This window comes from Miscanthus floridulus, chromosome 4 (assembly GCF_019320115.1).
Source record: "Miscanthus floridulus cultivar M001 chromosome 4, ASM1932011v1, whole genome shotgun sequence".
NCBI classification, from domain to species: Eukaryota; Viridiplantae; Streptophyta; class Magnoliopsida; order Poales; family Poaceae; genus Miscanthus; species Miscanthus floridulus.
In genome coordinates this window covers 78,636,129-78,708,217 of record NC_089583.1, presented here as the reverse complement: position 1 = coordinate 78,708,217, position 72,089 = coordinate 78,636,129, and the positions used below count along the sequence as shown (strand labels likewise).

General features: G+C 46.4%; 2 pseudogenes; both read right to left on the bottom strand.

Annotated features, from left to right (window-relative positions):
- Positions 1-27,654: 27,654 nt before the first annotated feature.
- On the bottom strand, positions 27,655-29,518 carry LOC136551794 (E3 ubiquitin-protein ligase RSL1-like; annotated as a pseudogene).
- Positions 29,519-45,001: 15,483 nt separating this feature from the next.
- On the bottom strand, positions 45,002-47,866 carry LOC136548675 (uncharacterized; annotated as a pseudogene).
- Between the last annotated feature and the right edge of the window lie 24,223 nt (positions 47,867-72,089).

The following is a 72,089-nucleotide window of genomic DNA, read 5'->3' as shown; positions in this document are numbered from 1 at the left end:
TACGGTTGGCGCCAGGAAACTACATATCGGACTCTACAAAAAGGTAAAGATTAGGGTCCAAGTTATCTTAAATTAGGAATATTTTCTTCTATGCCGAAGATGGTAATGAGCCATGCTCGACTAGGGTTCATGTTTAGGCTCCGGGTATAAATATTAGACCCCGGCTATTGTAAAGGACACACAATCAATCAAATACAAGTTGCATACTTTTTCGGCTCCGGCCACCCCTTAGGAGTAGGAGTAGAGTAGATCTCGGTGAGTTCTTCAGCGAGCAGGGCTGCATCAGTCCGGCTGACCTCTGGCTTGTCTGTAAGTACTATCATGGCTTATACTTCTGTTCGTACGGCTGCATCAACCCGGTCGACCTCCACTGCGACTCTGGTATAAGCTAGTTATCGACTCTTGTTTAGTTCAAGTACGGCTGCATCGATCCGATCGACCTCCACTACTCGAACTAGATTAAGGTCAAGTTATCAGCTCTATCTAAGGGTGGCATTCCTTCGGATAGATTCATTAACTTACCGATATTGCTTATTGCTTCTATTATTCATTTAATTACAACAATATCACTTTGCCTGATTGGGATTGATCTAGATCGGCCTTATATCATATTTAACCCATCGTTTGTTAATCTAAACTGATCTAATCTGCATCTTAAATGATGAGTTATGTTTTATCGGCTGTTCTATGTCAATCTTGATCATGCATAGTGTGCAGTTAAGGCAATGTTTTGTCTTGAATAGATCTATTGGCTAACGAAAACCGTTCCATGGCCTGTTATCATGGCATGTGTGATTCTGCCTCACACCCCACTATTAGCACCGTGGAGTGGGGATCGTTACTTGGTAGATCTGTTCCTGATAGGGTATGACCTTAACTGTGCGCTATGCCTGAATCGGTTGTTTTAGCCGATATCGAGTGCTTTCACATACGCAGTTCGCGTCATGAGATCATTGAATTAAAGATAGGTTGAAAGATGTGTTAGCCCCATGATCTTATTATTGTATTATGGCCTGCATGATTTTACCTCATGCCTCACTGGTATTAGTAATAAGTTAGGGTTATCAAGTCTATTGTTGTTTCTACGGCCTGCATGATTCTGCCTCATGCCCCACTGGTCATAGCGGTAGATGAGATCTAATACGTTCATTAGATTTATCTCTATTAAATGTGTAACACTCTAGGTGTTTGTCACCAGTTAAGCAATGGGTTTGAGCTCAAACATGACATGTTAAGTGGTGATGATGGTGTCATGATCAAATGTACAAGAGTGAGCTCCAACTTAAACTTGGGCAACACACCTTTGCTTGCATATTGACCCTTTTTAGATATACACCTAAGTAATGTTGAAGGTGTTTCTTTCATATGCCTCACATCAATTTCCACCCACCTAGATGATTGAAAAAGTTTCATGAAGTTTGGAATTGAGAAGTCACATGAAATGACAAGTTATGTCCTTGCCTGAATTGCTTTATTAGGTGAATGAGAACATGTGATGACAAACAAACATTGCAACCTTGCTCAAACAACTCTACTTACACTCATGAACAAAGGTTATGAAGGGTTCATGTTGAGCAAGTGGCCAGAAAATGCTCCAATATATCAAAAAGGGTAATTTAAGCTTTATCATGATGTTGTTTTGACTTAATTTGAACTATGTCATAGAGTCTTTGCATGGCAAAGCACCCTTAAGAAAAGTTGTAGTACTTGAGTAGATCAACAACTTTTATTTTTGGGTCATGAGCTAATTCAGTGCATAGCTTAGTCTTTTTGAGCTCACAAAAATCAATATTTCACTATTTTTCAACACTTAGAAAATTTCCAAGTCTTGGTGCGTTTATAGTTTTTCTGAGCTGACTTTAGGGATGATTTTACTCCTTATTAATAGAGAATTAGAGTTTAGTATTTTAAGAGAAGTTGTAGATGGTATATAGGTCTACGACTTTGGTTAAGGAAGATTTCACTTATAAGCCACAGATTAGGAGTTACAGAGGGAGGAAGTTTGGGTTTCAGGCGCATTTTCGAGGTAGTATTAGCAGCTCCTTCAGTTTTTTTGAATCGGACTGAGTGGCCGACCGGCTCAGCTTGCGCGCGCCATGTGGAAGCAGTGCACTGGCGCTGCCCCCACACGCCACGGCGGGTCACACCGAACAAACCAAGCGCCACGCCTGCTGTCTTCCTCTCCATTCACTTGCTGCTCCTCCTTGTCTGTTGTTCTTCTTTATCCGCCTTGAATAGATGTAGAACAGAGCAGTGCCGTCACCATGAAATCCATCGCCACAACAGTGCCTCCATCTTTCTCCTCCCACCAACAACACCACCAAGGCCTCGCTGCGTTCCCGTCCTAGTTACAGCTTCCCTCGACTCCGCTAGAGCGCGAACGCCGAGCTCCGCCATGGGCACGCCGCTGAGCTTGCAGCGCCGCTGTGCCCCCTCGCCTTTGCGCTCCTCCACTCCATGCTAACCGTGGAACCTCCTTCCCCAGCTCACGCTGCCCCTCCTGTGCCCTTTTCCGGTCACCGTGGCCACCATAGTACCGCCGCCGCAGGAGCTGCGCCTCCGTGCGCCATGCATATGCATGGCCGCACCACTGCAGGCCACCACAGGCCATGCTGAAGCCATGCATAGGTGCGCACGGGCCCCTTGGTGCTCCTCCGCCATCCATCGCCGCCGACGAGCTTCCTCCGGCCGGCAACAGCAAGCCTAACGTGCTCCTCTATTTTTGATCGCGTGAAGGGCTTCGCGCGTAAATTTTAAGAAGGGGGAGGGTCGATCTGTAAATGGTAGACATGTTTGAATAGTGCTGAGAACGACCGGTTCGCTAGTATTTAATTTGTGTTTTTTGCAGGGACCCCGATGCAAGATTTACATTTCCTTTTCTCTGATTTTTGCAGATTTGAATGGTCAACTTTGAAAATTCATAGTAATTAGTAGAAAATTGTAAAATAGTAAATGAGGACTTTCTGGAATCCTTGTGAAATTATCTATGCAGTAGATCTATAATATGACATGTTTTAGTTTAAATCTTTTGCTGTAAAAATAGATTTATGTAGTTAGGTCCTTAATACTAGTTATGTTTTGTCTTTTTCAGAACTGCAGTTTTGGCGCTCAAATAAATGTGAAATTTTTATGGAGTGTTACTCAGGTGATGGTTGATGTCTGGTAAAAATTTTAGGATTTTAGGCTTGGTAGTTTAAGATCTATAAAAATAACAAATGTCCTATGTTGCTTTGCTCCTATTCTGAATAGTCCTCCATGTTTGAATTAATTGGCTTAGTTAAGTTATGAATCATGACTTTATGATAATACATGAGTTGTAGTAATTTTCTTAAGATTTTTTAAAAGCTAAATATCATGATTTTTTGTTAAGTAGATCTTGAGTTATAGTTGCTTAAATCTCTGTGGTTGTTTCTGCATAAACCTAGATAGGATCGCCTTGTTGGTACTATGGGGCCTTTTTAATAGTAGAGTTAGCTTTAGGTGTTTATAACAAAGTTGTTTAGAATTTTCTAATCTTGCTAAAAAGTCTAGAACCATATTTATTGGACATGTAGAACTCTAGTTATAGTTGTTTAAAGTGGTATGTCAATTTCCGTCTATGTTTTGGATAGAGATGCAATTATTGGATTAATTGACCCTACTAACTGTAGAATCATTTTACTATGAGAATAAGAAAGTTGTAGGTAACTCCCTTATATTTTTAAAAAGTTATGATTCATGTTTGTTGGAGGTCTAAAACTCCAGTTATGATTCTCTGAAGTTTCTATCAGTTTTCTGTACCACTGCTGTTGGGCTGCAGGTGCAGTTTTGCTTGTGCAATTATTTCGTGGTGTAAATGATGTTTGCTGTGGTTGTAGTGAATACTAAAGTTGTATATAATTTCATAATCTAGCTTGTGTTAAATTTTCATGACCATAGGTCTAATAATTTAGGAGCTATAGATTTTATAAGTTCATTGCTAGGTTTTGCATGCTCTCTGTATAGATCTGAGTGATTGTGTTGTTTGACCCAACTAAGCTTTGAATCATATATTGGAGATAATATAAGAAGTGTAGTTATTTTCATGATCTTTTCAAATTGTTAAAGATCACTTCTTTTGGTGGTTTAAATCTCCAGATATAAGCTTGAGAAGTTGCATGGCAGAATCTGTCCAAGTCTGGACAGAGGTGCTCAATTGTGCTTGATTGATCTTGTTAATTGTGGAATCACCTTGTGATGATAATAACAATATTGTAGGCAATTTCATTAGCTTTACATAAAGTCTAGGTTCACCCTTTTTGGATGCTTATATATCTAGTTATGGTTAAAATAAGTAACTGTTGTGCTGCTGTCCAGATTTCTATACATGTGCTAGGTGATTGCTTTAGCTAAACATGCTGGATAGTTCTTGATCGATGCATGTGTGCAATATATGAACTTAGGTCCACTGGTGCGCCTTGCCTAATATGCTTGCTATCCCTCTATAATAGGTTGGGTGATGTTTAGTTAAATAACTCTAGGTGTTTATGTCTTGCATGATTTTATGTTTACCTCGCATGCTTTTATGTGATGCATCTCATATTACCATTCTTCATATTCATGCACTTGCATCTCATCTAGGTACACTAGATGAACCACGTGAAGGACGTGATGTTGGAGCCGAACCCGAAGACGGTGTATGGTGGACCTATCCCGAAGGTGGAAGGACTGGACAAGTGCTAGAACAGGAGATGCTTGACACACGAGTGTCATCTAACAAACACTGACCTAGTGTTGGATTCCAGGCAAGCCCCAGAGCATTCTAAGTCTCTTAGTGTTTTATAAAATATTACTCGAGTCCTTTATGATTTATGTATTAGGTTATAAGAGTTGATTAGAACCACTTGATGCATATAATTTCCTTGTCCATAAATACACCTTTAACCCTGTGTATGTCTAGGATCAAATATATGCTTAGCCCTGCTTAGAGCGGTAGAAGTCGGGTGATTTCCTGTCACCTGCGAGATATAGGTGGATACCGAAGCACGGTTGACTATATTTGCTATCGTGGAAAAAAACCATGGGGTAATATAAATGGAGATCGGGTGAGATGTCGATAGAGAAGCAACAAGACATGGAGGTCTTGGGTGTGGATCTATCCCCGTCTGTATCGATTAAGGACCGTACCATTGTTGGCGCTTTTGACAAGATTGAACGCATGCCTCTCACTTAGCTGGTTGGATAACTCGTTCCTACCACGAAGCTGAGTAGCTCAACTCAGGCCGGGCCCCGTTCTGTTGTGTGCCCTCTATGGGAAGAGGATCAATAGACCGTGGGCAAGCATGACCTGAGCGATTTGGTCCAAGACCATGGGCAGGCATGGCTTGTGCGACCTGGCTACCGTCTGTCCCTGATTGCGCAGTGCTGTACGAATCCGCGAAATATGTACCTGAGTTGTACCAAAGGTGACCTAAGGCGACTAATGATCTGGTCTGCCTGGGTTTGTGTTAGGAATAAATTTTCAGCTGGTTGAAATCGATTCGAATCGCCGTCTCTCCCGGATAGTGAGAAACTTAGCTAGTACCAACATCGTAGTAATTGTATTATGGAATATGATGGTTTGGATAAACATGGAATTACTACACCTGCTATGGTTACTACTGTTTGCTATTAAAAGATGTACCACATGTTTGGTACAGGCTAGATGCTAATCTAGAGATGGATAGTTATAATTAACTTGATGACGGAACAATAATGATATAACTGAGGTAATCGCTTTTTATGCAAAAATATTGTCAAGCTACCTCCACCTATAAGGCCTTGCATACTTTTTGGTGTCACTTTATTTCTAGTTTATGACGGGTAAGTCTAGCTGAGTACATTCGAGTACTCAGGGTTTATCCCACCATGTTGCAGGTGAAGTTCACGGCCTGCTGAAGATGGTGGCCAACTGCCGGTGGGCTCGATGACTCTATAATTATTTCTCATTTATATACTTTTATCTGAGGATGTCACTTATGCTAGCAATGTATTTGGAACTTATATTAATATAATCATTTGAAAGCTATGTTGTTTTCACTAATCGGTTTTGAAACTTAAACTTATACTATTATTTGTGAACCAATTTACAATATTATTTTTGCTGTAACTCTGTGTATGTGATGTGTATTTCTTAATCACGCGATCTTGGCTGTGATGTGGATTTATCGAGATCCTTCGGGACACTCGGCGGACTACCGGGTTTATATAAGTGAAAGTATGCGCGTGTCAACCTGTTAGCGGGGACAGCCGTACTTGATCTTGTATAAATTGGGCGGTTCTGTCACAAAATGGTTAAACGATGATGAGCTGCTTCTTTTATATAAAAAGGATTCGGTTACTTGCAGTCATTGGCTTAGCATAAACAGATTATTGTTGACATCTTATTGACATTGATTAATATGTGTCTAAATAATAATATTCATCATCAATGATAACCGATTTTCCTTACATAACTCCACGAGCTTTAATTGATTTATTCTTATGAATATGCTGGAATTGACTATTTAGTCGATCTTCTTTCATATCGGCTCTCAGAGCCGCACACTCGGAACTGTCTGGCAATACCAACATGTTCCACCCTAAATTACTGATTAGATTTCTCTCCTTATCAATTGCACGGTCAAATTGGCTGGCACGTCTCGGAAGGAGTGCGCATGATCGACCATCCCTGCGTTGAAGCCAGGCGTATCTACAACTCCATCGAGCAGACCCTTACGGCTTGCTCATGTACCCTCGGCATGGGACGAAATTTCGTGCCGACACTATCTATTAGACTATTTTATCAGGTGTTCATGTACCTTGTTTGTTTGATGAATTTATTATTGATTTATGATGTTTTGGCTGACATTGGGAGACTGATATATTGATACATGTAAATTTGATTTGCAAACGTTTTTGGAATCATGGGTAAGGATAACCCACGGGTACCCGTTACCCAAATGGGTAAGGGTATGGGAAAGAACTCTTGCCCGTGCATGAGTATGGTTAAATTAGCGGGTAAAATATTTTCTCATGGGTAAGGGTATGGGCAGCGCATACCCAGCGGGTAATTACCCATTGCCATGTTTATACACATATACACATCGTACTGGCTAATCCACGCTACGCGTATGTCCCGTTATAACTACTCGGGGCACGGCCGGACGGGTCTCTTAACTCTCTTTCCTGATTGAAGGTCTCAGATGCTATTCTGATGCCTCCTTAATGCCTGACCAACCTTCCCAACAATCCAGATCAGGAGGACTTGGGATCTTCTTTGTCAATCCACAGGTACAACCGACGCAAACTATCTACATCAAATCTCAGGTCTCAGGTATCCACTCCGTCCTCATGGCGAAGGCAGCAGAACTTGCCCTTGCAGCAACCCTCAACGACCGGCTCAACTTTAGCAACACCACCTTCCTTACGGACTCTTAGCAGCTTGTTCGTTTTCTGAATGCAGCAGATCAGGAACACCCTCCCGACTGGAGGATCAAATCTTACACCCAGTTGTTCAAGAACAGAGCTGACCATCGTCATGCAAAGATCTTACAAATTAATAGGACCCTCAATACTACAGCTGAAGCTTTAGCTAGACAGGCTTTCTCTGCCTCAGCTTCCACTGATTCAGGTGTTCAGCCTGTTTGCTCTTACATGAGCCATTTTACTCTGTGCCCCCTCTACGATGCACTGACTGATGTACCCCTTCAGTCTGTAAAACTGATTGCAGCTTCCTGCTGCTGAAATGAAATCATTTGGTGTCAGGTTCATAAACCCGGGGTCCCTAATGAATCTGCTTCCCTGCAAAAACTCGGCCTAGTAGGCAGCGTAACGACAACGCGCGCCTCCTGGACTGGCCCAGATATCTAATAACAGGCGGGGGGAACGATCCGGTCCCCGACCGAAACGCCTAGCCAAGGTGGGGACATAGTCCGACTCCGACCTCCTTTTCCGACCGGCAATACGCTGGACCTCTGTTTGCAGCACTTCCCTGACCAACACGGTCGGGGCCGACTGGGAAAGACCGACCGGGGCTGCCCGCTCGGTGAGGGCACGAGGATCAGGCAGAGTAGATAAGGTAAGGCGTTCAAAGTCAAACTGCAATACCGAGGACCGTACCCTGCCATACCCTTCGCACCTGTAGGACTGTACCATTAGGCCATGCCAGATCAGCACTATGCATCTCCCAGGCATATCAGAACCCCAACAGTGTTGTAAGCACCGACATTTGCCTAAATAGTGTTATAGACGTCGACATTTGCCTTACAGTATGGTAGGCGCTGACATTTGTCGTACCAGACGAACACGATGGAGTCTGCCACATGCATCTGGGCATAAACAGTATTGTGGGCGTCGACAACCGTTTCGCACCCGACAGCGTGGACACCAAGACTAGGTAGCACACGTATACTTTCTCTCTCTCTATTGTAAGAGCCCATCCTCTTCGACTATAAAAGGGGATGAGCTCTCTCCTAAAAGGGGACTTGATCGACCTGACCAGAGAATTCTGACTCTAGTTCTCTGGTTCTCCAGGACCTGAATAGCTCAATAGCTCTAGAACTCTAAAGCTACATAGAGCATATGCTCTAATACATAGCTCACGTTAGAGCCCCCGTCACTCTCGACCCTTCGGTTCAGAGTCCGACCGGGCCTTTAACACCCTCCTTCTTATTCCTACTCGTTTATAACCCCATAGCAAACTTCGAGCACCTGGGCTCAGGAATAAAGTCACCGACCGACCAAAACAGAACGTAGGGCACGTTGCCTGAACCAGTATAAATCCTGTGTTATTGAATGCTAGGCCACATCTGATCACAACGCACGGCAAAACTACAAATATTTACTTGTTGGTCACTTTTCGCACCGATAGTTGGCACCGTCCGTGGAGAGGACGTCGTGCGTTCAGGCTTTTGGTCATCGGATGGCCCATCTTTCCACCATCTTCGGCATGGCGGGCTCAAGCGATACGATTTGCTTCGGCTCGCTGGAGTTTCCCATGCTTTCACCTGTTGGGATGTGGGTTCCTCCCATCTTCGAGCCGCTCTAGACCTTCCTCTTTTCTGAAGTCTGGACTTCGTCGCCGACCAGCTCGACGTACTCCACCTTCGCGAGGAAGCGCTTGTCCCGGCGTCCACTGGAGGAGTGCCCTCCACCGGCCCCGGGCCACTCAACGACCCCAACATCGAGACACTCGCGCTTCGCCTCGAGCCCATGTTGGCCTCAAACCCCACGGTGAGTGATGTACTTATTGCTCTTTACTCGCTATTTAACACCTTCCACCGACTCTCCGGAGGGACCCTATTGTCCCCACCGCAACCGTCGTGCGACCGGTTCCCCTATGGCTTCGCATCCTTCGTGGACGCGTATGCTCGGGGTCTCCGAAGGATGTTGACATCGCCCCCTCTCACATCCGAATTCGTGGGGATGGTGGGCTACACTCCCGCCTCTTTTCACGACCTCGTGGATGATGAGGTCGAAAGCGATGGCTCTAGCATCGGCGATGTCGGGGCACCCGGCCACCCTCTATCCTAGGAGTGCGCTATGGTGGATGCTCTAGGATAGCCACCAGTGGTAGTGGAGTCTCTACAGACTCACACCCCTCCGGACCCTCGTGTGGAGGCCCTCGCGCGTGCATGGAAGCACGGCGAGGAGTTACAACAAAGGTGGCAGAGCTAGCCGCCACCTGCGCTAGCGCGCTCAGCACAACACGCTTCACCACATGCGTGTAACCTAGCGAGCGGCGCCTGGGGTCACGCCCGTCAGGTCCAGCGCAACATCCTGGACGGAGGGAATGGCCCCCTTAGTTCGCTTGAGCTGGCCAGAACGTCGTTGCTACGGTGATGCTTCTGCGTGGCCTTCCTGAGCCTGCTAGCCCCTAGGAGCAGACAATCCACTAGAACCTTCGGGGCGCTAGTGGAAACCACCGTCGTTCAATAGGCGAAGAGCTCCATGTCGCGGCATCAGCTCATGGCCTCTTGCCCCACCGGGGCAATGGGGCCGCACCAGTCGAATCGCTCTATCCACTCACCACTACAGTTGCCAGGTGTGGGGTAGGAGGCCACGGCTATGTCACAGCCTGACCCGGCACCTGCTCCATACTGACCACCTATGCGTGAACACCTTGGGCCGAACCATGATGCTCGTAGCGTCATCATCAATCGACGCCATGCCCGGCATGATGATGACGCTTATTGAGTGGCGGCGAGAGAAGGCGATACAGGCCTCGGCCTAACCATCGAGGAGTGCGGGGACATGAACCCCAGGCATGGTGGCCAACCAAATGGCCGAAGTCCCAGCCTAGACGGCTCGAGACCACGGGCCTTTGGTCGTCGTATCCAGAGAGCGTCGTTCCCACAGCGCTTTCGACCACCCACCATCATCGCCAAATACACCAGGGAAATGAACCCCGGTATATGGCTCGAAGACTTCTAGCTCGCCTGCCAAGCCGAAGGAGTGGATGATGATCACTTCATCATTCAATATCCCCCCATCTGCATAGGGGAGCATGTTCGAGAATGGCTCAAATTCTTCCTGCCCGACAACATCCGCGACTGGGCGGATCTCAAGAGGGTCTTTGTTGGGAATTTATAGGGGACATATGTCCATCCTAGGAATTCTTGGGACCTCAAGAGCTGCCAGCAGAAGCCCAATGAGTCCCTATGGGAATTACATCCGTAGGTTCTCAAAATGGTGCAACTCCCTTCCTGATGCCGTTGACATAGACGTCATCAGTGCGTTCCTCTCTAGGACAACCTGTGAGTCCTTGATCCACAAGCTCAGCTGTGTGAAGCCCCATACCACCCGTGACCTACTCAACGTCGCCACGAACCATGCCTTTGGCGAGGAGGCGGTCGAAGCGGTCTTTAGCAGCGGTTGGGACATGGGCAAGGGCAAGCAAGAGGACCAAGGTGAAGGCCTCTCCACACAAAGGGGCAAGAAGAACAAGAAGGATCGGCGTCGACCGGCCAAACCCCGCTTTGGTCACCGTAGCTGATTGTGCGGGCAAGTAGCCCCACTAGGGCTAGCCCGACTAGTTCAACAAGCTCATAGAGAGTCCATGCACCAACCACGCCTACCCCATCAAGCACCTCTACAAAGACTGTGAGCTCCTCAAGTGCTTTCTACGATAGGCCAACAAGTCGAAGGAAGGGAAGGGCAAGGAGGAGGCGGCCAGGAAAGGAGGCATGGCGGGCAAGGATGATGACAACTTCCCCGACCCCGAGGAATGCCTCATGATCTTTGGGAGATCGACGCCATCCACCCCAAGCACCAGCACAAGGTACGCTATAGAGAGGCATGCGCTGCCAAGTCGGCCATCCCCTCTTTCCTTAGCTGGTCGGACTCCCCGATCACTTTTGATCAGAGAGACCATCCTTTCCATGTTGCCTGACTAGGTTGCTACCCACTTGTCATCGACCCCATCATCCGTAAGAAGCGCCTCACCAAGGTGCTAATGGATGGAGGCAGCGACCTCAACATTCTCTATGTCGACACCCTCAAGGCCATGTGCATCCCTCGATCAGAGCTCCGTCCAGTGAGCTTTCCCTTCCACGGCGTGATCCTAGGGACACAGGCGTACCCACTCGGGCAGATCAACCTGCCCGTCACATTTAAAGATCGAGCTAACTTCTACTCGGAGGTCCTCACCTTCGAGGTGGACTTTCCAAGGTCCTACCACGCCATCTTGGGGCAGCCATGCTACGCCAAGTTGATGGCAATCCTGAACTACACCTACCTCAAGTTGAAGATGCTAGGACTAAATGGCATTATCACCGTGGGTAGCACCTTTTAGCATGCCTACACGTGCAGCCATGAGCATTATGAGCTCACCACTGCCATCATCAACTCCACCAAGCCCCCAGAGCTCAGGAATCCAGCGACTCTAGCAGTCCCAGACTGCAACAAGCCAACCTCATCAAGTGCCTTCCACCCGATGAAGGAAACCAAGGCGGTGGGGATTGACCCCGTCGACTCAACCAAGATGGTGCGGATCCAGACTAAGCTCCCGGCCAAATAGGAAAAGTGAGCTTGCCGACTTCCTACACGCTAATCATGATGTCTTCGTGTGGAAACCTTCTAACATGCTGGGCATACCAAGGGAGGTCGCCGAGCATGCATTACGCCTCGTCCCGAGCTCAAAGCCCATCAAGCAACGCCTGCATCGCTTTGACAACAAGAGGCGTAGGGCCATAGGTGAGGAGATCGCCAAACTCCTAGCAGCTTGGTTTATCAAAGAGGTACACCACTCTGACTGGCTAGCTAATCCAGTTCTTGTGAAAAAAGAAGACTGGGAAATGGAGAATGTGTGTGGATTATACTGGCCTCAACATGGCGTGTCCAAAGGACCATTTTCCTTTGCCATGCATAGACCAGATTGTAACACCCATGGTGTTACGAGCTCGTTTAGCACCGCGATTTAGGTCTAATAAAATTTCCGAAACAATTTTCTCGGATTTTAAAATTTTAAAAACTAGCTTTTCGCGTCAAGTATATTTTAAAGCGTTGTTTGTGGAGAATTGTTTTGCGTAAAATAATCACATAACGTTTTAATATTTTGTTCCATGGCCTGGTACGAGTATGAGCTATCACATACGATATTTTTATGTGAGCGGCGGTGCGACAGGTCCTTTTTTTTTCTTTTCCCCGCTCTATCTCGCGCGCCTGCTTTTCAATAGCTCTTGTCTTGTCTCTTTGCCTGCCTTGCGCGGTCTCGTCCTTGCCTGCCTCCATTGTTCCGTTGAATTAGTGACCTTGGTGTGCTGCCCTCGCTGGCACTGCCCTGAGCACGCCTTGGCCACCATCCCACGTGCGCTTGTTTGCTCGTCGGTCCTGCTCTCATCCTTCCAACCTTGGCCGCGCTTGCTGCTGCTGCCTCTATTTGTCTGCCTCTTCCTTGTCTCTGTGCTGCTCATTGATGGAAGTTGGCCGAGCCATGTAAATATCATCGCCCAGCTAGTCTAGCTCACTCGCTCGTGTCGTGTCCTAGCACTGCACCGCAGCAACACTGTCTGCTTCTGTCCGAGATGTGCCACTAAAGTGTCTACGCCTGCACGTTTGCTGTTGTTCAGTCACGTCGCGCCAGGGCAAGTTCAAGCCGGGTCACCTCCGAGCTGCTGCTGCTGTTCTCGCTCGGCATCGGCGCCCCTTCTTTTTCCTTCCATGCTCTGGACTGCAGCACTATGCCGCTGCCGGCCACTGCACGCGTTGGTGCGCCCGTGCCCATGCGCAGCTTCTCGCCCATCCTCTCGCGCTCCTATGCTGCCCTCCCCAGCGTGAGCTCCACTACGCCCCTCCCAGGCACTTCCTTCGCACACCATGGCTCCATGGTGCCCGCGCGCGCGTCTCCACCCTATCTTCCCCAGCCTGGTTCACACACGTCTTGGTTCGGCCGCCCGTGTTCGTCCATGCCACAGTGCGCATCCTCCCTCCCCGCGCTGCAATCACCATGGCTGCCTCCCTTGCTCTCCCTCTCGTGCACCCGGGTGCCCGCCGCGCTGCCCCTCCCACAGCACCTCGGCTCGCCCTCCGTGGCCGCTTCCACCGCCGCCACTGCGTGCGTGAGCGCACGTAAGCCGCTTCACCTCCGCGGCGACCTACACGGCACCTCTCCACCTCTGTTGTCGGCGTCGTGTACTGTCCCGTTGCCGGCCATCATGCGTGTGCCACCCGTGCCCCTTCGGCCCCGCGCAGAACCGTTGCTCCGGGTGACCTCCTGCTAGCCCTGTGACCGCCCCTGTCGCCGGCCGTCGCACGCGCAGGTGCGTCGTGTCCTGCGTTGGGTCCCCACGCCGGACCCCGATCCCGCAACGACCGCTGCTCATCCGCTCCGCCGCCGCCGGCCGACACCTCCGTGTTGTGCTCTGTTTTTGGTGAATGACGAGAAGGGTAAGAGTCCAAGAAGAAGTTTTATACAGGGTCCTTTTTGCTAAATACGAGGCTCACGTAAATAGTGTGTTGTATAGCGAGTTGATTTAGAGAAAGCTTAGGGTCCTAATCGCTAAAACGCCACAGCCGTTTGGCCTTGTTCGTGTGGGCCGCGCCCGTCCAGCGCTGGGCCGGCCTTGTGTCAACCGCCTGGGCCTGCCTGCTACTGATCCTGGCCGCTCTTGGCTGATGGGCTACCGCCGCGCCGCGCTTGGACCGCCTTTTGCGCTCGCCCGCTGGGCCAATAGGTCTTTGCCGTGCCTAGGCCGCTGCCGCGCGCCCGCTGGGCCGGCCTGGTGCCGCCGATCTCCACTGGGCCGTTTTGGGCTGCTGGTTCCTTCAGTTTTCTAAAATGGTTAGCTAATTTAGTTTTGAGAATAGACTTGTGAAATCAATATAAAATTGTGTAGTTGTCCAAAAATGGTAAAACTAATTTTGTTAATCTCCTAAAATCATGATCTACCTGCTAGTATAGTTTGTTCACATAGTTGGATAATATTCTTGGAAACTATATAATTAATTTAAGGTACATAATATTGTAAAATATAAACTTGTAGGAATTTTCGTGGTAAATTGGTAATAGTGTTGGGTCTAAAATCTTTACAGTAGGTTCCTAGTAATATTAGCTGTTCACTGTAATTTTTGTAGCTCTGGAATAATTAGTTTGCTAAATAGATAAGATGTCCTATTGCGAATAAAGATTAAATTGATAGGATGAAATAAAGAAACAATTTGGGTTTATATAACTAAAATAATTGTTGAGAAATAACGTCTTATTCGACAATATGGATTTGTAGACCAGCGTTAGAGCTATCTCGTTAGCTTGTGAGGCGTGATCGGATTTCTAAGCATTTCGGTCGTCGTTGATTATTTACATCTTTGCATTGCATCGCATTGCATATCATGTAGGTACGATGATGGATCAACAGATCAATTGAAGGATGATTGGGAATCCAAAGATGGTGTAATAGTATTCTCTCCAGGAGATGATGCAATGGGCTTTCTATTCAGATGATGGTGGATGATCTGAAGATGCAGATACTAACTTTTTAATATATCTTACCCAGGCAAGCCCCGATGCATAACCCCTACTTTCTGCAGTTTAAATTATATTTGTGCATTAAGTTTAAGGAGTTGAATGAAACCCACTTGCATATATATCTTTATCCTATGAGTCTTACTAGTATTACATGATCGTGTAGAATGCTATGCTATAGAACTCCGGTAGAAGTCGAGTGATTGCCTGTCACTCACGAGAGATAGGAAATATATTACTGTATTATTATCACTTGGAAAATAAAATGGTGGAAAGGAAAAATGGTGACCGGGTAGGGATATGGTTTGGGTATTGGTGGGTGTAAGAGGTTGTGTCGTCGTGGACGCGGGACATAGCTTGGATACATTGCTTTCCCTGTCTATGTCGGTTAAGGACCGACCGTTGCATAAGCCATCGAGGCAAGTCACGGACTTATTATCCCGAGCACATACTTGGGTATGGGCATTTGGAAGACTTGTTGCTCTCTTGTCGTGGGTTCTGGCTCTTTCCAGACCGACTGTCAGGGTTTTGTTTTGGTGGAGGAGGTCCTTGCACCGCACTGAGTCTGGGACTCAGGGGTGGGGGCTTGGAGTCCCAATTTGGATGGGGGCCTAGGACCCCAAGACAGGAGGTTGATGGGTTGGTCCTGCTTGTGCCTTGGGCACAAGCGGAGCGTGTGTTTTTGGGGTACCCAGCTAGGGGCATTGATTCACGAATCGTCGGGCGATCCGATACGGTTTGTCTTATGCCTAGCACCGTAGTAAGAACTAAGGATGGAAGATGGAAATAAGTAAATCTGATTGCTTACCATTTGCTTGAAAGTAGCACAGGTGCTTACATAGAATGGTTAGTTAATGAACCAATGTGGCTATTAATAAAAATCAAATATAAGGGCACACGCTTAGTAATGCTTCCTGCAAATGCAATAAACCCATAAGCCAGATAGCCTTACATATCCTTGGAGTCTTTTCTTTCCTCCTGTCGGGTAAGTCTTGCTGAGTACAATTGAGTACTCAGGGTTTTATTCCCCTTGTTGTAGGTGACAGGTGGATGCTAAAGCTGACTCTTGTGTGTGGATTCCTTCTGGTGGGCTTAGCGAGAATTCCTTTATGCTGCGATCATAGTTGTTATTTATAACTCTCACCAAATGCTTTTATAAATAAAAGTTTCATAGTCTATTGTCGTAGTTTATATATCAATACTTTATCATGTCATTAATAGATATTTATTTCCATTGTAACTCTGTTCACATGTTTATATTCCGTTGTTCAATTAAATTATTCATAACTCTGATAATATGATTACATTCCGCTATTATAATAATAAATGTTATACTCTGATGTTGTATTAAAAGTGATGTAAGAAATGGTTATGAATGATGTAAGCTTTATTCTCTCATTTGTGATCTTGATGGCAAAAATGTGGATTTTCGGGTTCTCCTCTGGGGTGTGCCCGACGGAATCGAGTAATTTGGTGTTCTCCCTTGGGTGCTTAGTGTCTAATGGAAGACGAGCACTCCTGAGGGGCATTAGATTAGGCGGTTCTACCACATAGATAGTCAACTCCACCTCAGGATGTGACATCCTCTCTTTCTGGATGCCTACTCAGGCTATCACCAGATCATGATGAAAGAGTCCGACTAGCTCGCGACTTCATTCATCACCCCATATGGTTTGTACTGCTACGTAACAATGTCTTTTGGTCTGAAGAACGCTGGCACCACCTATCAACGGTGCATGCAGCGATGCTTCACTGACTAAATCGACCCGCCCAACCAGCCTGATCAAGTCGAGCAACCGAAACCAACAATCGCCATCTATGTAGATGATATAGTGGTGAAAACGGCTCAAGCCAGCGACCTGATCTAAAACCTAGCCGCAACATTCATGAACCTTCAAAGGTTCAGCGTCAAATTGAATCCCGAAAAATATGTTTTCGGGGTTTCAAAGGGGAGGCTGCTTGGATACATCATGTCCAAACATGGCATCAAAGCCAACCCCAAAAAAATCATAGCCATCTCCAACATGGGCCCTATATGCAACGTCAAGGGCGTACAGAGGCTCACCAGCTGTTTGGCCGCCCTGAGCCGGTTCATCTACCAACTAGGCGAGCGGAGGATGCCTCTCTATAAACTTCTCAAGAAGACAGAGTATTCGTCTAGACTGAGGAGGCATAGTAGGCTTTGGAAAGCCTCCAAGCATCACTAACATCGGCTCCAATCCTCGTCGCTCCCGAATAGGGAGAACCCCTCCTCCTCTACATCGTGGCAAACAACCACATTGTGAGCGCCTCCCTAGTCGTCGAAAGGGAAGAGCCAGGACACCCCCTGAAGGTCCAACGACCAGTGTACTTCATCAGTGAGGTACTCATCGACGCCAAGGTTCAATATCCCTAGGTTCAGAAGCTTCTATACGCCATGCTGATGGCGACCTAGAAGCTCCTACACTACTTCACTGACCATGAAGTCATGGTCGTCACCTCATACCCATTGGGAGACATCATTTGCAACCATGATGTCGTGGGTTGGATCTCCATGTGGGATCTTGAGCTCATGGGCCATGACATCAGGTATATCCCCCACACTGCTATTAAGTCTTAGGCTCTTGCCGAATGGACGGAAGTCCATCTCCTGACCCTAGACGTCACACATTAGTACTGAATGATGTACTTCGACGGGTCAGTCATGGCGTCAGGCTCAGGGGCTAGAGTGGTTCCGATCTCCCCAGATGGGAGCAGGCTCCGTTACGCGATCCGTCTTCATTTTTTGGCCTCAAACAATGCCACGGAATACGAGGCCCTCATCAACGGACTCCACATTGCTGTCGAGCTCGGCGCTACGTGGTTGTACGTACGCGGCGACTTGGAGTTGGTCGTCGACCAAGTCATGAAGGAGTCCTCCTGCAAGAGCCCTCTTATGGCAGCATACTGCTAGGAGGTGCGCAAGCTTGAGGGCAAGTTCCAAGGGATCGAACTACATCATGTCCCCCGAAAGGACAACGATGCCGCTTATTTCTTTACAAAATTGGCTATCAGGCGGGTTCCATCTCTAGATGGGGTCTTCATCAATGATCTCCATGATCTGTCTGCCTGCATTCTAGAGGATTCGATCCAGACACACTCCGACACCAATCTGGCACTCAGTGGCTCTAACCTCCTGACATGCCCTGACCCCGACCAAGTGCTCGGGGGCTCCGACCTTGTCACCTCCATGACAACATCGCCTGTCGACATCGCCATGGTGGCACTCGATCCGGTCGACTAGAGAGCACCACTGCTCACCTACCTCCTCGAGGAGGTTCTCCCACCGGAAAGGACTGAAGCACGATGTATTGCTTGATGCGTCAAGACGTTCATCGCCCTTGGTGACGAACTTTACAAGCGAAGCCCATCGGGAGTACTCATGAGGTGCATCCCGATCAACCAAGGGAAACAGCTTCTCCTCGAAGTCCATGCTAGAATCTACGGACATCACATGGCTCCAAGGTCGCTAGTCAGGAAAACCTTTTGCTAGGGTTTTTACAAGCCCACCGCGCTGCGAGATGCAGAGGAGGTTGTCTGCAGGTGTAAAGGGTGCTAGTTCTATGCTCGGCAAACTCATTTGCCAGTGCAGGAGCTTCAGACCATCCCCATCACCTGGCCATTCATGGTCTGGGGCCTTGACATGGTTGGACCCCTCAAAAAGGCCCCGGGCGGCTTCACTCACCTACTCATAGCGGTGGACAAATTCACCAAGTGGATAGATGCGAAGCCCATCACCAATATCCGCTCGAAAGAGGCGGTCAAGTTCTTCCTCGACATCATCTATCGTTTTGGTGTTCCTAACTGTATCATCACCGACCATGGAACAAACTTCACTGGGAAGTAGTTCCTAGACTTCTGTGATGGATATGGCATCAGAATTGATTGGGCCTCGGTCGGACATCTACGTACTAATGGTTAGGCCGAGCGGGACAATGGCATGGTCCTCCAAGGACTCAAGCCCCGCATCTTTGACCGACTCAATAAGTATGCTAGGTGATGGGTTGCAGAGGTCCCAGCGATCCTCTGGAGCCTAAGAACGACCCCGAACCGATCCACGGGTTTACACCTTTCTTCCTAGCCTACTAAGCTGAAGCAGTGTTGCCCTCTGACCTCGATCACGGCGCCCTAAGAGTGAAGGCCTTCGACCTAGACCGAGCCGTGGAGGCTCAGCAGGACGCGGTCGACCTACTCGAGGAGGCTCATGAGACGACCATCACTCGCTCAGCTCACTACCAGCAAACTCTCCGTAGGTACCATGAAAGAAAAATCAGAGGGAGGATACTTGAGGTCGGTTATCTCATAATCAGGAGGACCCAGTCAACCAAAGAGAAACATAAACTCTCTCCACCATGAGAAGGACCCTACACGGTGACCGAAGTGATCCAACCGGGCGCCTACCGGCTGAAGGACGACAACAGCAACGTTCTCACCAACACATGGAACATCGAACAGTTACATTGTTTCTTCCCCTAAAGCTCAGTCTTACCTTTTCTTTTCATTCAACGTTTGCTCCTACAGCACCCCAGCCCAAGCACTCTCGGCCTAGGTCACTCGGAGGCTCCATGGGGGTGCGATACCACCCTTCTTTTTTACTATCATATAGTAATACATTTCACCCAAACGAAAGGGCGTCGCCCAAACGAAAGGGCTTTCCGTTCCTTTTATTACCCTACGTAACTTATGTTTTAACCTCCCGACCGATCACACCCCACAACGACCTATGGTTATGAGCAGCTGAGCCTCGCGGGTCACACTCGGGTTCTTAAGGTTGCAGCCTATGGGTCAATGGGCAGGTGCAAAAAAAGAAAGGACAAAAAACTAAGCTACGCAAGGGTAAAAACAAGGGCGGATGGGACAAGCTTCCCCTCACGAGTTACTTCATTACAGAACGAACTCAAAATATTAATGAATGTAAAACTGTTCACACGGGGGCTTCCCCATGAACTCGTCTTTTTACATGAACTAACTATTTCTACTCTAAACTCTATTATTGCCGCCCGGCGACATTGGCTGACGGTACAGTCGACGAGGACGAAGGCAGCTCGCTTCCTCCCGGGACAACATTTGGCTCTGTTGGGGGCAAGACGACGCTCGCCTCCGACCTGGTCTCCACTCCTTCCACAGGCGGGATGACATATTCCTAGCGCTCAAAGTCAAACTGCAATACCAAAGACCGTACCCTGCCATACCCTGCGAACCTACAGGATGGTGCCATCAGGCCATGCCAGATCGGCACTATACAACCTTCTAGGCGTGTCAGAACCCCAACAGTGTTGTAGGCGCCGACATTTGCCTGAACAATGTTGTAGGCGTCGACATTTGCCTTACAGTATGGTAGGCACCGATATTTGCCGTACTAGACGATAACGATGGAGTCTGCCACATGCATCTGGGCATAAACAGTATGTGGGCGCCGACAACCGTCTCGTACCTGACAGCGTGGGCAACAAGACTAGATAGCACACGTATACTTTCTCTCTCTCTTGTAAGAGCCCATCCCCTTCGACTATAAAAGGGGATGAGCTCTCTCCTAAAAGAGGACCTGATCGATCTGACCTGAGAATTCTGACTCTAGTTCTCTGGTTCTCCAGGACTTGAATAGCTCAATAGCTCTAGAACTCTAAAGCTACACAGAGCATATGCTCTAATACTTAGCGCACGTTAGAGCCCCTGTCACTCTCGACCCTTCGGTTTAGAGTCCGACCGGGCCTTTAACACCCCTTCTTATTCCTACTCGTTTGTAACCCCACAGCAAATTTCGAGCACCCAGGCTCAGGAATAAAGTCACCGATCGACCAAAACTGGACGTAGAGCACGTTGCCTGAACCAGTATAAATCCTGTGTCATTGAGTGCTAGGTCACATCGGATTACAACGCATGACAAAACTACAAATATTTACTTGTGGGTCACTTTTCGCACCGAGGTGTAAAAAAACCTCTCTTTCCCTATGTATACGCCGCCTTCACAATCCGCACGTATCTAAGCCAGACTACACTGCACGTGGACATGGGAGGCTTTCCACACTTTGCGGACCTTACTAACTTCTGCTCCTGTATTGGCACAACCTGACATTGAGAAGCCTTTTGATGTCTATTGTAATGCATGTGGCACCGGTTTGGGGTGTGTTCTTATGCAGGAAGGCCGAGTCATTGCTTATGCTTCACGCCAGCTTCGAAAGCATGAAATCAATTATCCTACCCATGACTTAGAGCTAGCCACGGTTGTTCATGCCCTGAAGATTTGGAGACATTACTTGCTAGGTAATGTGTGCAACATCTATACTGACCATAAAAGTCTCAAGTACATCTTTACTCAACCCAAGTTGAACATGCGTCAACGACGATGGTTAGAATTAATCAAAGACTACAACCTTCAAGTGCACTACCATCCTGACAAGGCAAATGTGGTTGCTGATGCCTTAAGCAGAAAGGCCCATTGCAATTCCTTAGTTAGTGAAGACTTTCATCTGGCACACCTCCTTTATCCTATAGTACTCCACAATATCACTGTGGATTGCTCTCTTAGAAGTCGAATTATCGAACTCTAGAAGACTGATGTGGGTGTGTTTCACATCAAGCGGAAGATAAAAGAGCAGGAGACCAAGCACTTTAGGGTCAATGACAAAGGAATTCTCTGGTTTAATGATAGGCTTGTAGTACCCAAAGACAAAGAACTTAGAAATCAAATTATGGCTGAAGCCCATTCTTCTAGATTGTCCATCCATCCTGGTAGCAGTAAAATGTATCAAGATCTCAAGCCGTATTATTAATGGACCAAGATGAAGAAAGAAATCGCAGTCTACGTGGCAAGGTGTAATAACTGTTGTAGAGTCAAGGCTATTCACATGAAGCCCAGGTTATTGCAGCCACTCTCTATTCCTGGCTGGAAGTGGGAAGAAATTGTTATGGATTTCATTGTTGGGTTACCCGCTACCAAAAAGGGTTTTGATTCTATCTAGGTTATCGTAGATCGTCTAACTAAATCTGCTCACTTTATTCCGGTTAAGTCTACCTATCACCCTCACAATTATGCTGATATTTATTTTCAACAAGTGGTACGTCTCTATGGTGTACCCAAATCCATTGTTTCAGATAGAGGACCGCAATTCATGGCTCGCTTTTGGGAATGCTTATATCAGAATCTTGGCACTCATCTAATCCGCAATTCTGCCTATCATCCGCAAACATCGGGACAGACTGAGCGTGTTAATCAAATTCTTGAAGATATGCTTAGAGCTTGTCTTATCTCTTGCAAAGGCTCTTGGGAGGAATGGTTGCCTCTCGCTGAATTCTCTTATAGCAACAGTTATCAAGAGAGTATCAAGATGGCTCCTTTTGAATCGTTATATGGCCGCAAGTGTAGGACTCCTTTAAACTAGGTGGAACCTGGAGAAAGAAGATTCTATGGTATTGATTTTGTAAAAGAAGCCGAAGAGCAAGTCCGAACTATACAGAAGAATATGACTGCCGCTCAGGCTAGACAAAAGAGCTATGCTGATAAGAGAAGAAAACCTATTGAGTTTGAAGTAGGTGACCATGTTTATCTGAAGGTATCCCCTATGAGAGGAGTAAAATGTTTTGGAATCAAAAGGAAGCTTGAGCCTCGATATGTTGGACCTTACCGAATTATCGAGAAAAGTGGAAGAGTAGCCTATAAACTCAATCTACCACATGAAATGGGAGCTATATTCCCGGTATTCCATGTGTCTCAGCTGAAGAAGTGTCTTCGTATTCCCGAGGAAAGAGTAGCCCGTGCAAGTTCTGGATACTCAAGAAAGGGTAACTCGTAGGTGAGTAGTTAAGTTATACAAGGTAGTTTGAAGTAATCATAGTGATCAGGATGCAACATGGGAGCGGGAAGATTATCTAAAGGAAAATCATCCGACTTTCTATACTAAATGGTACGCTTTCCAAATCTCAGGATGAGATTTTTCTAAGGGGGGAGGGCTGTAACACCCTAGGTGTTTGGCTCCCACAAAATTGCATTTCATTTCATAAACATGTGCATCATCTATCTCATCATGCCATTGTTACTGAAACATGTATATGCAACATTCTCAATTATGTTTGTTTCATACTTGATTGCTTGTGAATGGTAGTTAGTGCAACATGTGAATGCAACATGAGTTTCTCATACCTTGAAACATGGCAACATGGTAATGTAATATGACAAGTTTAAAATTGCAACAAAGTCATGAAACATGTGAAACATGGATTTGCAACATTAGGGTAATTTGAGTGCTTTGTTGTTTTATCACATGTGATACTTAGAAGTTGGTGTAGCACTGGTGTAGAGTGGTTAATTATGGTCTAATACACCTTAACTACACTTAGGGTAATTGATGGGACATTGTTCATGTGGACCAAAATGACTAAATTACCCTCTAGGTGGAGGTTTGACTTTAGGATGACCAATAGAGTGACTCTGTTTGACTGATTAAAAAGTCCAACCTAGAGACCTTGCATGGATGTGCACCCTTTACCAAAGTTGTAGCCAATTTATCAAGGAACAAAAGTCTCAATATGACCATCTCATGAAAATGGCTAGAACATGCTCAAACAAGGCCCACAGGTCAGGTTCCCCTGCTGATTTTAGACTTAGAAAAAATTTTCAGTCAAGTCCTAACTTACGGTTTCATGAGCCCCTCTTTGCGACCTTGTATCTCCCAATCCAGACCGAATTAGTCCAAGCCCCATTTGACAATGTTGTAGTACTACTGTAGCTCTACAAATTTGCTGTTACTACCTACCGCTAACTCGGACTAGATTACGAGCTATGAGGCGATGAAATGGCGCTGTTAGTCGTGCCACCGGACCCCGATTCAGTCGTTTCAGAAAACATTCAGTGAACGTCATGGCCGACCGATTCAGAGGCTGGCCACCGCGTGGCATGCATGCCTAGCTAGCACCTCCACATCACGCGCCCGTGCTCCCAGGTGAAAGCCAAGCCAATGCCTCGCTCACTCCCTCTTCCTCTTGCCATTTCCCTCTCTACCGTCCTCTTCCAAGCGAGCGCGGTGACCGAGAAGACCGTGGCCACCACCGAGCCAAATCACCCTCACTGAGCGCCATTGTCCGAATCCCATGAACCACAGCACCACCGTGATCCCCTCCACGTCCTCGACCTCACCGAAACCTCATCCTTGCCTCAGGTAGGGCTCACCATGAAGGCGGCTCCACCGGGTCGCCATGTTCGCCGCTGGCCGAGCTCGCACGTGGCTGTGCCGCTCGAGCCTCTTATTGCCCCCTCTTTCCCTTGCTTTAGGTCCAGTTAGTGATGCGGATGCTCGTAGGGTAGACCATTAGGACCGTGATGCCGTCGGTTCACCGGAGCTGGCCAACTAGCAGCCGTGCGCCGCCATAGCCGTCGCCATTCCCCCTAGCCACCGCAATTGCTATAATTAATGGTACCCCTAGGTGCGCACGGGTGAGGTGAACACACTGGAACCCGTGGCCTCGCCGGAGCTGCCACCGGCGGCGAGCTACCGCCGCCGCTCTTCTTCCCTCCCTTGTTTTCTCTCTGACTAGCGAGGCCCGCTTGTCAGCAGCCGCGCGCGGGCGGGAGCCGACCGTGGGCCGCGCCGTGTTTCTAGGCCACGCTGGCGTGTGCGGGCGTGCGCGTCGTAGGCCGCAGTGGTTTTCCGAGCCGGCCCAGTAGCTGGTTAGGGTTTCCAATTTGTTTTGTTTTATTCTTTTTCATAGATTTGGGTACAGATTCAAAAATGTATATCTCTTGGTTGGTAGATCCAAATGATGTGGTTTCAATTTTGTTGAGTTTCTGGTAATGTCTAGTTTATATTAAAAATATAATTTATGCCATGTTCTGTTATGAAAAATGGAGTTGCTAATTATCTCTTTTAATCATGTGGGAAATAGGGGTAATTATATCTTTTTCTGTGTAGCTCCAAATGGCATGAAATTTTTATAGTGTACTGCTCATATCATGAATAGCTTGTAGTTAAATTTTCATACACTTTAGACACTGTATGTAGGAGTTAGGTAATTCTCTTGTTTGCATGGATGGATCTTGTGTGAATTTTCATAATTTTTTTATAGATCCAGTAAAGGTAAAATTTGGTGAGTGCTATTCTTATGCTAGAATGATACTAGGAAAAATGTGAAATCTGTTGCTTGACACTTTTCAATAGGGTTTCCTAATTATGCTAGAAATAGACCTGCCATCTGTTATTTTTAATATAGCAAGTTTTGCTTGTCCAATTGCTTTGAAATTTTTATGGTAATCTATGTGAAGCATGAGGTAGCTACTATAATTTTTGTAGATTTTTCTATATAGTTTTACTATATGTTGCTTTAATCACCTAATTAACTAAATAAATTAGAAAAGGACATTAAATAATTTATTTAGAAGTTGGCACTATACTTTGTGATGTTTCTCTGGTATGCACAACAAGTTGGTAAACTTGATTTGGTCCAATTATGTTTTTGCATCATCACTAAATATTTAATTTAGTAAACCTGTCATTTCTCGACAGATTCTATGTTTACTTTAATTCGATTTTGTTAACGTAAGAATCATGCTTTGATATTTACAAATGATTTGTAGAGAATTTCATAAGCTTTCCAGAATGTCCTCTTGCAAGTCATTTGAATTTGTAGAACTCTTGTTGTGAATGAATTAAGGAACTGCTCGTTTGCATATGAAACCTTAACTTTTGATTTAAGTATACCTTTACTATTCCTAAGCTTATGTTAATGTTCCTAGGTGTTAGGCCTTTAACTGAAGATGAGCATCTTTATCTTAGGTTATGCAAGTTAGGTAAGTTGATCTTGTTCTTTGAGTTAAGTTAGATACATGTTTTAAAGTGATTTGAATAGAGCTATTCTTAATCGGTAAACGAGTGTCCAGTGATGTTTTCGTTAAATACTTACTGTTATCCATTCATCATGAGCATCATGTCATTCCTTATGCATCCATGATATTTATCTTGTGCATCTGCATGCAATAGGTGTACCAAAAGGAGTGACACTGCTAGAATTCGAGGAACCGAGCGGGGAGCAGCAGCAGCCAACACAGGAGGTTCAGGAGGTGCAGCCCTCGGGAGAAGTGCCAGACGAGGTCGCCGTTGAGTGCCCGGATCACCGTCCGTGCAACTTTGTGAAAGGCAAGCCCCGAAGCATATTAAGCCTCCTAACTTATGAAATGCAATTAAAGTATTATTGTTATATATATATGTATATATATATATATTGTTGCATTAAGTTTAGGTGTTGGATGCAAACACTTGTTGCATTGGTTATCCAATCCTTGTCCAGATATTGATACCCTAAATCCTATGTAGCTCAGGCTCGTGTAGTGCTTAGCCCTGCTTAAATACGGTAGAAGTCAGGTGATTTCCTGTCACCTGCGAGCTATAGGGATATACATATGGCACGTTTGGCTATATTTGCTATCGTGGAAAAGAACCTGTCTTAATTTGAATTGAAGACCGAGCAGAGGCTTGCCGGTTTACAGTGACTCCGTCTATGTCGCTTAAGGACCGAATCTTGGAGTCTTTCCTGTTCATGTTGAACGCATGCCTCTCTCTTAGTTGGCCGGGTCTGGAGACCGACCACGAAGCCGAGTAGCTCAACCCAGGCCAGGAATCGATAAGTATAAAGTACGCCTCGAAAGGGAGCCGTAGGCATGAGTCCAAGGGTAGGTGATTTAAAAGTCCTGATCGTCCTGGCAGAAGGGTAATCCCTGAGAGTGTCGGCGCTGATCGAACCCACGAATTTGGTTCCTGAGTTGTACCAAAGGTGACCCACGGCTACCCTTGCAAAGTATGTCAGGATGAGAGTTAGGAATACCCCCTCAGCTGAGTTGTAATTCGATTCGAGTCGCCGTCTCTCACCGGTTAGTGAGAACTTGACGGGCTTATCTCCAAAGTAGATACACTAAATAACATAATGGTTCAGGAATGATGGTATGATGATGACAGCCTTAATATACCTGCTATGGTTAATATTGGTTGCTCCTAATAAGTGAGTGCTCTAGTACAGGTGCTAATCTAGTGGACAGGTAAATGATGATAAACTTGATGCTAAGTTTAAATTGGTCACTACATTCATAAGCTCTTTTATGCAACTATGTCAAGCTAGCCCACCTCATAAGCCTTGCATGACCCTTGGTGTCTTTTATTTCTGGTTTTGACAGGTAAGTCTAGCTGAGTACCTTCTCGTACTCAGGGTTTATCTCCCACCTGTTGCAGATGACCAGTTCTACTTTGGTTGCTACAAGTATTGTCTTCTCCCAGCTGAGGATGAAGACTAGACCGTTGGGCGCGGTCTCTCCTAGTTCTCGTACCTGAAGATGCTTTTGGTGGGACATAACTAAGATTTGGCAATGTATTTGAAACTATGAAGTTATGTACTAAACTATGTTGCTTCCGCAAATTTGAACCTGGTTTGTAATATTTTATTTGAACTCTGATGGATGTAATCCGGATGCCACTTGTGAAATGTTGTAACGAATGATGTGTTGTGTTGAATCACTATGGTCTTGGTTTGTATGTCGGGAGTTGTTTGAAATCCTTCGTGATTTCTGAACTACCGGGATTATGGGAGCTTAAGTACAGGAATTTGATCACTTCGGTGATTGTTCTTGTACTTACATTCTTATAATTTGATCGGTTCTGTTACAGACAGTTTTAATCATTTTCCCATGTCATTCATGGAGACTGAAAGTGATGGTTAATATAAACCATATACATAAAATCGTGAAAGGACCTTCAACAGTTCCAATTGAGAATAGGTACCAAAAGTAAAGGCAAGATATGCTGTTTGTGGAAAGGGTCAGCAATCAAATGAGCTGGTAGCTTTATCATTAAAAAAAAAGGCGCACCCAGTGCAGAGAGCTCCCGCTCTGTGCGGGGTCTGGGAAAGAGTGTCAGTGACAAGCCTTACCCTCGCCTGTGCAATGCGAGGAGACCGCAACTCGAACCTGGGACCTTTCGGTCACAGGCGATAAGACTCTACCGCTTGCACCAGGCCTGCCCTTCAGCTAGTAGCTTTATCATTGATACCACTAAATGCTGAAGCAATCAGTGGCAATACAATATCATTATTCACTAGTGTACTACTCATAAATAGTAGGCATAGTTGCATGTTCAGCTTGCTCCACTATGGTGTCCTTCTCAAGCACCGATCATCAGCTAATACTTATGTCATCACCAACAAAATTTGATCGTATATGCTAAAAGTAATGGAAAAGACAAATTTGACATGTCTGGACTTCTAGAGTGAAGGGGAGATTGTATTCCACAAGAATTATTGTTCCTTTCACTCCTCTCTTATCATGAGCATCAATTAGACTTTCTCATCTCCTGTCCATAAACATACGAACAACCTTTGCCAACTTTGTACACCCCCGCTACCACCACAGCCCACTCCACCCCATACTCAGACTTTTTGTCTTATTTCTATACATGACTGCAGTCTTAGAGAAGAATACGAATTGGAAGAAAGACATGATTAGATAGAAAATTACCTGCAATTTATTAGCAAGCACCCAGATTTTCGCGAAACATACATCCTGCACTTGGGGCACCTCTGCCATTTCTCCTTGTCAGCAAGCTTCTTAAGCATCAAATCATTCTCCCCCTTCTCGTCATTCCCAAGCTTCTTAAATTCCTTGCACTTGATCCCATCGTGCCATGGCACACGGCAGCGAGCACAGTGGGGGCACTCTGAGACAGTGGGGGCACTCTGTTTCCCTGATCTTCACGGAGCCATCATTTAGTAAGAGTGCCGAGCAATCCTTGAACGGACAGTAGAACTTATCATCACCCAGTAGCTCCTCGCACAGCACGACATTCCACCGGTCAAATAGTTCAGGCGGGATGATATCCCGGCACAGATCCATCTCAATAATCCCCGTCTCACACGCGGGGTCAGGGCACCCGATCACGGCTACGTTCTCGGTGACCTTGCCGGCGACATACCTTCCGACGCAGCTGTTACAGAACGCGTGAGCGCAGTGGCTCGCAACAAACTTCTCCGCAGCCCGAACCCTCTCGAAGCAGATGGCGCAGTTGAAGCGGTTGCGCTTGGACCGCTTCGTCTTGGAGTCGCTCGGGTCATCTTCCTCCCACATCGCGTCGGATCAGAAAAATTAGGCGAGATCCAAGTGAATCGTAAGCATCTAGGTATCGAGAATTCAATGTTCAATTCGAGAGTGACAAGTACCTTCTAGTTGAAGCTTGCGCTTTCCTTTGCGATCCAGAGGAGTTTCCTTAGGGGTGGCGGAGGTACCGGCCTTAGGGGTGGAGGAGGCACCGGCGGGGTGGGAGGAGGAGGATGCGGAGCAGGCGGTGGCCGTCTGGGCGCGATAGGTATCAAGGGAGAGGAGAATGGCCTCCTGAATCTGGACCTCTTCGGGGCTGTAGGACTCGGTGAAGTAGGCGTGCCCGTCTTCCTCGTCCGAGGAGATGTAAATCGGGAAGTACGGGTCCGCGGCGCCGGCGGCGGAGGCCTCCATTGCCGGCGAGGGGTTGTGGTCAGCCACCCGCGATCTTTTAGATAAGAGAGATCACGAGAACAAGAAGTGGGGCCGGTAGGTCAGACACCCGCGGCATCGGCGTCACGGGCTCACGGCGGTGAGCGTGGAACTGCAAATCCAGATAGGCTTAATCGGATAGATGTTATTACAAATATTACGTTATGGAGATATACAATTACTCTCTGTTCGGCTAGCTAAAAAACAGCTAATTCTGATGGCCGGTAGGTCAGACACCCGCGGCATCGCCGTCACGGGCTCACGGCGGTGAGCGTGGAACTGCAAATCCAGATAGGCTTAATCGGATAGATGTTATTACAAATATTACGTTATGGAGATATACAATTACTCTTTGTTCGGCTAGCTAAAAAACAGCTAATTCTGATGGTGATAGTTGATTTGTTGTGAAAAAAAAAATGCTAACCGATAAGTTTAAACGAATAGGACGTTTGTTTGAAACATACTCTTTCATATTTTATCATCATTTCTGGACCAAATTGCCCTGATCTTCTTCCTCCTTCCACCTCCTCTCTGTCTCTGTCTCATATTTTGTACGAGCTCTTCACTGCTGGACATGGCCGGGTGTGTGAATATCTGAGCGCAGTGCCGCACCTCCCTGCTCGTCAGCCCTCGGCTGCCGGTCCGCCACCATGGCACATTTGCGGGACAGTCGGCTTGCCAAAGGATGGGGCAATCCGCCCTCCAGCTTGTCCCAGCAGCACGCCGCACGCGGCATGCGGCGTGGAGCAGCACGTCTGTGCCATCTGTGACGCCGTGCTTAATGCCTTAACCACGCTGCCGACTCGCCTCGCTTACGACACAGCCGTTGTCGATTGCCGCGCACGCGCCGTCGCCCACCTAGCTCCGCCTCAAATAATGGAGCTAGCTACTCTGTAATAAGCGAGGCACATGGACCTCCGTGCAGCTGGTGCTCAGGCACATACGAGCGATCCAGGACTTGCTCGTTCGCGTCGCGCAGTGCATCAGCCCGGTCTCATCAAGATCGTCGTCCAGCAGGCATGCGTTCACACCCGCCTGGTGTGAGAGCTTGGGCCACGGAGGAACGAGAACAGCTCGTACAAAATATGAGAGACAGGGAGATGGAAGGAGGAAGAAGATGAGGGCAATTTGGTCCAGAAATTGTGATAAACAGGTGAAGGGGTAAGCAGTGGTATATTTTGAAGATACGAGAAATTATAATGGCACGCTTCTAATATGGTGAATAGTAATAGCATATCTCTGAAACGCGATATTTGTAACGGCATGTATCCGATTAACCCATCAGAATACGACGTTCGTTCGCTGCGAGCGAACTTGGTTCGTGGTGATGGTCATGGTCGCAACAGGAGTGGTCTCAAGAGGCCTGATGCAGTTTTCTGATTTTTTCTTTTTCTTGCTTGTTCATTTTTTTTCATATTAACCTGCCCATGTTTCTTCTATGTAATTTGAATGATTTTTCAGGTTTAAAGTTTGTACAGAACAAATTGTGCTGGATAAGTTGTTTATAATTTTTTTCCAAAAGACGTTGATCCACAAAACATTTGTTGTATAAGTTATGTTAATCGTAAATTTATTATATATAAAAGTTGCACTAGGAAAGTTGTGTCGAGAAACTGTTATACCTTCATCTCTTTTTTTCTTCTTTTCCTTTGCTTCTTCATGTTTTCGTATTAGTCTATCCATTTTTATTATATATAATTTGAACAAATTTTTAGGCTAAAAACTTTATCAAGAATAAATTATACCATTCGTATAAATTAATATATAAAAGTTGCTTAGAAAAGTTGTGTTAATTTCAGCTTATTTTGACCATAAGCCGCTTGTAAGTTGTACCAAACAGGCCCTATATGTCTTGAAAACAACGTCATGAAACTATCTACTGAGACTGACCTAATCCGGTAAACATTTGTTGATTAGTGAACCCAAACTGCGCACGCAACATGGAGCATCCATTATCTAGATGAACAGACCAGATCAAATGCTATACTAACAGTCGAACTAACAGGTGAGCACGATCGGTACAAATGATTTAAGGAACAATAATTCTTCTCTGAGTTGGCGATTGCTCCAGTGATTTAGGGAACGAAGATTCTCCTCTAAATCAGCGCAAACACATATAACTATTAATATAAATATGGCGAGATAGCAGGCAAAACAGTACTAGAAAAGGATTTGTAGCAACACTTTTTTTATATAGCTTTAAACTATACTTCACGCTAGGTGCTGGAGCTTGTCATGGATTGCTATTTGCTTTCCTGATGTTGAATATGTGTGATTTATATTTATGATGTTAAACCCATAAACATCGTGGATTGAATACTTGAGGTTTACGATTTATTCTTCAATCCTTTAATGATGATGTTTTTTGGTTTTCATTGTTCATACAAAGGGAGCGGCTAAAAGGGATCACAACTAGGGATGTAAGTACAATTTTTTTTTTTGAAAGAAGCTGTAACTACACTTTTATTTTGGGTCAGTCCAAAACACAAAAAAAATGAGCTACTGGATTTCAGAGTGAAAAACGGAAAAAGAGATGAAGTAAGGCGGTGACAAAGTACCCCTTTTTCTGCGAAGAACAGCAAATGCACCCTATTCACAACATCCAATATTTATTGGGTGCAAAGTGCAATTCGAATTTCAAACCAAACCTTTCACTCAATTTCCACTTGAAGTCCACTATGCTCCACAATTCTCTTCCTTGCATGCATTAGCCTTTTAGTAGTGGTAGAGGTTATTTTTTTCCTTAGAAATTTGTTGGCACACTAGCATCATTTCGGCGATTTCCCTTACATATTGTTGATGCAAAAGTGAATCTGCAAACACAAAGGGCTAATACCCGAATCGATATCCAAAGCGTGCCAGTCGATTTGATCTGCTAATCGACAAGGATGAAGATACGAACACTTTGGTCCTGACAACAGCGATACGCCCGGAAGTCACGGCCAAGAGGTGCTCACGCGGAACTCAAGAATCGCCGAAGGTCGTACTGAAACGATGCAGCTCGCCGAATCAATGAGAACTCGTAAAAAAGGAAAAATATGCAAATTGACGAAGTCGCCGAAAAGTAAGTAGATGCGAATAGGAGTAAAAATTGGTTTTGATATTGATTGATATTATCTCTATTACATTGCCCCTTACTCCATATTTATACCCTGATCTAAAGAGACACAACCAAACACAACTAGGACACCAATCCCATATCTAAGGAACACGTGACTCTTACATGAATCATACCCTAACAAATATAGAAAAGGAAATCAACTCCTATCTATTTCCCTGTCCGCCTCAATTACGATGGAAACCTCACCGTCCTCTTTCCCATCGGCATACTCCCTATTTCATCGGCAGTAGTCTTCAAGTCTTCCTTCATCGGCATACTCCCTGTTTCATCGGCAGTAGTCTTCAAGCCTCCCTTCATCGGCATACTCCATGTTTCATCGGCAGTAGTCCTCAAGCCTCCCTTCATCGGCATCGACAATAATACCTCCAACCTCATCGGCAACGCCCGAGTCCAAATCAACCTTTCCATCGACCATCACCAGCTATCGGCAACCATCTTTTCAAACTGACTTTCATCAGCTATCAAAATATTCAATAACTTTCCCCTTGCCGATTAGTCCACTCCGATTATTTTGACACGTGCAAAAAACGGTGTCAACACATGCCCCCCAATTTCGGAGTATAAAACCATTAATGCTCCGAAATTTACTCCAGATAACGCTTGCCTTTGCCCGATTACCGTAACTCATTCTCCAAGCCAAAACTTGATTTGTTATCAAATCCAATCAAATCTAATCTTGATTCACGCACTTCAGTAAATATCGCACAATCGCCAACCACTCTTGCCTTGATTATGGTTAAGATACCAAAACAATAACCCATCGGCAAGATCTTAACATGATAATGCTGCCATTTTCAGAATTAAAATATCATGTATCGATATCCCTTCCAAGTCATGATTACTTGTTATCAACTCATCTGTACAATCCCCTGATTATCGCGCGAACAGTTACCATATCCCTCTGAACCGCCTTGACCTATATGCGCGCGACATAGAGATAAGTCCAAAATACCCTTATTCTGGGCGGCTTATAAATAGATTTCTCCGGAACCCTTATTTCCTATCTTCAGCCTCCAATCCTTGGCATTCTCTCTCTCCGGCGGCGACTCCGACGAACAACCGCGCGACCTCAACCAACAAGAACCCTTCTCCGGCGCTAACTTCAAGTTTCCGGCTCGTACCTCCACCTTCCTCAAGACAATGGCCATCAACTTCGACGTCCCCGCGGTTCGCTCCACTTCCATTACCTTTTACTTTGATCTTTTTGCAAATTCATTCAGTTGGTGATTTTTCCTTTCTTCTGTCTTCTGGATTCCATAACCTTAGGAACTGCGCAACAAATTAATTATCCCAACCGATCAGCCGCACGTCCAATGCCTTGGACCAATGGGCAACCCAGATCCAACCGATCTGATCAATGCAGAGGTTAACAGAATCCCCTTTAGAGCCCAAAATTTCTCTCTGAATTTGTGGAAAGACACATTCCGATCTTGGCCCAAAACCACCAAAGGGTGGAAAGATTGGTACTTGAGGGTTAATAGATCGATGCAAGTATACTGGGCAGAACGAAGGTTAGACCAATGCATCAGGCTCTCCATTGCCGATATGCAGAAAAATGAATCAATGATAATTGCAGCTGCTTATTTCTGGTCAGACACAACCAATACTTTTATGTTTGGACATGGCCCAGCTACTCCTACCCTTGCCGATGTCCACATGCTTACTGGCTTGGACATCTCAACTGCCGATGAAGGCTCCATCTATGGTAGAAAGTCTGAATATAGGGTAAATACCCGCAACATCGGCGGTTGGACAGGATATATTCAAGAATACCAGAAAACCGGGACACTTAGCCAGAGGGAACATGCCACATTCCTGAATATGTGGTTAGAAAAATTTATCTTCTGTGGTCGATCAGTAGGACCAACCAACGCCTTCCTCCCTGCAGCTGAACTTTTGGCTAATGGCATAAGGTTTCCTCTTGGCCGATACCTTCTGAGCTCCACTTATCATCTTCTTCATCAAGTGTCTCAGAAACTTTTGCTTGGCGAACCCATCGGCAACCTGGGAGGCCCGTGGTGGTTTATCAACATGTGGCTGAATGCCCATATGCACAAACGTTTGCAATGGGACTTTTTCGCTCAACAATTCCCACGAGAAATTGCTGAAGACTATGTGCTCGGGGATGATGAATCGGCAACACGCTCACCCCTCAATTTTGGTGAAGCCATAATTGTCCTTCCTGGAACAGAAGCCAACGAAGACCAAATCGGCAGATTCTTTCAAAGCTTCTACAATAGTCTTTCTCGTGATCATAGGGCCTGGGTACCTTATATCGACGAAGAAAACAGATTCCCCCTTCTTTTTCAACTTTGCCGATGACACTCTGAATCAAGATAATGAGCTCATGATGGCTATCATCACTCCCAGGGCAATTCCAGTAAACACATTCGGCAGCGGGAAAAACACCAACATTACATATGAATTTTACAACCCATCGGCAGTATCCCGCCAATTGGCTTTTGGGCAACTGCCAATCAAACTCTGCTTTGCCGATGTGATCAAACCCAGGGAAACAATCACCTGCGGAACAGACTGGAACAAGGTAGTACAACTCTCTCCTGATGCCGATACTACAGATGTTGATCTATCCACCTGGACACCAATATCTTTCATCACCGAGTCATACAAGCAATGGTGGCGAGAGTGGAAAGAACAACTGTTCGCAACTTCTGCTCACACATATCGGCACATGATCGACCCTGAATATGCCATCCCTGACGACGCGGTAAGTTTCCTTTAACTCCCTTCTGCTTTTCCCTTCATATATCAGTAACTGATTCTCTTGTAACAGGTTAACAACCCAGCACCATCAGTGAGCAAAAGTGGGAAACCCTTCAATCTCCGGCCTGTTTCCCCAACATCGCCGATCGGCTACAATGCTCCCACCTTAGCCGCTTTGACCCACCAGAAGATTCGTACCAAGACCATCACTTCTAAGTCCAAATTGGCTACATCCAGGGCTACTCCATCGGCCGCTGCTACAACCTTGGTCAAAGCCTTTAAGGTAACAACCTTGTTTATTTTCACTTATGCCGATCACAAACTGTATTAACCTTAATCACCAGGGGGTAAGAGCTGCTACTGGATCGTCATCGGCAATTCCGCCGATATCAAGCACCACTCCTTCAGAGGTAGCTTCTTGACTTTACATTTTATCTGTTAAATATCATATCTTACACTTGTTTTGCAGCAACAATTGGGTACATCGGCAAACGTACCAGATGTCCAAGCTTCACAACCAACAAGTGTCGATACCCCCCAGCCAATCGTTGCCGATGCTCAAGCAAAGCGCAAAGCTTCAACAGATACTGAAGCACAGCCAAAACGACAAAGGTCTATGCCGATCCCTACATCTGCCCCAATGTCATCGGTCATCATACCTCAAGAGCCCACCACCGATGAAGTCACAGAGGATATCCCATCGGCAAGCTCAGCCGATCCCCCACACGACATACTCCAGGTTGCCTCCTCCAGTCAAGCACAGGAAATTGCCTTGAAACAGGTAAACCAATCAGCCCATCTGATTTTACAATACTCATACTTACCCCTAACTGATCTCCTTTTCTCTCTCTCAGGAACAAGATTCCCCGAACAGCCTATTTTCCTTTGCCATTGACATTTCTGACGACGATGGAGAGGAGACAAGTTCTTCCCTTGCACTGGGAACAATATCGGCAGAGACTAAATCCAAGTTGGAAACCCTCCTGAACTTGCTACAGCAAGGAACCGCCCAACTGGTAGATGATTCGGACCCCGCAAAGGCAATTTTCAAAACAATTCGTGGCCAGGTCCCTGCCGATGTTGAAGAAATACTCTTCCCAGCAGCTCACTTAGAAAGCCGCCAACTGCAATATCAACGGGCTGCTCAGCGCATTGCCGATAGAGCAGCTCAAGCTCAACTTAAAGAAGAGATGCTACAACTGAAACAAATCGCTGATGAGAAGCACAAGGGCATCGTCAACTTGCAGACTTCGGGTGCTGCACTTAAGCAGAAAATCTTAGATCTATCAGCAAGGAAGGTAGCTCTATTGGCTGAATTGAAAGAAATCGATGCAGCCTTAACTCATGCTCAACAAGAAGAAAGCCAGCTACCCAATGCCGTCAAAGCCCTTCAGCAAGAAAGAGATATCCAAGCTCGCAAAGCTTTAGCCATGAAGAAAAAACTCAAGCCTGTGGAGGGTGCTGCCGATGACGATATCAAAGAAATGGAGGAAGCCGACCAGATTCGCCTGCGTGCGATATTAGCTATCCAATCCTTGTTGAACGTGTAATCTTATTTATTGTATCGGCACTTTATGAGACATTGACACCCTTGCATAATTCTAGCCGATAGTACTGTTATCGGCACTTATACTTTTATACATCTGTCCAGATACTAGGGTAATATCTCTTTAAATATTTTCCATTTAACGCTCTGGGAAACACAACCCCTTCGAGGGTTTCTAAAATATATGCATTACCAGGAATAGACTGATTTATCCGATATGGACCTTCCCAATTAGGAGACCACTTTCCAAACTTTGAACTTTTGGTCCCAATCGGTAAAATCAACTTCCAGACCAGATCTCCATCGGCAAACTCTTTTACTTTCACCTTCTTGTCATACCATCTAGCTACTCTTTTCTTATTTGCTTCGATACTAACTAAAGCCCTTAACCGATGACCCGCCACATCTTCCAACTCATCCTTCATAAGAGTATTATAATCATCGGCTGTCAGCTGATTTTGAGAACGTATTCGTCTAGAGCCAACCTTAATTTCCCAAGGCAATACTGCATCGTGTCCATATACTAACTGATAAGGCGTTACTTTGGTTGCACCATGACATGACATCCGATATGACCACAAGGCTTCATTTAATACTGTATGCCACCTCCTAGGATTTTCTTCAATTTTGCGCTTAATGAGTTTGATGATCCCTTTGTTAGAAGCCTCAGCTTGACCATTAGCTTGAGCATAATATGGAGAAGAATTTAAAATTTTAATTCCCATACCTACAGCAAACTCATCAAATTCTCCTGATGTAAACATAGTACCCTGATCGGTAGTGATAGTCTGAGGAATACCAAATCGGTAAACAATATGCTCTTTCACAAAATCAATCATATTGACCGATGTCACCTTTTTTAAAGGAATTGCCTCAACCCACTTTGTGAAATAATCGGTAGCAACCAGAATAAATTTATGTCCCTTACTCGATGGCGGATAAATCTGACCAATGAGATCAATAGCCCATCCCCGGAACGGCCATGGTTTGATTATAGGATTCATAGCCGATGCAGGCGCTCTTTGAATATTACCAAACTTTTGACACCCCTGGCATCCCTTAAAATATTTAAAACAATCTTCAAGAATAGTCGGCCAATAGTACCCATTCCTTCTGATCATCCATTTCATCTTGAAAGCCGATTGATGTGCCCCACATACTCCTTCATGAATTTCACCCATCAAGCTTTTCGATTCATCATTGCTAACACATCTGAGTAAAACTCCATCTATAGTTCGATAATATAATTCATCGTCGAGGAGCACATATTTGGTAGCTTGGAACCTTATACGTCTCTCAACCTTTCTATATGGATCCTTTAAATAATCGACAATCTCCTTCCTCCAGTCATCGGTATCAACTGCCGATGTTAGCACTTCCTGAATAGGCTGATACCCTGAAGCATGCTGGGCTAGTCGATTAGCTTCCTCATTATGCAATCGAGAGATATGTTCAAGACGAAAATCTCTAAATCCTTTCAATAATTGCAAACACCTTTCATAATACGAAATCAAAGCTTCACTTCGGCATTCATAAATTCCAGCCAATTGATTTATAACTAGCATAGAATCACCAAAGATTTCAACAACATCGGCACGTATCTCCTTCAGCAATTCTAACCCCTTTATCAAGGCTTGGTATTCAGCTTGATTGTTTGTCGCTGTAGCAACAATCGGCAATGAAAACTCATACTTCTTTCCTTGAGGTGAAATTAACACAATGCCGATACCTGCTCCTTCACCACATGTGGACCCATCGAAGAAAAGTGTCCAGGGAGCAATCCCCAGAGAATCCACCGTATTACAATGCTGAGTGACAAAATCAGCCATCACTTGCCCTTTAACTGCCTTAGTTGATTTGTAGCGTAGTTCAAATTCTGATAATGCTAAAATCCATTTGCCGATTCTACCACTTAATATCGGCATCGACAGCATATACTTGACCACATCGTCTTTGCATATGACCGTACATTCGGTAGATAACAAATAATGCCTTAATTTGACACAAGAAAAGTATAAGCACAGACATAATTTCTCGATAGCCGAATACCTCGTCTCAGCATCCACTAATCTTCTGCTCAAATAATAAATAACACGTTCTTTCCCTTCAAATTCTTGAATAAGAGCTGAACCGATAACTGTATCATCAGCTGACAAATATAACCTGAAAGGCTTCCCATGTTGAGGTGGAACTAGCACTGGAGGATTTGATAAATATTTCTTAATTTCATCAAGGGCTAATTGCTGTTCAACTCCCCATACAAACTCCTGATCAGCTTTCAATTTAAGTAGTGGGCTGAAAGCCTTGATCTTACCCGACAGATTGGATATGAATCTTCTAATGAAATTAATCTTACCGATCAAAGATTGCAATTCAGTCTTATTGGCAGGAGCAATTACCTTGTTAATTGCATCAATAGACTTCCTACTGATTTCAATGCCCCGCTGATGCACCATGAAACCCAAGAATTATCCTGCCGATACACCGAATGCACATTTATTAGGATTCATCTTCAATCCATGCTTCCTTGTGCACTCCAGTATCTTTCGTAGATCGGCTAAATGTGCTGTGATATCTCCAGACTTAATCACTACATCATCAATATAGATCTCCACTAATGTGCCGATGTACTCATGAAAAATAAAGTTCATAGCCCTTTGATAAGTAGCACCGGCATTTTTCAAACCAAACGTCATGACTATCCACTCGAACAACCCCACATGACCTGGACATCTGAAAGCAGTCTTGGGAATATCTTCCTCAGCCATGAATATTTGATTGTAACCTGCATTACCATCCATGAAGCTGATAATTCGATGTCCAGCCGCAGCATCAATCAACAAATCAGCAATCGGCATTGGATAGCCATCCATCGGTGTGGCTTTATTGAGATTCCTGAAATTAATACAGACACGAAGTTTTCCATTTTTCTTATAAACAGGAACCACATTAGAGATCCACTCTGTGTATCGACATTGCCGAATAAACTTTGCTTCAATTAATTTAGTTATTTCGGCCTTAATGTCAGGAAGTACATTAGGGTTGCATCGGCGCGCTGGCTGCTGATGTGGCCGAAATCCAGATTTGATAGGTAACCGATGTTCAACTATCGATCGGTCTAATCCAGGCATCTCAGTATAATCCCAAGCAAAACAATCTTTATATTCTTTTAACAAATCTGTTATTCGCTGCTTACACTTGGAATCTAACTTAGCACTAATAAAAGTAGGTCTTGACCTATCACCATCACCGATATCTACTTCTACTAAATCATCTGCCGATGTGAACCCTTGACCTAATTTTCCATCATCGGCAAACCTATCCATTAAAACTCCTCTTCAGAACTGACTGCTTGGATCGGTGGAATTTCATAATCAGCAACTCTAAGGAACTCTTTTTCCCAAGCTTCTCCTGATATGCATTTAGTTCGCTCATAAGTATCTGATTCTGCCGATGCGATGATATAAGAAGAATCACCAGGGACGACCTCAATCTTATCCCCAATCCACTGTACGAGGCATTGATGCATTGTAGAAGGAACACAACAATTAGCATGAATCCAATCCCTCCCTAGAAGCAGATTATATGCACCCTTGCCGTTGATAACAAAGAATGTTGTTGGCAAGGTTTTGCTGCCGATGGTCAATTCAACGCACACTGCCCCTTTAGCCGGTGACACATTGCCTTCAAAATCTTTCAACATCATATCGGTTTTGGTCAAGTCTTGATCTCCTTTACCAAGTTTCCGATACATTACGTAAGGCATAATATTAATCGCAGCCCCTCCATCAATAAGTACCTTAGACACAGGCTGCCCATCAACTCTGCCCTTCACAAATAAAGCCTTAAGATGCTGTCTCTCGTCATCGGTAGGTTTCTCAAAAACAGCCATCATTGGATCTAGTGTTAGCTGAGCTACTTGATCAGAGAGAACAACTTCTTCCTCATTATCAGATAGTGCCAGAAACTCCATCGGCAACATGAATACCATATTAACATCTGCCGATGGACCCTTATTTTTGTGTTTTACCTGCCACTGCTGATGACTAGGCCTTTCATTGGAGGAATTTTCCTCTTGGTATAAATCCTCCTGACGCTCACGTTGCATCCTCCTTCTCTGCGTCTTTGTCAGACCCTCTGGGCACCATCGAGGAAACTTGGTTTTCCAAACCGGCTGATAACAAGTCCTAGTTGGTTCTACACGACGTATATTAGGGTCCCTGTAGAATATTTCCTCATCGGGAACTCTTGCGTTTGCCATCTCCTCAAGCTCCTCTTGATTCCTTGGAAAATATCCAGCGCGTTTACCAAGCCTCTCATGTACACTAAGTCTGCCCCCCAGCCGATCATGCACTGATGCTCTGCCTCTGATCGGCTCGTTGATAGACAAACCCTGACTACCACGTTGAAACCTCCTTTCTGAACGATTGATTCCGTAATAACCATTACACTCAGGGCAATTTTCAACAGTTGGTAATTTAATACCTTCTTCCCAGCAATGGATGAAAAACGGACATCTCCAATGATCTTTATGTCGATTCCATTCTTCCTGACGTCTCATTTCTTGCTGTTGTCGGTATCGGTCATTACGTTGACGCCAACCCTCCTGCTGCCTTCGATGAGTAATCACAATGCCAGGTCGAGGAGGATTTTTGGAACTACTGCTTTCTCCAAGCAAACCCTTACTCTTTGCATCATCGGTAGTTATCCGATGTTGGGGGTCCACTGACGCGTTTTTCTCAGCAGCCTCTGACGTCAATACCTTGGTCTTTCCTTTGGCATCCAACATATTTGCTGGAAAAGGGTGTTGATCAATTTTCATCGGCTTCTGGGTCTTGGAAGTACCAAACTTAATTCTCCCAGATTCAATAGCCGATTGTAACTGTTGCCTGAATACCTTGCACTCATTTATACTGTGTGAAGTTGCATTGTGCCATTTGCAGTACAAAATCTTCTTCAACTCTTCTGCCGATGGGATCACATGATTAGGTGACAGCTTAATTTGGCCCTCTTGAAGCAGAAGATCAAATATTTTATCGGCCTTGGTGATGTCAAAGGTAAACTTTTCTGGCTCTTTTTGACCAAAGGGACATGATATCGGCTTTTTATTCTTAACCCACTCAGCTAAGCCGATAACTGGTTCTTCATCAGAGTCAGAATCTCCTACTTCTTCAACAAATGATACCTTTTTACTCCAGTTCTTTTTAGGTTCAAAAACCCTAGTATCTTGATCAGAGACCCTTTGCACAAGATGACTGAGGCTTTCAAACTCCTGAGAAGCATATCTGTCTTTAAGATGTGGCAATAACCCTTGGAAGCCAGATCGGCAAGCTGCCGATCATCCAGCACCAGGCTGTAGCACTTATTTTTTACATCTCGTAGCCTTTGTACAAAGTTCTCTACCGATTCATCATTACGCTGTCTCAATTTTACTAAATCGGTAAGCTTCTTTTCATGGATTCCAGCAAAGAAGTACTTATGGAACTGTTTTTCTAGATCAACCCAAGTAATAATAGAATTTGGTGGTAATGAAATAAACCATGTAAATGCTGATCCAGACAAAGATGATGAAAATAATCGAACTCTTAATTCATCTCTGTTAGCTGCCTCTCCACATTGAATAATGAAGCGATTGATATGTTCCATTGTTGATGTATCATCTTGCCCAGAGAATTTAGTGAAATCCGGTACCTTGTACCGATTTGGGAGAGGAATTAAATCGTATGCAGGAGGGTATGGAGTCCGATAAGAATAAGTATTGACCTTGGGCTTTATCCCAAACTGATCCTTCATAATTTCTGCTATCTTATCGGCCCAAAAAGCATCAGCCTCCTGCTGACGAACTGGTTGAATTTCTACAGGAGGTGCCTGCTGACATCTCTCCACATATCTTTGTAGCCCACGATCTCCAGCAATCGGCATATTTGCCGTTACTTGTGGCCCATTAGCCTGTTGGAAAGGATTCATCGGCTGGGCTGCCGATGCTTGATTCTGGAAACCAGCTTGCATATGACCTTGTTGAATCCCTGCAACCTGCTGATTTCGCTGAACTGTATGTTGAACAGGTAACTATCCTGACCAATCATTATTAGAACTCATCGGTACAAAGCTTACCGATGGCTGGTAATGTGCTGATATTGTTGGATAATTATAACTGGTTTGAGGCATGAACTGAACCCCAGTTTGACTCATAGCAGGGGCTTTCTGCTGCATCGGCAGTAAGCTCGCCGATGGACTTGAATTGAATGTTTGAACCATAGGCATCTGGAAACCTCCTGGAGTTGGTTGCACAGAAGTAGTTGCGGCATATTGAGGCACTTGAGCCATCGGCGAAACGTCCGATGGTATAGGCGCTCTTCCTACTGCATCAATCACTTGAGGTAATCTAGGATTGAAAGCAGATGACTCTGGAGGCATGCCATATCCCCACCAATTAGTAGGAATCTGGCTATTCTGAGACACAGGGCCTGACATAGCTGATGCCGATAGATCTGTATTAAGCTGAACTCGCCCTCCTGGTAGTACCTGATCTGATTGTATCGGTGTAGATTGAATATTAGGTGAGCCTGCCAATACTGGAGGGGAAGTAACTTCTGTACCCACAACGGCCGAAGGAGCCGATGGAGTTTTGACAGATGCCGGCTCTGGTTGATGATAGGCAGGCCCAACGTAATGTGGTGCCGCTTGTCCTTCTTTGAGAGTTCGAACCACAGCATTATGAACAGTATTGGACAGCACATTGGAATGATTAATCAAAGCATGATTTACTGCAGAATTAACCATCTCTTGAAGTTTACCAGGATTGGAGTCAAAGGTAACCTGCCGAGGCAACGGCAAATCTTGCTTCTGGATGACTTGTCCACTCTTGTTCAAGCTAAACGATCTCAGACAAAGCTGCTTGTATTCTTCCACAGCCTTTTCCATAGCCTGCCTCTGTTCTTCCTTGAGATCTTCTTCTGATACTGCGATAATGTTCCCTGAATCGATCTCGGGATTGAACATATTGATTGATTGGTCCCACCGAGCGTGCCAAAAGATGCGTTGATGCAAAAGTGAATCTGCAAACACAAAGGGCTAATACCCGAATCGATATCCAAAGCGTGCCAGTCGATTTGATCTGCTAATCGACAAGGATGAAGATACGAACACTTTGGTCCTGACAACAGCGATACGTCCGGAAGTCACGGCCAAGAGGTGCTCACGCGGAACTCAAGAATCGCCGAAGGTCGTACTGAAACGATGCAGCTCGCCGAATCAATGAGAACTCGTAAAAAAGGAAAAATATGCAAATTGACGAAGTCGCCGAAAAGTAAGTAGATGCGAATAGGAGTAAAAATTGGTTTTGATATTGATTGATATTATCTCTATTACATTGCCCCTTACTCCATATTTATACCCTGATCTAAAGAGACACAACCAAACACAACTAGGACACCAATCCCATATCTAAGGAACACGTGACTCTTACATGAATCATACCCTAACAAATATAGAAAAGGAAATCAACTCCTATCTATTTCCCTGTCCGCCTCAATTACGATGGAAACCTCACCGTCCTCTTTCCCATCGGCATACTCCCTATTTCATCGGCAGTAGTCTTCAAGTCTTCCTTCATCGGCATACTCCCTGTTTCATCAGCAGTAGTCTTCAAGCCTCTCTTCATCGGCATACTCCATGTTTCATCGGCAGTAGTCCTCAAGCCTCCCTTCATCGGCATCGACAATAATACCTCCAACCTCATCGGCAACGCCCGAGTCCAAATCAACCTTTCCATCGACCATCACCAGCTATCGGCAACCATCTTTTCAAACTGACTTTCATCAGCTATCAAAATATTCAATAACTTTCCCCTTGCCGATTAGTCCACTCCGATTATTTTGACACGTGCAAAAAACGGTGTCAACACATATGCACTAATCTAAGCTCATGGGGAGTCGAGGACCATGATCAGCTTGGTTCTTGGTGTAGCATAGAACCTGATCATGTATTGTAGACAAGTGCAGAGTTCTATTCAGTTTGTGCTATGCTATATCTGTTGCTTATTGTTAACAGGAAGTTTGTATGTTCCTAAATTTAGAATACTAGATCTGATTGGAACTTAACCAGACAACAACCCAACGGCTATTGAAGCGAAATTTGAACAGTTGTCGGCATAATTCAAGTTAAGGTTCATGTCTGAAAACTGTTGGTTCACACTTGATCAGGGATGATGTAAAACAGAAATTAAACTTGGTCAACGGTGAAGAATTCTGAGACATCGGTTGAAACAATTAGCGCTTGCATATTTTGCAGTAGTGGAGCTCCTTGGACATAGGGGATGCGCATGAGTAGCAGAAGCAATATCCACACCTAAAAACCCAAATCCAAGAATCTTATGTAAGAAATCGTTGAGCAATATTTCACAATTTTCAGAAAGAGCAAAGGCTAGCATGCATACCTGCACTTGATAAACATACATCCCTCAGACTTCTCCACGTACATCCTGCACTGGGGGCACCGCTGCCACCTCTGTTCGCCAGCGAGCCGCCTCACCATCACGTCCTCCCGGCCCCGCTCGTCTTCCCCGAGCCCCTGAAACTCCTCGCAGCCGATGCCGTCGTGCCACGGCACCATGCACCGGGCGCAGAACAGCCGGTGGCAGTGCGGGCACTCGGCTTCCACGATGGCACCGTTGCCATTGCCGTCCTCAACTACAAGCCCTGCGGAGCAGTCTCTGAACGGGCAGTAGAGCCTCTGCTCGCCGAGCGTCAGCTCGCACAGCGCAACATCCCACCTGCTAAACAGCTCCGAGGGGATGACGCCGCTGCAGTCCGCCAGCTCGATCGTGCCGTCTCCGCAGCTGGGCTCGGGGCATTTGACGTGGACAACGTTCTCACCGATCTTGGCAGCGATATACTGGCCGATGCAGGTGACGCAGAAGGCGTGGCCACATGAGCTGATGACGAACTTGCGACTGCTGGGCAAGCTTTCCATGCGAATCAGGCAGTAGAATTCATCACCCGGTGGTGGAATCGACGAGATGATTGCCCTGCATCAGCAGAGGTGGAGGGCCTTTCTGATGCTTCTGTAATGTGATCTTGCATGAACAAATCGTCGAGCAGGGAATCGACTGATGTGCCCTGTATGACCATTTCTTGAAAGGCAGAGAACAGAATGACTTCCTGCAGTTGTAATTCCTCAGCCAGTGCATCCCAACAGGAGACACCCTCTCCAACGCCATCTCGGCACTGTCTATTTCCTCTCTGTCCCTTTTGGTGTGGTTGTTTCTGGTTGGAAGAACTGATGTTTTTGAATGTCACGAGAATGAACTGTTTATGAGTTGCCAGGCGAAGGCCTATTATATATATAAATGATCAGGGAATCATTCTCCTGGACTTTATAAAAAGCGTGGAAAGAAGAGTATAAGAAAATTCCGGACAGCAGCAGGTTTCTTGAATGGAAAAAAAAAATAGACGCGCAATGTTGTTGTCTAATTGTCTTGACTCAACTTGTTGAAGTCTTGTACGCGTAATGTGCAGATGGAATCAGGTGTTCTTTTATTGTTTGCAAGCAAGAAATAAAGGAGCTGCGAGGTGCAGACTTATGATTACAAATCTACCGCCTGAAATCTATAAAATTAAGGTAAAGAAAGTTCTATTATATATAAAATTGAAGGCAACATGTTTTTGTTTACATGGAAGATAATGTATACATGTTGTCTGTCAATGTCTTGACATGACCTGTTGTAGTTGTACATGCAATTTGCAGCAGGAACCAAGAAACTTCCTTATACTACGTAATGAGTCCACCGGTGCAGATTATATTGGAAATATCTAAGCCATCATCAGTGCTCAAGTTGTATAGCAATTGCATGGAAAAGTATAGCAATGGAACTGCTTGACTCAGATTGCTAGGTTTTCGCATCAGAACCACAGCTTTATTCTAAGCATTCAGGAAGCGCTTATTAGTATCGGATTCATCCTATTCAAAAATTAGAACAAACAGAAGCATAGGATGCCAGTTTCTAACTTGTCACGCAGGCCCACCCAGCCATTGGATTTTGAATATCAATTGACAGACCAATCTGATGCATACATAAATTAGCCTGAGTCGTAGTATCTAGAAAATATATTCGAAGTTCAGTAGAAATTTCATTCACAATGTAAGTTGGGTGATTTCAAAAACCGAACACACACACACCCAGGTGCCATTCCCAATTCTGAGCAACTACCTGAATGCTATTACAAAATGTTGCAAGGCCAAGTCTCATTGTTGTCATGTCATTTCATAAACAATAATTTTACTATTATTACTGATAGACTTGCATTGATCCATTTCCACTTCTTGTACCAATTTGATTGCCAAATCAGATATGCAGGAGCCCATGCATTTTAACCAAAATAAAGTGTTGTCCTCCACCTTCTAAAAATATGTTCAATCAACAAATAATGTTCGAAAAGTCGTGTTGTCCTCTACCTTCTAAAATATGTTCAATCAACAAATAATGTCTTGAAATTTATATAATTTTAAATATGTTTTATTAACTTTTTAAATGCATAAATAATTCTATGCTGATTCAAAAATCATCGAGCCAATTTTGCTAGCTACTTTATGGCACGTGCTACTTTAGTAAAATGTTTCTTGCATCATCGCATATGTTCATATGGTACACTTAGAACCTGTTTGGTGCGGCTCCGCTCCGCGTGCTCCCGTGCCGGAGCCGGAGCCCTTTTGTCGAAGCCCGAAATTGTGGCTTCGCCTGCCGTACGAGAAAACGGCTCCTCCTCACTCATTCCACGCCGGAAGCGCTCCTGCACCCTGCATCGTTTGGTGCGGCTCCCCTGCCGGAGCCGGAGCCGGAGCAGCGCAGGAGCCGCACCAAACAGGTCCTTAATGTAATCCTCTCCTGGTGGCCTAGCTCTAGAACCTTTGAGTCATGATCCACAGATATGGTCTTAGAGTCACTCATAGATGCTCCTTCCACTCTTTGGATTGCAAAGAAAACATCAAACACAAGCAATGAATGGACCTCCAATCACCCATGCACAATCTGCCAACATATATTTGAGTTAGGAAGGATGGTCCAAGTCTCCTTCATAGATGGTCTAACAATCCCTCAACAATAAACTTGTCCTAGAGCTCAAATATACTTTCAAGACCTTAGCTAATGTTGGCATCATTTCTAGTAACATTTTTGCGCCAATTTCTCATGATATTTATCCTTAATTTGTATGCTATTATTCCATTTACTAACCCCTAAAAGCTAATGATTTTTGCAAGGTACTTCCATTTTTGTTGGGACATAGACATATAAGTAGCAGAGGCCCCTATGTAACAACAACTGTTTACATGTTTCATGGTGCGCAGGTGCGCCAGGGCGGAGCCTTTAGATCCAACCGCTAACATGGCGGAGGCCAAAATGCAGGAACACCAAGGAAAGCCTTTGCCTCTAGCCACCGGAGAAGCGGAGGTCCAAACGCAGGCAGAGGCTCAAGTGGATCGGGCGAAGGCCATGTGACCCTCGCCCGAGAAGAGGGCGAAGGCTTCATCGAGCTCTTACAGCACTACAATCCAAATGTGGAAATGGGCCTCCCATGGGCCAGCGGCTGGGGCTCGAGAGGTAAAGGCGGTGCAGAAGGAAAAGACCCAAGGTGCCCCTGAAGACTTGAACTAGTCTTAGGATATTCTAGGGTTGTACCTTAGCTGGCATAGGATAGAAATGTACATTGAAATAGTAGCAAACAGTGTCCTATAAAAGGGGAGCCATATCTTATGTAAAGGGGGGTTGGTGAGTATATTGATGAAACCCTAATTGTTCTTGGGCCCACCTACCAACCTCTCTTAGCCTTCGTCTGGGCCCTCTGCCAAGGTGAAGGCCTCATCGTTTCATACCCGCTGGAAATCCTATTTTCCAACATTGGCGCCCACCGCATGTTGGCCAAGCAAAACCCACAATGGCAAGAAAGAGAGCAACCCTTGCAAGAGCACCTTTGGAGCCCACCCAAAGGGGGAGGGCCAGGCATAGCCCCTGCAACACCTATGGTACTACTACCAAAGAGCCAAACATCGAAGAAGACGCAGTGGAGGATCAGCCTATGGCGGCGGAGGAGCAGTCGGCGCAAGAACAAACCCCAGAGCTTGTGCTCCAACATCTCCAAGCTCAAATGCAGAATATGTAGCAGGACAGAGATAGGTTGGTGGCAACCTTCACTGCAAACTAGAGGGTAGTTCAAGCATCATTGCAGGCAGCGAAGATCAGGCAACAGCTGGTTGTTCTGCAAGCTGAAATACAAAGCATGCAACCCACCCAACCTCTTTCCACTACGCCAACCCTATTCAGCAAATCAAAGCCAAGCCAACCCTCCACCAAGAATGGCCGCCCAACCAACCTTCGACACTCCTTACACCTTACCACCAGTCCACAGAACTACAGACTCCAAATCCCGTTGTCCGAAGGAATCCAAAACTCACCCTTGTCCTCTTCCTATAAACCCATTACCCTATCCAAATTCAATGGGATATCCGATCTGCCCGAGTTGATCATGAGTTTTGAGGCAGCTGTAGTCTCCGCAGGCGGGAATGACACTGTCTTAACCAAGTCATTTGTTATTGTAGCCGAAGGTGATGCATTGGCATGGTACTCAATGTTGAGGCCAAGTTTAGTATATTCATGGGAGGACCTCCGTGACAAGATCATTGCTAACTTCATAGGGTTCACCACTGAATCCTTGACATCAATGGACTTATTTTAGTGCAAACAAAATCAAGGTGAAGCCCTAAGGGATTATTTTCAGAGATTCGTGCAGCTTAAAGCGAAGGCAACCAATTGTCCTAGAGGATGTGGCGATCGAGGCTGCAATTAAAGGTCTCCATATCGGAGCCTTCGCAGCTCATCTAGCTCAGGAGAAGCCAACCACCACAGAAGAACTATACAGTGAGTTTGAGAAGTATTGCAGGTCAGACAACGACCTTCGCAGAAGGCTGGAAGAGCAAAATTAGAACAAGCCGTACCAAGGGAGCAGTAGGAATGCTTAGAGAGGCAATAGAAACTAAGGCCAGTCGTAGCCTCAGCAAGCGCCAGATCAACAAGTTTTTAATATAGAGCAGCAAAGGAACTGTCGGTGTAGAAAATGACCAACACATAAATATTTGTAGTTTTGCCATATGTTGTGATCGGAGGTGGTCTAGCACTCAATGACACATGGTTTATACTGGTTTAGGCAACGTGCCCTACATCCAGTTTGAGTCGGTCGGTGACTTTTTCCTAAGCCTAGGTGCTCGAAGTTTGCAGTGGGGTTACAAATGGAAGGGAGAAAGATGGGGGTATAAGAGGTCCGGTCGGACTCTGGTCAGAGGGCCGAGAGTGACGGGAGCTCCGCTATGTGCTAAGTGTTCGAGCGTGTGCTCGTGGTTTGAACCTGGTGGTTCTGTTGTCGTGTGCTAGTGAACTTGATCGATCCTCTTTTTGAGAGAGAGCACATCCCCTTTTATAAATGAAGGGGATGTCCTTACAAGAGAGAGAGAGAGTACGTATGCTAAGTCTTATTGCCCATGCTGTCAGGTACAAGATGATTGTAGGCGCCCATAACACTGTTAATGTCACTGTTTAATGTCAGATGTGTAAGGAAAATGGACCCTTGGCCCATTTACTTTGGATTTTGGTGTTTGGTGACCAACACAACTAAATTGGACTAATGAATTTGCAAGTTTTTGTTTTGTAGTTCAATAGGGTGCAAGACGTAACTTGGACAAAGGCGACGTGATGATCCAATGATCTAACACCTCAAGCAAGACCTTAGGAGCACAAGAAAAGACCCAAGAGAACAAGCAAAGTCCAAGCATGAAGATTGGAATCAAGCCGTACACAAGATCATAAAGAAATGAGCTCATTGTGGTGACCGAATGCAGGACCAGACGCTGGACAGGCGAACGGACGCTGTGACCGGACGCTGGGCGAGTGGCACGGTAGACAGGCGACCGGACACTGGACCGGACGCTGGCGGCAATCGACCGGACACAGGACATGAGCGTCTGATCGATTACAGTAAGGTTCCAGAGCGGCACATCTGCGACCGGACACATCCGGTGGTAGGCGATCAGACGCTGGCCAGCGTCCGATCAGTACATTGCCGGCTCAATGGTCAGGACGACCGAACACGTCTGATCAGGACGATTCAGCGTCCAGTCAGTAGCAGTTTCACGGGAGTTCGACCCCAATGGCTACTTTCTCAGTGGGACTTATAAATACAACCCCCAACTGGCCATTTGAGGTGTGTGGAGCTGAGGAAACATACCAAGGGTGTTGATACATCATTTTAGTGATCTCCACATGCATAGTGCTTAGTGTTTTATTAGGTGATTAGCATAAGTGCTTTGCGAAGTGCTTAGGTTGATTAGACCACCGCTTATGCGCTTGCTCTAGGTGTATGCCTAGTGTTTAGTGAGGTTTGCATACCTCTTGCCACCCCATGCTTGCGAGCACAAGTGTTGTACATTGGAGGGGCTTGAAGTCTTGCGAGATCACACCAACCACGTTTGTGGTGTGGCCGCCACCGTGTACCAGAGGGAATAAGGCCCGCGGTGTTTCGGCCGGAAGCTTGATAGTGAAGACGGCGGGGAGCATCCAAGAGAGGCTTGCCGAGAGGCACATCAGAGACCCACTTGCGCGTGGGGAAGGCCCGAGGCTATCCACGGAGTTACCCGACCGGGAGCTTGGCCCTTGCGAGGGATTCCTTGCAAGGGGCTCCAACGAGGACTAGGGGGAAGCTTGCGCGCTTCTCGATACCTCGGTAAAAATACCGGAGTCGTCGACGGAAGTTTGCATATCTCTACCTCACTCTTTAGCTTCCGCATTTACATTGATTACTTAACTACATTTGCGGTAGAGATAGCAACACACTAGCAAAACCATAGTTGCACATATAGATAGTTTATCTTTTGCATAGGTTTTGCTAAGGTTGAAAAAGAGGCCATAGTTTAGAGTTAGAATTTTAAGTTGCCTAATTCACCCCCCTCTTAGGCGTCACGGTCCCTTCAATTGGTATCAGAGCCGGTTGGCTCATATTTGGACCTTTGGCTTAACCGCCGTCGAGCCGACGCTATTATAGAGTGGTTGGGATAGATACTGCTAGGCCTCCATAATTTGATGGCACTAACTTCCTCTACTATAAGGCTAGAATAGCTTGCCACCTTGAGGCAGTTGATTTAGGTGTATGGAGAGTCACTCGTGATGGGATGAAACCCATTAAGAATCCCGAAAAGCCCACAAAGAGTGACGAAAAAGAAATGCATTTTAATGCTAGAGCTAAGAATTGCTTGTTTAAATCATTTAGCATGGATGTGTTTAACCAAGTGTTCACCTTAAATACGGCACATGAAATTTGGTTAAAACTCCAAGAGCTCCATGATGGCACAAGTAATATCCGTGAGCAAAAACATTGTCTAGCTAAGCAACATTATGATTCCTTTACTATGAATGATGATGAGCTTGTTCGTGATATGTATTCTCGATTGAATCTAACTATCAATGAGCTCCATTCAATAGGATTATTAAAGCTAGATGATGCGGACATCGTGAGGAAGATCATCTCTGTTCTACCACAAAAGAAATATGCAAGCATCATCACCATCCTTCACAACATGGAGAACTTGAGCACCATGACCCCGGGCATTATCATTGGCAAGCTAGTGGCATTTGAAATGTCATGTAAGATGGGCCAAGGAGAAGCATCTTCATCAAGCAAAGGCAAAGCTCTTGCTTATAGCGAAAAGAAAAAGATGAAGGGCAAAGAAGTTGAGTCAAGCTCAAGCTCAAGCTCCTCAAGTGAAGAAGAAGAAGATGAGGATGATGATGATGATGATGAACAAGAATCAAGTGATGATGATCAATCTTCCTCATCCACCTCCGACCTTGATGAAGAATCAATCAAACTTATCAAAAAGGTGGAGAAGATGATCGTAAGGCCCAATGTCAAGGGTGTGCCCATCCAAATTCAAGACCTCGTTTTCACTAATCAAAGAAACGAGCAAAGAAAGAGAGGATGCTATGGATGTAGCGAGTTGGGGCACTTTGTGGAAGTTTGTCCAAACAAGCCCACACCCAAGGCAAAGAAGAAGGCGTGCAAGAACAAAGCCCTCACATCAATAAGGTCATGGGATGATTCTTCAAGTGAAGAAGATTATCACAAGAGGCAAGGGCGCAAGCACTCATCATCAAGCTCTTCTCGTGTGTGCCTTATGGCACGAGGTAATGAAAGCTCATCCTCTAGTGAGAGCGATAGTGATAATGATTTGCCTTCTTATAATACAATTGTGCAACAAAATCTTAAATATGCTAAAGTTTGCACTAGTCAACAAAAGAAGCTCAAAAATTTAAAAGAAAAGCTAGGTAGTTCACAAGAAGCATACAAAAATTTGCTTGAACAATATGAAAACTTTGCAAATCTCAATGTTGAACTATCTACTAAAATTGAGCAACTTGAGGCTAGTGCAACAACAAATACATGCACAATCAATGATGAGCAACTTTTAAAGAAAAATGAAAAATTAAAAGAAAAGTTAGCTAGCTCACAAAATGATTACCAAAGTTTGCTTGCTAAATTGGAAATCATGTGCAAACATTGTGATGAGCTAACTATTAAAGTTGCTAATCTTGAAGTCGTCAAAAATACCCCCACCAAGGCATCTAAAAAGAAAAGTTCTATCATTAAAAAGGATGTCTCTACTTCTTGCAATGATTTATGTTTAGACTCACCTTTGTGCAACCAAGTTTGTGTTGAGAAAGTTGTTGTAGATACATGCACACAAGAGGTTGCAAAGGAAAATGAGCAACTCAAGCAAGAAGTAGCTCGCCTCACCAAGGACTTGACTCAAGTGAAAGGCAAGGTGAAGCAAACCCAACTTCATCAAGATAACACCGTCAAGGGAGTGAAGAAGCTTGATGAAGGACAAACCGTGGTTTGTTACGTATGCCACAAGGAAGGTCACAAGTCCTATGAGTGCAAGGTGAAGAATGGGGGAGGAGCAAAGAAGAAGGAGAAAAAACAAACAAGAAAGTTCTCCAACACCTACACCAACATGGTGGACAAGAAGGCCTCCACACCTTATCTCTTGAAGAAGAAGAAAAATGACAAAGTGGTGGCCATCAAGGTGAACAAGAAAGCCAACAATGGGGTCAAACGCTTTTGGGTGCCAAAGGAGATCATCTCAAACATGAAGAGCACCAAGAAGGTTTGGATCCTGGAAAGGAAGTGAGGAGTCCATTGGAATCAGGGAATTTGGAGACTTGGCAAAGTTTGGGTGCATTTCATGGGGTGCATCATGATGGACAAAGTCATTGTCAAGTGAGTTAGTGAATACTATGGACCCAAATTTCCCTTCCCATGTTAGGTAACTAGATGTCATTACTTTCAATTAGTTTTCATTTCAATTGGTATTGTTTTTCAATTGATATATTCTTAAAAGCATCTAGTTATATTACATGCCTATGATTGCACTTACATGCTTAATCTTTTGTCATGCATTCAATAGGTATATCATATGGTAGGCTTGCTCGGTTTCATTATCTACCCTTGGAGCAAACCTACATGGTTTAAAATTGTTTACAAGCACGGCACATAGCTTGCTTTACAATTATTTATCAAATATGTGCCAAAGTCCAAATTATAGATAATCTCTCCCAAATATCATCTTTCAAGTGGTATTTTGATTCTTAAATCAATGTGCACAAATGGTACAAGTATTCAACACTTATGTGCACATATTTAGGGGGAGTAATTTTACAACTTGGATGCTTTGAGACTATCACTTGTTCAAATGGTATCAATTTTTCAAACCTATCACATGTGTAGTAGTCTCATGGTAAGGAAATTGGAGTCCCCGGAGTTAAGCATCACTCTTCTATTGGCATCATCTTGTTGTTTTTCATTTCATATTTACATGCTTTCTCCATGCATTATATAGATTAAACTCTCTTGTACAATAAATTGCTAACTATGCATATGCTTTGCTTTCTACCATATGTATGCATATATTTAGGGGGAGCTTAGTCTATATAATGTGAGAGTCAAATTTTGTGATCCATTTCACTCTTATACAAAGGATCATGAAATTTGACCCTCCCTTGTGCTACTAATGTCTTTTTTTTCGGTGTTTGATGCCAAAGGGGGAGAATTTGAAGGACCAAAGGCAAGCATCAAGTTGATGTCTACAAGTGGTAATGGTCCGAGAAAGGGAGGAAAGTGAATTATGAATTAGTCTAAGTAATGGGAGAAATTTTTTTAGAAAGCTAAGCTTTAATCCATAATATCACATGGGGACATTTGCAAGGGCAAGACAAGCTTTTAAGTAAAAGTTTTAATTGGTATCTTACAATTGACTTCAATTGGTATCCCTAAATATCTTATATGCTTTCAATTGGTATCTTTAAGTATCACATAAACTTGCCCTTTTGCATTGCATCCTAGCAAGTAGGTAGTTTTTAACTTCCAAATTCTTATTATTTGCTTGCCTTGGTCGTGTTGGCATCAATCACCAAAAAGGGGGAGATTGTAAGGAAAATGGACCCTTGGCCCATTTACTTTGGATTTTGGTGTTTGATGACCAACACAACTAAATTGGACTAATGAATTTGCAAGTGTTTGTTTTGTAGTTCAATAGGGTGCAAGACATAACTTGGACGAAGGCAACGTGATGATCCAATGATCTAACACCTCAAGCAAGACCTTAGGAGCACAAGAAAAGACCCAAGAGAACAAGCAAAGTCCAAACATGAAGATTGGAATCAAGCCGTACGCAAGATCGTAAAGAAATGAGCTCACTATGGTGACCGAATGCAGGACCGGACGCTACGACCAGACGCTGGGCGAGTGGCTTGGCAGACAGGCGACCGAACACTGGACCAGATGCTGGCAGCAACCGACCGGACGCAAGACATGAGCGTCCGATCGATTACAGTAAGATTCCAGAGCGGCACATCTGCGACCGGACGCATCTGGTGGCAGGCGATCGGACGCTGGCCAATGTCCGATCAGTACATTGCCAGCTCAACGGTCGGGACGACTGGACGCGTCCGGTTAGGACGATTCAGCATCCGGTCAGTAGCAGTTTTGTGGGAGTTCGACCCCAACGGCTACTTTCTCAGTGGGGCTTATAAATACAACCCCCAACCAGCCATTTGAGGTGTGTGGAGCTGAGGAAGCATACCAAGGGTGTTGATACATCATTTTAGTGATCTCCACATGCATAGTGCTTAGTGTTTTATTAGGTGGTTAGCATAAGTGCTTTGCGAAGTGCTTAGGTTGATTAGACCACCGCTTATGCGCTTGCTCTAGGTGTATGCCTAGTGTTTAGTGAGGTTTGCATACCTCTTGCCACCCCGTGCTTGCAAGCACAAGTGTTGTACATCGGAGGGGCTTGAAGTCTTGCAAGATCACACCAACCATGTTTGTGGTGTGGCCGCCACCGTGTACTAGAGGGAACAAGGCCCGCGACATTTTGGCCAAAAGCTTGATAGTGAAGCCGGCGGGGAGCATCCGGGAGAGGCTTGCCGAGAGGCACATCGGAGACCCACTTGCACGTGGGGAAGGCCCGAGGCTATCCACGGAGTTACCCAACTGAGAGCTTGGCCCTTGCGAGGGATTCCTTGCGAGGGGCTCCAACAAGGACTAGGGGGAAGCTTGTGCGCTTCTCGATACCTCGGTAAAAATACCGGAGTCATCGATGGGAGTTTGCATATCTCTACCTCACTCTTTAGCTTTCGCATTTACATTGATTACTTAACTACATTTGCGGTAGAGATAGCAACACACTAGCAAAACCATAGTTGCACATTTAGATAGTTTATCTTTTGCATAGGTTTTGCTAAGGTTGAAAAAGAGGTCATAGTTTAGAGTTAGAATTTTAAGTTGCCTAATTCACCCCCCCCTCTTAGGCATCATGGTCCCTTCAAGATGCATGTGGGAGGTTGCGTCGTCTTCTTCCAACATAGCAGATGTTGGTGCCTGCTATACTATTGATGCCTAGAGGCATGTGAGGGGTTTTACCACGTTCACCTAATAAGGTAAATGCCAGCGCCCACAACACTGTTGATGCCTAGAGGCATGTGGGGGGAGCCTTATTGTGCTCGTTTGGTATGGGAGTTGATGGCGCCTACAACACTGTAGGGGAAAATGTCGACGCCTACAACACTGCTTTGGTTCTATCGTGCCAGGAGGGTCGCAGGGTACTATTTGGCAGGTGCACAAGGTACGGTCCTTGGTATTGCGGTTTGACTTGTGTGCCCTACCTTACATTCTTCGTCCATTTCCTAGTCATTATCGAGTGGGTGTCCCTGGTCGGTTGGTCCCAGTCGGCTCTGATTGCACCAGTCGAAGAGGAGCCATAAGCAGGGGTTCGGCGTCTTCCTGGTCGGAGAAGCGGGTCGGAGTCAGAAGTGGTGTTTTGGCTAGGCCTTCCAGTCGGAGAGGCCGTTCGGAGGCGGGCTGGAGACCAAAGCGAGCGCTCTGGTCGGAGAGGCAGGCCAGAGTCGGAAGCGGGTGTCATTCCTCCTCGGCCAGGCCTTTCGGTTAGAGATTGGATCACTCTTCTAGCCTATCATTTAGGTACTTGGGTCAGCCCAGGAATTGTGCATTGGTTCACAACATTGTCTACTGGGCCGAGCCTTTGCTAGAAAGCCGGTCCATGAGGGACCCTAGGTTTATGAACCCGACAGGAGCCCCCGAGCCCCCATGCGATTCGGGTAGAATCATCTGGGGGATTTTTGTCTTGACGACGGGTGCGCACGAGCGCACCCGCTGGTGTAGCCCCTGAGCCCCCGGGTGATTTGGGCAGAATCGTCTGGGTTTTTTTTGTGTTGCTAGCAGGGGAGGTTTTGTTTCGTCAGTGGGTGCGCGCGAGCGCACCCATGGGTGTAGCCCCCGAGCCCCCATGTGATTTGGGTAGGATCGCTTGGGGGTTTTGTCAGCGGGCGTGTGTGCGTGCATTTTAGTCGAGACAGAGTCATCTGAGCATCGATGTAGCCCGCACAGCCGAGGCAGTTAGTTTAGGGATCGGTCGAGGTGAAGCTCGTGGATCCTGGCATCGGTGTAGCCCATGTAACCAAGGCAGTTAGTTTAGGGGTCAAGCATGATGGAGCTCGTGAATCCTGGCGTCGGTGCAGCTCGCGCAGCCGAGGCAGTTAGTTTAGGGATTGGGTGAGGTAGAGCTCGTGGATCCTGATGTCGGTGCAGCCTGTGTAGCTAAGGCAATTAATTTAGGGATCAGGCGAGGCAGAGCTCGTGGATCCTGGCGTCGGGCGCAGCCGAGGGATCAAAACGAACTCGCGGCTCTAGGCATCGGGCACGCCGTGGGACTTGGGTGAGTTGGAGTTGTGGACCCAGGTGTCGTTGAGGCATTTTTGGTGTCTTGAGCCCCTGAGCCCCATTGGCCTTTGGCAGGGGTTGGTTGAGTTTTGTGCATTATCCCATCCTTGGTTTCTCACAACTAGAGGGGCTGAGCTAACATCGTTTGCCTCGATCGCTCGAGCTCGAGTGACGCGATTGGTGAGCTCGCTAACGGGTATGATCGAGTGGAATTCTGGTCCGTCGTTCGTGATGGGGTCAGCATAGCCCTCTTATGACATTCCACTGCTCCTTAACCTGCAACCCAATAGATGCCTAGGTCATTCCGGAGACCGACCTGGGTGGTCCGCTGGCCTCCCCTAGATGGAGATTCTGTCGGTTTGGTGGCGGTTTGGGATCGAACGAGAAGGTTGAGATGACCCTGTCCACTTCAGGGCAGACTAGGCGAGGGCCACATGGGGCTCATCTACATTTTCTCCCCTAGCTCTGTTTGATGCAAGGCAGCCTCGAGCCCTTCATGGGCTAGCCTTTGAACCCCGGTTAGTTGTTGCTCATGTTGAATGAGGCAACTGCCACTTTGTAACGCAACACAGAGCGTTGTGATGCATTTGATTGCATATGCAATGCTTTAGCCCCCGATCCCCTAGGCAATTTAGGGTAGAATCATCCGGGGGCGTGGGTGTATGGAATGAATGCGTGTATGGATGTATGAATGATTTATATAAAGAAAGAGCGGGGGTCGGTAACGTTACCTTGATGACTCGAGTGATGGGGTTTGAGGAGCTCCAATCAGAAATGTCCGGCCATGATCCATGCTTATTGTTCATGACAGAGTCAGCATGGCCCATATGGGGTGTCCCTCTGCTCCTTACCTATCTCTTATCGTTTGCCTAAGCCATCTGATCGACTTAGGAAGCCCGTTGGTCTCTCCTGGTGGAGATCTCATCACTTGGGCATTTCCATGTCCTGCCTAGGAAGGCAGAGGGCTGCCGACGCATAGTGGCACCTTGTTTGTCGTGCTTGGCATGCGGTAGTGGTGGGCCATGCCTAGGCCACGTCCTGTCTGACCAGGTGCCATTCCATCGGGTAGGGTGTGTCTCATCGGTCAGGGCACGTCCCATCGTATCCCTTCCGCATTGAATGGGGAAGGGAGAGGGTTTTTCACCCTCGTTGTTTCGCCCTTCCCCAATCACCACACCTTTCCCAACTGTTGTGCCCCTTTCTTTAAGTAGGAGAAGGGAAAGGGCTTTTGCCCTATTCCTTTGCCTATTCCTCATCTACCGTTTCTTCTCTTTCTTCCTTCTCGCCAAGAGCGTCTAAGTGCCATGGTGGTTTCTAGGAGAGAAAAAGGGGAGAGCGAGGGAGAGGGGAAAACACACAAATCCATTCATGAATCTAGAGCGAAATGTTGGGCTAGAGGTCATCTGTTATGAGGGAGTCAGTACTGGAGGCCTTCGTCGAGAAGGGGTTTCTGCCGCCGAAGGAGGTGGCGCACTGGAGGGCTCTCGGGAGGGAGGATTTTCCACAACCTTAGGCCGGGGAGGTTGTTTCCTTCCTTGCCTTCTATGAGCATGGGTTAGGATACCCCATGCACTGGTTCCTACGTGGGCTCCTCAACGAGTGGGGCTTGGAGCTATAGCACCTTAATCTGACTAGGTGCTATATATCGCTGGCTTCGTCACCGTGTGCGAGGCCTTCCATGGGATGGAGCCACACTGGACTTCTTTAGGTGGATGTTCTCTAGGTGAACTTTGTTGGTGGGGAATCCACCCGAGACCGTGCTAGTGGGGACTTTACGCTGTAGAAGAAACCGAGTGCAGGGGGCTCGTACCCCGTGTATACCCCTTGTGATTCCAATCGGGGGTGGCACGGGGAATGGTTCTACATCAAGAACCCAGTGGAGGTGCCATTCCCTCCCTTCACTAGTAGGAGGCTGGAGAGGCTGGACAACTGGTCATGGGGTCCCGCTAGCCGGCAGAAGCATAAGGTGGAGATTATCGACATGGAGCTCTAGAAGCTCATGCGGCATGACCTTGATGGGGTGTGGGTATTCCATACCCTCTTTTGCCATCGGGTCGCTCCTCTGGCAGAGAGGACACAGCCGATGTGGAAGTACAACGGCCCGACAGACCCTGACCGTGTGTCACTAGAGGAGCTACCAAACGATGAGGTCTGGAGTCGCCTAGAGAGACCCTTGATGGAAAGCCTAGACCTCTCAACTCCTCGGTGGTGTCCAAACTGGTATGCTCCCCTCTCTTTACTATGTGTTCTTTTCCCCTTTATTCTCCTGTTTTTTATTGAGTCACCTATTTCATAGGGTCTTGGAGTTTACAAGTCCTAGCTGCACCTTCCGAAGGGCTAGAGGGCGTGGCTCGGCAGGCCGCCTAGAAGGAGGCTGTGGATGCCAGGAAGAAGAAGAAGAAAGCCAAGGAGGCTCGGCAGAAGCATGACAAGGAGAAGGAGATCACCTAGCGCGTGTGGGCTAGGGAAAATAGGAGCGACGTTGAGTTAGAGCTCGAGTTAGAGGACCCCATAGAGGTGGATGATGACATGATCTTCTCCGAGGAGGAGGAAAACTAGGAGGTTGTAGCAACCTTGGTAGAGCATCACGATCCTGTGGCCATGTCCGCCGGTGGCGAGCAGGAGGTAGAGAGGCGTGGTGATGTTCCCACGTCGTAGAAGCATGCTACGAGCACGGACGCCATCGGCGAATAGGAGGCGAAGCGAACGCAGTCACCGCACCCTTCGGTAGCATCGCTGGCCTCGTCCCCACCTGCTGTGGACATGGTGGGACAAGCCCGGTGGACAAAGGAGTGGGCTTGCACCCCCATGTCATTGGGGCTGGCGTCAACATGTGACCCACAACAGGAGGATGTCCCACGAGCTGCTCCAGTCGGCGTGCCCTGAGCCAAAGGTCATGGTGACCCATAGGCTGAGTAGGAGCCAGTTGGGTCGACTCCCCTAGTTGAAGCGAGGGGGCATGGGTCATGGCCCGGGAGTGGTTCTCGCCCTATGGGCCCATCAATGTTGGGTCAGGGCTTTAGAGTCGTACCACTTTCATCCCGGTATGCCTTTTTCTTTTCGATCTTGCTATTAGTTTTTTGGAGTGTGACTGACTTATACTTTTTCGATAGTGGCTAGATGTTGACAGGGCTGAGCATCGCCCCAACTCCCAAGCGGGAGGATTGGAGGCCCACCTTGCAGTGTGTCGTGGTGAGCGGCAGGGAGAGCAGGGTGGTGGCGGCGAGTCCTTCCCTTTCGGGGGTGGTGCCCCTGGGGTTGGTTGCTAGTATGGCGGCAACGGCATCGACGATGTTGGCGGCGATCTCGGTGGTGACAGCGGAGGCCACGTCGGAGGTGTCCCTTGCGGCCCCTCCACCACCGGCTATGGTGGAAGAGGAGAGGGAGACTGGGTTACCTGCCTCGCTAGGTGGAGGGCTACACGGCTCACCTTCCCAGTCAGCGCTGGAGGTGTTGGGGGTGATGTGGCCAAGATGGAGCCAAAACGCCTGTCGGTGGCTCGTGAAACAGAGGTGGTGGAGATCCCCTCCGACGACAAAGCAGATGACGAGGTGGAGCCGCTGGTGCTATCACGGGAGCTGGTGGTGGTCCGGTCTAAGGCTGGGCCCTCCAGTGGGCTAGAGGAACCCAACCTAGTGTGGCCCTGCCCCGAGGACCCGATGAAGGTTTGGTTCATCCTTTGGGATTCGCAGGAGTGTCTGCTCTAGGACATCCTTGGGGAGAGAGGACTCGCCATGGAGTTCGATCTTGCCAAGCTATCGGTGAAGCTTGAGGATGCCTAGGAGCAGGTTAAGTCCATCTAGTGGTTGGTCAAGGTCAACCTGTGCCACACCGAGGAGGTGAGTTTCCCACGCTTGTCCTTGACTCCTTGGTCTCTCATTGGTTGCCTCAGCATGCTTGCTTCTTATTTTTGTAGGGTCTACAGGAGATGTCATGCTGCAAGTCCCGTTTCCTCCAGATGGAGCACACTCGGATGGCTGAGTTTGAGCACCAACTGAAGTCCACCCGTCGCGAGTCCTAGGACCGGGCGACGGAGGCGACCGAGGCGCGGGCAGTGGAGCAGCTCGCGGCGAAGTGGGCAACCGCCGTTGAGCGGGGGCTTGAGGCAGCGAAGGCCTGCTAGGCGAAGACCGAGGCGACGCTACAGTAATCCCTGGTGGACACTGAGGTGGCACTCCAAGGTACCCCAGAGACCTTGGAGATAGAGCAGAAGGCTCGATCGGAGGCTGACCAGGAAGTGCTCACGCTTTGGGGCTGGGTGATGGGGACAGAGGAGGTGAACGCCCGGCTGCGTGAGTAGGTGACTTGACAGGCAGAGGGACTCTCCATCCTCAAGAACTCCCACCTCGATATGTACCTTTTCTATTTTTTGTCGTGTTGGTTTCTTCCTTTAGCTTGCTTCTGAGCTTGTCGCCCTTCTCCTAGAGCTAGGCAAAAAGGTGGAGTCGTGGGAGCGGGACCTAGAGACAGCCAATGCGACCTTTGGCCAGAATGCAGAGGCACTGGCCAAGTCCCTTGAAGAACAACGTGCTCTCATGGGGGAACTTGACTAGATCCACAATGTTGCCTAGCTTGTTGTCTTGAAGGTCTTTAGGTCGGCGCCAAGTACCAACGCACCCGCCATCCGACTTGCAGAGGTTCTGAATGAGGTCTAGGCCCTCATCACTGACGGGCTGTTCTATGGAGAGTCGGGGGTGTTGACATCAGTGGCAACTTTCCACCTGGACCTAGACTTTGCCACCATCTGTAGTGGGTATGCCGATGGCTTGAGCACGGAGGACATCCAATCGCTCGGGGAGAGCTTCCTGCCACATGTAAAGTTGGTGGCTGAGCAAGTCCCCGCGTAGTGGGTGATGGATGCTCGTTGTGCGGACATGGCCGAAAGCGTGCGTCAGGAGGACGTCACCTAGCCTATGGTTGGTGTGGAGCCTGGGTCAGAAGTGGACGTCGCCCCACCTTCAACCGAGCCAAATGTCGTCTAGCCAGGGAGTGAGCAGCCCGTGCCTTCGCCGGTCGCACCGACAATAGATGCCTCTGGGCAACTGCAATAGCTTGTAAAGTATAAGTAGTTTAGCAGATTTAAAAAGTTAAGTTCATGGGGGAGCCCCTGTGTAAACGTTCTTGTGTACTCAATGAATACAATCAGTTTTGTTTTTTGTGATGGAATCACTCCATTCGGGGAAGCTTGTCCCATTCGTTCCTTAGTTTTACCTTAGCATAATTTTGTTTTTTATTCTTTCTTTTTCACATCTGCCCATTCATCCCATAGGCTACAACCTTAGGAGCCTAGGCATGGCCCGCGAGGCTCAGCTTCTCGTAACCGTAGGTAGAGGCGGGGTGAGATCGGTCAGAATATTTAAAGCAAAGCTACGTAAGGTAATTTAAAGGAATGAACTACCCTTTTGTTCGGGTAGGAAGGAGTTTTACCATATGATAGTAAATGAAAAGAGAGGTGGTAGTGCACCCCCATGGAGCACCCGAGTGACCTAGGCCAAAAGTGTTTGGGTTCGGGCACTTTTATAGGAGCAAACGTTAAGTAAACAATGGTAAGACTAAATTTTAGGGGGAAGAAATGACATAGTTGTTCGCTATTCCAAGTGTTGGTGAGAATGTTGCCATTGTAGTCCTTCAGTCTGTAGGCATCTGATCGGATCACCTCGGTCGTCATATAGGGATCTTCAGTCGTCTGGATCCTCGTCCGCCATGCCCCCTTTCTTGGCCACTACTTCTTTGCCTTTTCCTTCCTTCGGCCCACCGGCCTATCGTAGAAGGCTCTTGAGGAGCTCGCAGTCCTTGTAGAGGTGTTTGATGGGGTAGGCATGGTTGGTGCATGGGCTCTCCATGAGCTCATTGGAGTGGTTCAGAAGGCCCTACTGGGGCTGCTTGTCCATGTGATCATCCATGGCGACCAACGCGGAGTTGGCCGGTCGGCGATGATCTTTTTTGTTTTTTTTGCCCCTCTGTGTGGAGGGGCCCTCGTCATGATCCTCATGCTTGGCCTTACCTTTGCCTCAGCCTCCATTGAAGCATTGCAGGAGCGGCACTCTCTGGATGCATCGAGCAAAGGCCTATGGTTCTAGGCCATCTGGGCTGGGACTCCAGTCGTCCGACCGGCGCCCATGCCTTAGGTGTGTTTCACCACTCATCATGATGGTCCGACCAAGGTCTGTGTTGCCTGCCGTAACTGTCGCTTGATGGATGTCATCATCATGCTAGGACCGACGCTGGTTGCTGATGACATTGCGAGCATCTTGGTTTGGCCCAACCCGCTCACGTACAGGCGGTCGATGCAGAGCGGGCGCCAGGTCAAGCCAGGGAGCAGATGCAGCCTCCTATGCCACGCTCGGTGGCTGTAGCGATGAGCGGGTGGAGCAATTTGTCTGGTGTGTCCCCATTCCCCTGGTGGGGAGAGAGGAAGCGAGTCAGTGTCGTGATGTGGAGCTCTCAGCCTGTTGAATGGCGGCGGTTTCCACCAGTGCCCAGAGGTTCTGGTGGATTGCCTATTCCTAGGGGTCATTTGACTCGGGAAGGCCACACAGAAGCATTGCTGCAGCGGCGATGTTCTGGTCAGCCCGAGTGAACTATGGGAGATCATTTCCCCCATCCATGATATTGCACTGGACCTGTCGGGAGTGACCCCGAGCACTGCTCGCCTGTTTAAGCGCACGAGGCATAGTGTGGTGCACCGAGCGCATCGACGCAGGTGGCGGCTGGTTCTTCTGCCATTGTCATAGCTCCTCGTCGTGCTCTCGGGAGAGCACGAGGGTCCCCGCATGAGGGTTCGGAGGCATGTGAGTCTACAAGGATTCTGCTACCACCGACGGCTATCCCAGGGCATCCACCATAGCGTACTCCTAGGATAGATGGTGGCTAGGTGCCATGTCACTGATGCTGGAGCCATCACTCTCAACATCGTCATCCATGAGGTCAAGGAAATAGGTGGGAGCATAGCTCACCATCCCCATGAATTCGGACATGAGAGGGGGCAGCGCCGGCATCCTTCGGAGCCCCCAAACATACGCATCCATGGGGGACACAAGGCCATAGGGGAACCGGTTGCATGGTGGTCGGGTAGGGACAATGGGGTCCCTCCGGATAATCGAAGAAAGATAGTGAATAGCGAGTAAATAACAGCTCGTACATTACTCACAGTGAGGTTTAAGTAGAGAGTTTGCCCAGAATGAAGCACAGGCTCATCATTGAAGTCATTGTGTGTCCCGAAGCTGAGGGAGGGTGCCCCTCCGATGAGCGCCGGAACAAGTGCCTCCTTGCGGAGGTGTAGTACGCCGAGTTGATCGGCGATGAAGTCTAGGCTTTCAAAGAGGAAGGCCTAGGATGGCTTGAAGATGGGTGGAACTCGCATTCCAATAGGTGGGAGTGCGGGAAACTCCAGTGAGCCAAAGTGAGTCATATCACTGGTGCCCACCATGGCGAAGGTGGTGGAAATGTGGGCCATCTGATGACCAAAAAGTTTTGAACGTACAATGTCTTCCCCACGGACGACGCCAATTGTCGGTGCAGAAAGTGACCAACATATAAATATTTGTAGTTTTGCCGTACGTTGTGATTGGAGGTAGCCTAGCACTCAATAACACAGGGTTTATACTAGTTTAGGCAACATGCCCTACGTCAAGTTTGAGTCGGTCGGTGACTTTATTCTTGAGCCTAGGTGCTCGAAGTTTGCAATGGAGTTACAAATGGAAGAGAAAAAGATGGGGGGTACAAGAGGTCCAGTCAGACTCTGGTCAGAGGGGCCGAGAGTGATAGGAGCTCCGCTATGTGCTAAGTGTTCGAGCGTGTGCTTGTGGTTTGAACCTAGTGGTTCTGTTGTTATGTGCTAGTGAACTTGATCGATCCTCTTTTTGGGAGAGAGCGCATCCCCTTTTATAGATGAAGGGGATGACCTAACAAGAGAGAGAGAGAGAGAGTATGTATGCTAAGTCTTGTTACCCACGCCGTCGGGTACAAGATGATTGTAGGCGCCCATAATTAATGTCACTATTTAATGTCAGATGCATGTGGGAGGTTGTGTCATCTTCTTTCGACATAGCAGATGTCGGTGCCTGCTATACTGTTGATGCCCAAAGGCATGTGAGGGGTTTTACCATGTTCATCTGGTAAGGTAAATGCTAGCACCCACAACACTGTTGATGCCTAGAGGCATATGGGGGGAGCCTTACCGTGCTCGTCTGGTATGGGAGTTGATGGCGCCTACAACACTGTAGGGGAAAATATCAGCGCCTACCACTGCTTTGGTTTTGTCGTGCCAGGAGGGTCATAGGGTACTATCTAGCAGGTGCACAGGGTATGGTCCCTGGTATTGCGGTTTGACTTGTGCGCCCTACCTTACATTCTTAGTTTGTTTCCTGGTCCTTATCGAGTGGGCATCCCTAGTCAGTTGGTCCTAGTCGGCTCTGATTGCACCAGTCGAAGAGGAGCTGTAAGCAGGGGTTCGACGTCTTCCCTGTCGAAGAAGCGGGTCAGAGTCAGAAGTGGTGTTTTGGCTAGGCCTTCTGGTTGGAGAGGTCATCTAGAGGTGGGCTAGAGACCGAAGCGAGTGCTCTAGTCAGAGAGGCGGGCCAGAGTCAAAAGCGGGCGCTGTTCCTCCTCAGCTAGGCCTTCCGATCGAAGATTGGATCACCCTTCTAGCCTATCGTTTAGGTACTTGGGCCGCCCCAAGAATTGCGTATTGGTTCGCAACGTTGTCTACTAGGCCGAGGCTTTGCTGGGAAGCCGGTCCATGAGGGACCCTAGGTTTATGAACCTGATAGGAACATCTAGCAACGGTAGCAAATGCCGAAGGCAGTCCTAGACAAAGCACCATAGAATAAATACAAAGGCAAGAAATACAATCAAAAGAAGAACTGAAACAAAAATCATGAACCAAGAGAGTGAAGGCAGTACTGTTTCTTTCACAGAGAGAACAAAGGGCACATCACCAGAGGGCCAGATGCGAAGGAAACTCAAGAGAGGATAAAGAACAGGGCAAACCCTCAACCTCTGCTACAACAACCTACTAGAGTAGTCAACCATACCTTCACTGCACCTTCACAGCAGCCATATTGCCCAATCTACCAAGTCTCAACTCCAATCAAATCCACCCATCCACCTTAGTAGCCGCATGCTACCCTAGCTTTTTACCTACATGGTGACCAAGCTCCCAGCAGTAAGGGTAGGCCAGTAATCAACATGTAGAAGACAACCTCACCTACGTAAATCCAAGGCCTCCGCACATAATATTCATTGAGACAACACAACTAGCCCAAATTCACAACAGACAGTTTGAAGCATTACCTCCGCCTCCACCCCCACCACAGCTAGCCACTCCCAAAAAATGAACCAAACCCAGAAAACCAAATCAACCCTAACACACCTCTGCCTATGATAGGCATCATACTACTAATAGCTAGAGGCTCCTCAATGGAGTTCTAGACAAAGAAGCAAAAGAAAGACCATCTCAGGCTTGTTAACAACGTAGCCGTCCAAGGCCTAGTACGCTGCATAGACTAGTCAAGGACACCAATCACATTCTCAGAACAAGACCTCCAGTTGGAGAGTTATCCCAACACTAACACTATGGTGATCAAGGCCAATATAGCTGGCTAGGAAATTAACAGGGTTCTAATAGACTTAGGAAGCTCAGTGGATATCATTTTTGTCAATGCCTTTGACCAAATGAATTTAAGCAGAAGTCAGTTGCAGCCTTTGGACTCCCCACTAATTGGGTTCAGAGGAAAGAAAATCAATGCTCTAGGCAAAATATCCCTGCCAGTGTCCTTTGGAGGCCAAGAGAATGCAAGGATAGAATATGTAACCTTCAATGTAGTAGACCTCTACTACCCATACAATACTATCTTCGGCAGAGGGTTTGCAAACAAGTTCAATGCAGCCATACATATGGGCTACTTATGTATGAAATTACCAGTGCTACACAGCATCATCACTATCCACGACAGTCAGAAGGAGGCAAGGAACATAGAAAGAGCCATATACAAATCAAAGCAAAACATGAACTCTGTTGAGTCAGCCAAGAGCAATATGCCATAGCCTCCGTACATGCCAAAGGGCAAGATAGACCTCAAAGATCAGGAAGAAACAAAGTCAGTCCCATTGGAAGTTGCAGTACCAGACAAGAAAGTCATTATCGGAGGCAATCTTTCTAAAGATGAAGAGGCAGAGCTCATAGAAACCTTAGCAAATAATAAAGACATCTTCGCCTGTTTAGCCTCAGACTTGAAAGGAGTCAGTAGAGATATCATACAACACTCCCTTGACATCAACCCCAAAATAAAGCCAAGAAAGCAATGACAAAGGAAAATGTTGGAAGACAGAATATTAGGTGCAAAGGCTAAGGTGCAGAGGCTGTTAGATGCCAATGTCATTTGAGAAGTTAAGTACTCAGAGTGGCTAGCAAATGTAGTGCTGGTGCTAAAGAAAAATAGAAAGATGAGGATGTGCATAGATTTCACAGATCTAAACAAGGCCTGAAAAAAAGATCCATTCCCCCTACCTAGAATAGATACCTTCGTCGACAAGGCAGCTAGTTGCAAGTGATTTTCACTCCTTGATTGTTTCTCAAGATATCACCAGATCTGGCCCAACAAGGAATATGAGGAAAAGACAAGCTTCACTACCCCTTTTGGAACATATTGTTACATCAGAATGCCTGAAGGGCTTAAGGACGCAAGCTTAACCTTCGCAAGACTGACAAAAGCTGTCCTTGGCCCCTAGCTACAGAAAAACATCATAGCTTATGTTGATGACATTGTGGTGATGAGCAAGAATGAAGATCACATCACAGATGTCAAAGAAATCTTTGCCAACCTCAGGGAAGCTGGACTCAAGCTAAACCAGGAAAGTGTCTTCAGCATAAGCAGAAGCAAAATGCTTGGGTATATTATAGGACCTGAAGGCATAAGAGCCAATCCAGAGAAGACGATGGCCATAATCTCAATGGTAGAACCATCAACCAAAAAAGAAGTTCAAAAGCTCACAGGAAGAATAGCATTGCTAAATAGATTCATCTATAAATCAGTAGAGCGCAACCTTCCATTCTTCAAAGCTCTGAGAGGCGAAGACAAAGTAGAATGGGGTCTAGAATAGTCGAAGGCTTTCTAGCAGCTCAAAAGTTACATGGCTACCAAACTCCTAGTCATAGTACCAGATCCGGAGGCACCATTACTATTGTATGTTGCAACCTCCGACTGTAACACCCTAGGTGTTTGGCTTCCACTAAATTGCATGTCATTTCATAAACATGTGCATTATCTATGTCATCATGTCATTGTTACTGAAACGTGCATATGCAACATTTTCAACCGTGTATGTTTCATGCTTGATTGTTGTGAATGGTAGTAGTGCAACATGTGAATGTTACATGAAACTCTCATACTTGGAAACATGGCAATATGGTAGTAATGTGACAAGTATAGGATAACAACAAGGTCATGCAACATGTGAAACATTGTATTGAAACATATGTATGAATTGCTTGTTTTACTTTCTTTATCACATGTGATCAGTAGAGGTGGTATAACAACTTTGTAAAATGGTTGATCATGGTATAATACACCTTAACTACATTTAGTTTACTTGTTGGAACATTGTTCATGTAGACCAAAATGACCAAAATGTCCTCAAGTGCAAGTTTGACTTAAATTGACCCATGGAGTGTCATCATTTGACTGATTCAAAAGTCCAACTTAGAAGCTTTGCATGGCTGTGCGCTCTTTACAAAAGTTGTAGATAATTTATCAAGGAACAAAAGTTGTTTTATGGCCAATTCATGAAAATGGCTAGAACATGCTCAAACATGGCCCACAAGTCAGATGTACATGCTGATTTCATACTTAGCAAATTTTTCTAAGTCCCAAGCAGATTTCAGTTTCATGAGCTGATGTTTGGAGCACTGTATCTCACTGACCAAGCCGAACTAGATCGAGCTCCAATTAGTAAACTTGTAGTACTCATGTAGGTCTCCAACTTTGTTAACTATGGCTTAACCTGGATCGCCACAGATTAGGAGTTAATGATCGTCGAATGGGCGCTGTCTGTCCTCGGAATTGAGCACTGAATCAGGGCTACAGTGATCAAGTTTCAGAAATACGACGCCGCGTGTCCGCCACCCATCGCCGGACTCCTGCTCGCGCTGGCCACGCGCCGTGCGCCTCCTGGCGTCGGAGCCGTGTCTGAAGTCACTCCGCGCGCCTGCTGAACGCACTCGCCGTCCCATTTCGTTTTTCCTTCGCCTTCCACCGCGAGCAGCAACTGACCAGCAGCTCCGCCATTGCTCCGTCGTGCTCACGCCTGCTCACCGGGTCACCACCGCCAGCTAGCTTCCGTCCAGAGCTCCGCCGTGCCCTCCTCTAACTCATCGGCCTTCTAGCCACGACATCCGAGCCCTAGGTGAGGGCCATTGGCCATTTTTCCGACGCCGTCGCCATGGCCAAACCTCGCCGGAGCTAGCGCTCATCGTGGCTGGCCGCCTCCGCTCCCTTCCTGCCTCTCTTAGTGCGTGCATGGGGACCCTTAGGAGCTGTAGTGTCTACCTCGAAGACGTAGTCACTGGATTCGCCGCCGTTGAGCCGGAACACGGCCGCGCGCCGCCGTGCGCCATGGCCGAGCCACCGAGCTCCATGGCCGGCGCACCTAGAGACCGGTAGGGTTTGGGGTTAGGGTATCAATCAACGCGTGAGGTTGAGGCGGTCACGTTGGTGCCGTCATCGTCGCCGGAGAAGCCACCGTCGGCGAGCTACGCCACCGGCCGTCGCTCCTCCCCTGCTTCTCTCGCTGACACGCGGGTCCGCCCTGTCAGCCGTTGACGCGCGCGGCGGGAGCACGCTAGGCCGCGCCATCAGCTTGGGCCGCGCCTGTGCACTCGTGGGCCGCCGTTTCTTGGGCTGGCCCGAGTAGGGCTGAGTGTTGTTTTCCTATTTTGTTTTGTTTATTTATTTCACAGATTTATGTACATCTTGAAAAATATGTAGCTCCTAGTATATAGATCCAAATGCTATGGTTCTAATTTTGTTAAGTTCTTGGTCATGTCTAGTATTTAATAAAAATATTATATGAGCACATGATTTAGAAAAATTGGATGAATTAAATAGGAGTTTGAAATGTGTTTTTAGAAGCATGCAAACTTGTTTGAATTTTATCTTGAGTTTCTGTGGCCCAAAAATTATGAAATTTTGTGGGTCCTCTATTTTGATTTAGTAGAGTCTCTGGTTAAAATTTCAGAGCTAGTGCATGTGTAGTTTTTAAGTTATAGAATTTCCTTTTATTAATGGGTGGATCTTGTGTGAATTTTCATAATTTTTCTATAGATCCAGTAAAGGTAAAATTTGGTGGGTACTATTATTATGCTAGAATAATGCTAGGAAAAATGTGAAATCTGTTGCTTGACACTTTTCGTTAGGATTTCTTAATTATGCCATTTTAAGCCAGTATGCCTTATCATTTTTGTGTAGACTGTTATACTTACTCAATGGCTTTGAAATTTTTATGGTAGCCTATGTGACGCAGGAGATAGCTACTGTAATTTTTATAGATTTTTCTGAATAGTTTTACTATATATTGCTTTAATCACCTAATTAACTAGATAAATTAGAAAAGAGTATTAAATAATTTATTTAGAAGTTGACACTATACTTTCTGATGTTTATTAGGTATGCAAAACAAGTTGGTAAACTTGGTTTGATCAAAGTATGCTTTTGCACAATCATTAAATAATTAAGTTAGTAACCCCGTCATTCGGGACAGATTCTAGGTTTGCTGGAAATTGATTTAGTTAACATAAGAATCATACTTTGATGTTTACAAATGTTTTGTAGAGAATTTCATAAGCTTTCCAGAATGTCCTCATGCAAGTCATTTGGAGTTGTAGAACTTTAGTTGTGATTTAATTAAGG